Source organism: Rutidosis leptorrhynchoides, chromosome 1 (assembly GCF_046630445.1).
Source record: "Rutidosis leptorrhynchoides isolate AG116_Rl617_1_P2 chromosome 1, CSIRO_AGI_Rlap_v1, whole genome shotgun sequence".
Taxonomy (NCBI): Eukaryota; Viridiplantae; Streptophyta; class Magnoliopsida; order Asterales; family Asteraceae; genus Rutidosis; species Rutidosis leptorrhynchoides.
In genome coordinates this window covers 410,284,654-410,356,742 of record NC_092333.1, presented here as the reverse complement: position 1 = coordinate 410,356,742, position 72,089 = coordinate 410,284,654, and the positions used below count along the sequence as shown (strand labels likewise).

At 33.1% G+C, this 72,089-nt stretch overlaps 3 protein-coding genes across 6 annotated transcripts; 2 read left to right on the top strand and 1 right to left on the bottom strand.

Annotated features, from left to right (window-relative positions):
* Positions 1-35,967: 35,967 nt before the first annotated feature.
* LOC139871753 (E3 ubiquitin-protein ligase KEG-like) lies at positions 35,968-47,547 on the bottom strand. 2 transcript variants are annotated; one of them, XR_011766754.1, is made up of 17 exons: positions 46,750-47,547; positions 45,462-45,824; positions 44,746-44,976; positions 44,071-44,196; positions 43,322-43,658; positions 42,561-42,718; positions 42,311-42,468; positions 42,073-42,194; positions 41,480-41,614; positions 41,122-41,246; positions 40,693-40,797; positions 40,377-40,610; positions 39,534-39,867; positions 39,247-39,435; positions 38,439-38,744; positions 36,338-37,724; positions 35,968-36,094 (listed from the first exon to the last, which is right to left on the bottom strand). XR_011766754.1 is itself a non-coding variant. In XM_071859488.1 (16 exons), the coding sequence occupies exons 1-16, from the start codon at positions 47,442-47,444 to the stop codon at positions 36,507-36,509; spliced, it is 4,836 nt and encodes a 1,611-aa protein (XP_071715589.1). In that variant the 5' UTR covers positions 47,445-47,547; the 3' UTR covers positions 36,154-36,506. The 2 variants fall into 2 exon arrangements, 1 of the variants encoding a protein (XP_071715589.1); XM_071859488.1 differs by lacking the exon at positions 35,968-36,094 and having other exon boundaries at positions 36,154-37,724.
* Positions 47,548-49,534: 1,987 nt separating this feature from the next.
* LOC139871743 (uncharacterized) lies at positions 49,535-51,656 on the top strand. Of its 3 annotated transcripts, none has more exons than XR_011766750.1 (4): positions 49,535-49,717; positions 49,842-49,882; positions 50,354-50,828; positions 51,464-51,656. XR_011766750.1 is itself a non-coding variant. In XM_071859480.1 (4 exons), the coding sequence occupies exons 1-4, from the start codon at positions 49,546-49,548 to the stop codon at positions 51,496-51,498; spliced, it is 315 nt and encodes a 104-aa protein (XP_071715581.1). In that variant the 5' UTR covers positions 49,535-49,545; the 3' UTR covers positions 51,499-51,656. The 3 variants fall into 3 exon arrangements, 1 of the variants encoding a protein (XP_071715581.1); XR_011766751.1 differs by having other exon boundaries at positions 49,842-50,575; positions 50,762-50,828; XM_071859480.1 differs by having other exon boundaries at positions 50,762-50,828.
* A 4,461-nt stretch (positions 51,657-56,117) lies between these two features.
* LOC139871733 (U-box domain-containing protein 4-like) lies at positions 56,118-57,556 on the top strand. The gene has a single exon (XM_071859470.1). It carries the CDS (start codon positions 56,403-56,405, stop codon positions 57,333-57,335), a length of 933 nt encoding a protein of 310 aa, XP_071715571.1. The 5' UTR covers positions 56,118-56,402; the 3' UTR covers positions 57,336-57,556.
* The last annotated feature ends 14,533 nt before the right edge of the window (positions 57,557-72,089 follow it).

Below are 72,089 nucleotides of genomic sequence, written 5' to 3'. Positions count from 1 at the left end.
GGTAATAACCATGATATTAATAATAATACTTGTAAAAATTAATTTTACTATAAATGATAGTTATGACAATGATTTTAGTAACTACCTAATAATATTGATAACAATAAAAATAATAGTTTTAGTGATGTCTAGATAATAATTTTAGCAAAAATGTTAGTAATGATAGTAGTAATTTTAATAATAACAATACTAATAATTGGGATCATATTAACAATATTGATAGTCTTTATAATTATACCTTTGTTAATTAATAATAATAATAATTCTTATATTTATATAATGATAATAATACTAATATTTATGAGAATAACGATAACTTGTATTATATTCCGTAATAATAATAATAATAATAATAGTAACAATAATGATTATGGTATTATTAATAATTATGGTAATTATAATACAAACACTAAAATTAATTATAATACTTATAATCATATAATTAACATCAATAATCAATAATAATCATAATAATAACAATAATAATAATAATAATTATTATAATAATAATTATTATAATAAAATGATTTCTACCTCACAAGGATTGGGTTTTAAAAAGAAAACATGCCACCAGCCAGTCTCGAACCTGAGACCTCTCGAAAACCCGACAACAGCCAACACCACTCGACCATATCAATCTTTCTGCAATAAATCTCCTTTAAATTAATTATAACCCGTATTATTATTTGATTACTTTCTCTCCTTCATCATTACCATACGATCGACTAAACTTCCCTCAACACTTCAAACAATTTTTATGGTTTTAGGACTCTCAAACCAAAACGTAAATGGCTCCTTATGCTGGATTGAATTTTGTTAAACAAAAGAAATAAAAAAAAAATCGAGCTGTGACAGTCGCTAATGAACACATATGAACTTGAAATCGATTTTGAATTTTTAAAATGTTTCAGCTTGTGTTTCCTGAATGAAGTTGGTTCTAAATCACCCCTGTAAACTTTCTCAAACCACAATTTAACTTAGAATATAAAAACGAGTTTGAATTTCTCAATGAACCAACTGTTTGACTTTTTGAAATTAAATTTTGACTCGAAAATTCACACTCAATAGGATGAATTGAAAGCTTAGCTTTTGCAAATAGTTTAAATATCATAATCCTAACAAAACTGCATTTATCGTTTTTGAAATTCGTTAAAAAATCGTGCTGTTTGAAAAATCAATTGAAAACAGGGCAGGCGACTTCTTTCTTTAAAAAAAAATTTGAATTTCAATGTTTTAATCCATTTTGTGATAACAGAAGACTATATAAAAATTATGTGGTATTATTATAGTTTAACTGACTCAACTGGTGTTTGTTTTATAGCTCAATTGGCTCCACAGAATAATATTCGATCAGGGAAATATAATATAAAATAGATTACCAACTCCACTTGATTTGTACGATTGATTTGGAAGTTTATCAGTTTATGAGACAAGAAACAAAATTAAATAAAGTTGGATTGCTACTGGAAATAGAATTCGAGCCCTTAAGTATAGATACGTATTTATTTTTATTTGTATATCTATATACATTATTTATATAAATAATATATATCCGTATATGTATCTGTTATGTACATACTGTATTTTGTATAAATATATGTATCTGTACATGTAACTGATTATTAGCTATATTAATAAATGTATACATGTATTATTTGTAATATTAATACTATTAATAAATATACATAAAGAGTAATAATAATAATAAAATTTATACCAATAATAACACTATCAATAACTCTAATAATTGATAATTTATAATTAATAATACTAGTAATACAAATAATGATTTTGTTAGTAAAAATAACAAATAAATAATAACATTATTGATAATAATGATTATTAATGATAATGTTTATAGTAATATTAATAAAAATATTGATATTGTTACTAGTAAAATACTAATACAAATATTAACCACAAATAATAGTGTTTAATAATAAGACTAATATTAATCATGATAACTAACGTTATAACTTTACCACTAGTTGTATAATGATAACATTAACAATAATAACAGTAAGTCAAGTGTATCAAATTTTAGTATTATACTTTTAATAATGTTAATAATACCAATAATAATGTTAATAATAATAATGAAGGTAATAATAATATAATTTTAACAACTGTAGTTATACTTGCATTACCTATATATATTATTACTTAGGTAATATTCATTACTCATATAGTATATCATATTATTACTTTTATTGATTAATCATTATTTCTAAAAATATATATGTATATATACATTTTTATTTACACCCAACTGTTCGTGAATCGCCGAGGATGGTCAAAGGGTAATTGGTTACATGAATTAAATTACAAAATTTTTGAGACTCGATATTATAGACTTTGCTTATCGTGTCGAAATCATATAAAGATTAAGTTTAAATTTGGTCGGAAATTCCCGAGTCATCACAATAACCAGTACCAACAACAACAACATCATCACACGTCTCAACCTCGCAATCTATACCTCAAGCATAATCATCGTTCTACAAATCGTTCTACATAAACTATCTTCGTCCTTCATGGAAATTATGTAATCTCTAATGTTTTAGAGATTATGTACTCTAATTCTAGCCGTAAATCAGATGAGTTTAATATCACATTACCTCATTAAATCCATGATTACGTCTGAAGAAAATATATATGTATATATGTTTTCATAGAGATTGTAATTAAAATTTTTATTGTACAAACTGTTAATGGTGAAAATATTTTAACGGGTAAGTAATACCCGAGGAATATTTAGATTTCGCATTAATAAATTACACTGTACATTCTTCAAATCTGATTCAACAGTCATTTACTATCCTACTTACATTCACGGATATACGTATCCAATCACCGTAGAATAACCATTTTCATTCAATTTCATATTTGGATTTTGATCTATCAGAATCCAATAAGTGGCATAATGAAGAAAACATTGGACAAAATAAAATTTGTTAGAAACAAACAAATTAACTATGAGAAGAATTTTGTAAAGAATCCACGCTAACTGTTCCTAGCTAATTGTTCCTAACTAACTGATTACACTTTATTTATCGCAATTTAATTATCGTAATTTACATTCTCGCAATTTTATTTATCGTCAATTAATTTCTGTTATTTACTTTACGCATTTTATTTTTTTGTCATTTAATTTCTGTAATTATTTTACGTACTTTAAATATCGGGACACGTATACAAGGTTTTGACATATCATATCGACGCATATATATATATATATATATATATATATATATATATATATATATATATATATATATATATATATATATATATATATATATATATATTATTTGGAATAACCATAGACACTCTATATGCAGTAATGATCGAGTTCTCTATACAGGGTTGAGGTTGATTCTATAATAATATATATACTTTGATTTGTGATCGAGTCTGAGACATGTACACGGGTCACGATACATATTAACTAATTCGAATATTATAAACTATGTATGAATTATTGAATTAGTAACTGTGGACTGCTAACTGTGGACTACCAACATTGGACAATTAAAATGAATTAAAATATTGATTATAACATATGAAACTAAACATTTCTTCAAGTTTGCCACTTGATTTCATCTTAAACCTCATTTGTATCTTGACAATTACAATCTGCGTTCAAACCTTTCATGATTCTTGAAAAACATCTCAATCGAGAGGATGAATCAATCGCATTTCATCTATAGAAGAAAAGATTGATGCATATAGTCATGCACCTGAAAATACTCGAAACCTGAGTAAAAGTTTAAAACGTATCTGTGCTAGCTTCTTTGGCGTTATTATTACCGAAAATAACCTTGCAAGTCCTATTCGAGATAGCTAAATTTGTCACAGCTCCAGCAAATCAACTTCGACTTTTCATTCTAAACAACCTTATTATAACCTTGATTTATATGCGTGCTCTTTTATTGTTACCGGGGAACCTTTTATATTCCACCATATTATCAGCAGATGTAACAGCAACCTCATCGTTCCTTGGTTTAAATTCCTCCAGCAAATCACTATATTTATCTATTGAAGTCTCATCGTGTACTCATCTGCATCTTGTAACAAGAATTGCTGTACCAAACACCGAGAATCAGCAATCAATATTTTGAAATCTCACAGCATGTCTACATCAACAGTTATATGTAAACATATAACATTTATCTCTTAGGATTATGACCTTCCATTCTGAAATTCTGAAAAGCACTCAGTCTACAAATCAATACCACAAATTCTGAAAAAGCTGAATACAGTGGCAAAAATTGTACACGACTTTAACCGTCGAAAGTTTGATGATAAAGAATGGAATATTGGAAACATTCAATAGAAAATTTAGTACCAAAAACCGGATTATGCAAAACTATGAAGGAAGCCGTGAACAAATCACAAAGAATAAGTTTGACTTCAAAGAATCCAAATGATTCAATGCCTGCTAAAGTCTTTAGTGAATACCTTGCTTCTGACTCCAAACTATTGCAGACAAATTTTCTTCATCATCATTTGTTATTAGAAATTCTAAGATATCATCTTATCTTTCATTATAAATATCCTCCGTATTTCTGAAGATATTTTTATAACTATTCTTATCTAAAATCATTAATCTCTTCGTGCTATCAGTGTTACATCATATAGAAACTGTTAGTTTCTATATTCTATAAACTTTTGAGCTTAAAATATGAATGTTATTGAAGTAATGTTGGGAACTGATGCATGAGTTAGTATAATATAATGACACTTGATCAACGTGATTATATTACAATAAGTCATGCTGAGTTTCTAATGGGACGTGATGATTCACATATCCTAACATCATCATGTAACGACCCTGGATTTTCCAACGTTATTTATTAATAATTTTTATTATTAATACGTGTGATAAAACGAATGTATGTTATTACATTTACATGTTGCCATGATTGCCCGAACTTGACTTTAATTGCCCGAAACGTCTTTGTGACACACGAAACTTACACGAATAATATTTTCACATATTATTTACATTCATGATTAGTTTTATTAATCATTTTAATTAACTAAAGTTATTAGTTAATTACTTGGGCTTTAATTGGATTTAATTGTTAATTACTTGGAACTTGGGCTTTATTTTTGTACATGGGCTTATAAGCCCACCCTACTTATATTTATGGATTAACTAGGAGCCTTTTTACTACAACAAGTCCATTAAGGGTTAAGAACTAGCTAGTTAAGAGACTTGGAATATAGTTACTCCATAATTCCCATGTAAACCATTCTTTTATCCAACTTTTAAAGGCTTTACCTTGCATTACCTTGTGAACTTCTTCCCTCCCTTTTGTGGCTGCTGAAACCGACGGCCATATGGCCCTTAGATGGGGTTTTGACTTCATTTTCTCATTACTCTTACACTTGCATTCCTCTCTCAAAAACACACACACAATACTTGCTGCTTTCTTTCTCTCTTTTCCTCTCATCTAGTAAGCAACTTGAACTTGTTCTTCTTCTTCTTTTCTCTACAAAAACCGTAGCCTAAGGGCTCTTAATCATCACCATTCTTTGATTGTTATAATCTTTTGTTAGTTGTAGTTGTTACTTGATTATTGTTACTTACTTACTAGTTGTTATCTTTCTTTACTTACATGCTTTCAAGAATCAAACTTGGTAGTTTATTCTTCATTCTTTTCTTGTATTTACAAGAACAAACAAGAACATAAACTCTCTAGTTTATGTTCTACACTTAAAGTATCAAAAGATTGTAAGTTCATGTGTTGAAATCATACTTGTAGTTCTTGAAGTAAACTTAAAGTTTACTTTACTTAAAGATCAAACTTTGGTTGAATCTTTAAAAGTATGAACAACCATGAAACTTTTACTTATTTACTTAGTTTATTTCTTCATAATATGCACTTTAAATTCATGGTGTTGGTTATTATTGGTCAAATGTTACTAGTTAACTTTGATCTCATTAATCTTGAACTTAAAGTTAACTTTAAAAGTTTAAGAACATGAAAGTAATCTTTCTTTAATTTTAACTTCAAGTACTTGTAATGGATCTAAGTTATATAGCTTATGGTCTTCTTATTTTGTCATTAATAAGAGCTTTCAAGCTTACATACACTTTACTAGTTGATAATCTAAGTTTGTAACTTATTATTAGTTTTAAAGTTCATGTATGTGTTAGATCTAAGACTTTGATGTAACTTTGGTTCATAAAACTACATACAACTCTTAAGTGAGTTGTGCTTCATGTCTTAGACTTACACTAGGGTTATGATGGTCAAAACTTGGTAAAGATGATGTAAACACATCAATGAGTTGTACACTTGAAGCTATAGGAATCAAGGATGAGAACCATGATGAACATCAAGCACCAAACCCACCGGAACCCACTATTTTTCTGCTTTCTGCCTTCTACCTAGTATTGTGCTGTTTCTATAACAGACCAGTAAACCTGGGCTACTGTAACCTTGATTTTCAGATATATCTTTTCGAGTAGATAACTTTTCATATAGGACTCATCTTAATCCGAGTTACGGTTTAGGATTTATGGCCCTCCGATCGTCACTATGTCCTTTTAACGTTGTGCAGAAATTTCTGACCTACTCGCACTTAGACCGTCGCCACGGTCAAACAAAGATGAGTTTGCTTATGTAAATTTTACCACACTTAAAGGACTCATATACGGAGCCATTGCCACTGGTCTCACCTTAATTCAGTAAGGGTAGAGGCCGTGGTGACTGACTGAAGTCAGCCTTTGTTTTAAACTACTTTCATAAACGAAACTTACTTTACGCCTTTTGTTTGATGATGAATGATGATGACCTTTAAGACCTTATTTACATACTTTTAAACCTTTTCGGATGATTTACTGACTTATTACTATTTGACTTAGGTTGAGGACCCGTTTGGACAACCTTCATTACTTGCTTACTTTCCGAGTCATACTTTACCGCTACTTTATCATTGTGAGTTATAGCATTCCCTTTTTACTTTAACTTATTTTGGGAACTGAGAATACATGTGGATTTTATGTTTTACATACTAGGAACGAGTACTTAAACTTATATATGTGTGGGTTATACAACGGCATAAACATTCCCTTTAGCTCGGTAACGTTTAATCATTGGTTTTTAAACCGTGAACGCGAATCTTAGATATGGATCCATAGGGTTTGACATCCCCACTCGGGCTAGTCGCGCTAGCAGTCAACGAGTGTTTAATACTTCGTAAACATACGCACTTGCCAAGTGTACTTTCAGGGGGTATAAACGTTAAGTTAGTTACCAAGTGTCCACGGTTAACATATACTTTATCATACTGTTTTGAAACGCTCTTTCTAGCACTGAAATCTTGTGGCCTACCTTACATACTATTATACTTAAACTATAGCTCACCAACCTTTGTGTTGAAGTTTTTAAGCATGTTTTTCTCAGGTGCTTAAGGTTATTTGCTTCCGCTGTCGTGCTAGTCTTGCCGTAGACACCTGCTGCTCTAGTGTTATCACCGCATGAACTGTTTATCTTGCATTCAAACTTTAGTACATTTGAAACTATGTTTTGTAACGACCTAAGGGTCACATACATTTATTCATGCTTGCTATTCGTAGAAGCATACTATTGGTGTAAAACATTTGATGTCGGTTATGACGTCACCTTTTTATCGTGAATGCAACTTCTTTTATTACAGCATATAGTACTTAACCTTGTAATGATCCTGTTGTTGATGATTTGTACACGACGGTTTTGTACGGGGCATCACATTTGGTATCAGAGCCATTCGGATGCCATTCGGATTATGATCATTATGAGTTTCTCGTTCGTACCCGTTATGGTCATTATAAGTTTCTCGTGATGCCATTCGGATTAACCAATGCACCTGCCGTGTTCATGGACCTCATGAATCGTGTCTGCAAGCCGTACTTGGATAAGTTTGTTATCATATTCATAGATGATATCCTCATCTACTATAATAACGAAGAAGAGCATGAGCAACACCTCCGACTAGTACTTGAACTCCTGAGACTAGAGCAACTTTACGCCAAATTCTCCAAGTGTGAATTTTGGTTGAAGGAAGTCCAGTTTCTGGGTCATGTTGTGAGTGACCAGGGTATCAAAGTTGATCCCGCCAAGATTGAAGCCATCAGCAAGTGGAAGACCCCCACTACTCCGACTCATATTTGCCAATTCCTAGGTCTCGCCAGTTACTACCGAAGGTTCATTGAAGGATTTTCTCTGATTGCACGTCCTTTGACCGCACTACCTCACAAGGGTAAGAAGTTCATTTGGGAACCTGCACACGAATCAGCATTCCAAACTTTGAAGAAGAAGTTAACCTCCGCACCTATCCTATCGCTTCCCGAAGGTAGTGACGATTTCGTTGTTTATTGTGATGCATCGAAGAGTGGTTTTGGTTGTGTACTGAAGCAAAGATCAAAGGTTATCGCTTACGCCTCCCGTCAACTGAAGATTCACGAGCGGAACTACACTACGCATGATCTTGAACTTGGAGCCGTTGTCTTTGCGCTTAAATTGTGGAGACACTATTTGTATGGAACTAAGAGTACTATCTTCACCGATCACAAGAGTCTCCAGCACATCTTCGATCAGAAGCAACTGAATATGAGACAGCGTCAATGGATCGAGACGCTCAACGACTACGATTGTGAACTTCGCTATCATCCTGTCAAGGCCAATGTTGTAGCTGACGCATTAAGCCAAAAGGAGAGGACGGCACCTCTTTGTGTTAGGGCTCTGAACATCACCATCCATTCGAACCTCAACAGCCAGATCAGAGTAGCCCAAGATGAGGCTCTCAAGGAGGAGAATTTATCTCACGAACATTTGAACATACTTGTCTCTCGATTCGAGGTTAGGGAGTCTGGACTCCGATGTTATGCCGGAAGAATTTGGGTACCTCTTTATGGAGATCTACGAAACCTGATACTTGATGAAGCACACAAATCGAGATATTCGATTCATCCTGGAGCGGGCAAAATGTACCACGACCTTAAAGAACAGTATTGGTGGCCGAATCTTAAGAAGGACGTTGCGACTTATGTTGGTAAGTGTTTGACTTGCTCGAAGGTTAAAGCCGAGCATCAGAGGCCCTCTGGATTGCTTCAACAACCAGAAATCCCACAATGGAAGTGGGAACGGATAACAATGGATTTCATCACCAAGCTGCCGAAGACGGTGGGCGGATACGATACTATTTGGGTTATTGTTGACCTCCTTACCAAATCTGCACACTTTCTAGCGATGAAGGAAACAGATACAATGGAAAGACTTGCTCATCTATACATCAAGGAGGTTGTATCTCGTCATGGTGTACCTTTATCGATCATCTCCGATCGCAATCCCCGTTTTGCTTCTAGATTTTAGCGTTCTTTGTAAGAAGCCATGGGAACTCGTCTTGACATGAGTACTGCTTATCACCCTCAGACTGACGGGCAAAGTGAACGAACGATTCAGACCTTGGAGGACATGTTGCGTGCATGTGTCATCGATTTCGGAAAGGCCTGGGAAAGGCATTTGCCACTCGCCGAATTCTCGTACAACAACAGTTATCACTCTAGCATTAATGCTGCACCTTTTGAGGCATTGTATGGCCGTAAGTGCTGATCTCCTATTTGTTGGGCCGAAGTAGGCGAAAAGCAAATCACCGGACCCGAGGTAGTCCATGAAACCACGGAGAAGATTGCTCAGATTCAAGCTAGACTTAAGACTGCCCGTGATCGCCAAAAGAGTTATGCCGATCTTAAACGTAAAGACTTTGAATTCAACGTCGGTGATCGTGTTATGTTGAAGGTAGCACCTTGGAAAGGTGTGATTTGTTTTGGGAAGCGCGGAAAGTTAAACCCGCGATACATTGGTCCATTTGAAATTTTAGAGCGTGTTGGACCCGTTGCTTACCGTTTGGATCTACCAGCACAATTGAGCTCAGTTCATCTTACCTTCCATGTGTCAAACCTGAAGAAGTGTCTTGCTGCACCTGAACTTATCATACCACTTGAGGAACTTACAATTGATGACAAACTCCACTTCGTGGAAGAGCCTGTTGAAATTATGGATCGTGAGATTAAAACTTTGAAACACAACAAGATTCTGATTGTACGAGTACGATGGAATGCCAAACGAGGACCTGAGTTTACTTGGGAGCGAGAGGATCAAATGATGCGGAAGTATCCTCACCTTTTCCCGACTCCTCCATCTACCTCAGCTTAAATTTCGGGAAGAAATTTTCTTTAACAGGTGGGTAATGTAACGACACTGGATTTTCCAACGTTATTTATTAATAATTGTTATTATTAATACGTGTGATAAAATGAATGTATGTTATTACATTTACATGTTGCCATGATTGCCCGAACTTGACTTTAATTGCCCGAAACGTCTTTGTGACACACGAAACTTACACGAATAATATTTTCACATATTATTTACATTCATGATTAGTTTTATTAATCATTTTAATTAACTAAAGTTATTAGTTAATTACTTGGGCTTTAATTGGATTTAATTGTTAATTACTTGGAACTTGGGCTTTATTTTTGTACATGGGCTTATAAGCCCACCCTACTTATATTTATGGATTAACTAGGAGCCTTTTTACTACAACAAGTCCATTAAGGGTTAAGAACTAGCTAGTTAAGAGACTTGGAATATAGTTACTCCATAATCCCCATGTAAACCATTCTTTTATCCAACTTTTGAAGGCTTTACCTTGCATTACCTTGTGAACTTCTTCCCTCCCCTTTGTGGCTGCTGAAACCGACGGCCATATGGCCCTTAGATGGGGTTTTGACTTCATTTTCTCATTACTCTTACACTTGCATTCCTCTCTCAAAAACACACACACAATACTTGCTACTTTCTTTCTCTCTTTTCCTCTCATCTAGTAAGCAAATTGAACTTGTTCTTCTTCTTCTTTTCTCTACAAAAACCGTAGCCTAAGGGCTCTTTATCATCATCATTCTTTGATTGTTATAATCTTTTGTTAGTTGTAGTTGTTACTTGATTATTGTTACTTACTTACTAGTTGTTATCTTTCTTTACTTACATGCTTTCAAGAATCAAACTTGGTAGTTTATTCTTCATTCTTTTCTTGTATTTACAAGAACAAACAAGAACATAAACTCTCTAGTTTATGTTCTACACTTAAATTATCAAAAGATTGTAAGTTCATGTGTTGAAATCATACTTGTAGTTCTTGAAGTAAACTTAAAGTTTACTTTACTTAAAGATCAAACTTTGGTTGAATCTTTAAAAGTATGAACAACCATGAACCTTTTACTTATTTACTTAGTTTATTTCTTCATAATATGCACTTTAAATTCATGATGTTGGTTATTATTGGTCAAATGTTACTAGTTAACTTTGATCTCATTAATCTTGAACTTAAAGTTAACTTTAAAAGTTTAAGAACATGAAAGTAATCTTTCTTTAATTTTAACTTCAAGTACTTGTAATGGATCTAAGTTATATAGCTTATGATCTTCTTATTTTGTCATTAATAAGAGCTTTCAAGCTTACATACACTTTACTAGTTGATAATCTAAGTTTGTAACTTATTATTAGTTTTAAAGTTCATGTATGTGTTAGATCTTAGACTTTGATGTAACTTTGTTTCATAAAACTACATACAACTCTTAAGTGAGTTGTGCTTCATGTCTTAGACTTACACTAGGGTTATGATGGTCAAAACTTGATAAAGATTATGTAAACACATCAATGAGTTGTACACTTGAAGCTATAGGCATCAAGGATGAGAACCATGATGAACATCAAGCACCAAACCCACCGGAACCCACTATTTTTCTGCTTTCTGCCTTCTACCTACTGTTGTGCTGTTTCTGTAACAGAACAGTAAACCTGGGCTACTGTAACCTTGATTTTCAGATAGATCTTTTCGAGTAGATAACTTTTCATATAGGACTCATCTTAATCCGAGTTACGGTTTAGGATTTATGGCCCTCCGATCGTCACTATGTCCTTTTAACGTTGTGCAGAAATTTCTGACCTACTCGCACTTAGACCGCCACCACGGTCAAAAAAAGACGAGTTTGCTTCTGTAAATTTTACCACACTTAAAGGACTCATATACGGAGCCATGGCCACTGGTCTCACCTTAATTCAGTAAGGGTAGAGGCCGTGGTGACTGACTGAAGTCAGCCTTTGTTTTAAACTACTTTCATAAACGAAACTTACTTTACGCCTTTTGTTTGATGATGAATGATGATGACCTTTAAGACCTTATTTACATACTTTTAAACCTTTTTGGAAGATTTACTGACTTATTACTATTTGACTTAGGTTGAGGACCCGTTTGGACAACCTTCATTACTTGCTTACTTTCCGAATCATACTTTACCGCTACTTTATCATTGTGAGTTATAGCATTCCCTTTTTACTTTAACTTATTTTGGGAACTGAGAATACATGCAGATTTTATGTTTTACATACTAGGCACGAGTACTTAAACTTATATATGTGTGGGTTATACAACGGCATAAACATTCCCTTTAGCTCGGTAACGTTTAATCATTGGTTTTTGAACCGTGAACGCGAATCTTAGATATGGATCCATAGGGTTTGACATCCCCACTCAGGCTAGTCGCGCTAGTAGTCAACGAGTGTTTAATACTTCGTAAACATACACACTTTCCAAGTGTACTTTCAGGGGGTATAAACGTTAAGTTAGTTACCAAGTGCCCACGGTTAACATATACTTTATCATACTGTTTTGAAATGCTCTTTGTAGCACTGAAATCTCGTGGCCTACCTTACATACTGTTATACTTAAACTATAGCTCACCAACCTTTGTGTTGATGTTTTTAAGCATGTTTTTCTCAGGTGCTTAAGGTTATTTGCTTCCGCTGTCATGCTAGTCTTGCCGTAGACACCCACTGCTCTAGTGTTATCACCGCATGAACTGTTTATCTTGCATTCAAACTTTAGTACATTTGAAACTATGTTTTGTAATGACCTAAGGGTCACATACATTTATTCATGCTTGCTATTCGTAGAAGCATACTGTTGGTGTAAAACATTTGATGTCGGTTATGATGTCACCTTTTTTATCATGAATGCAACTTCTTTTATTACAGCATATAGTACTTAACCTTGTAATGATCCTGTTGTTGATGATTCGTACACGACGGTTTTGTACGGGGCATCACACATCACGTGTCATGTTACATAACTCTTTCATTCTACTTAACTTCTGAACTTATCAAGAAAATATATTCTTGATAGTTCTATTCTCAGTGATTCTGGAAATTTGACAAATCAAATTGTGCTAATACGTTCTTTCTTGTTTAGAACATGATGTTCATTCGAAACTCCGTATTTATGAATCCTGGACCGTTACTCGCTTTACTAGAGGTCAAGAAGATAATAAAAAGGCAAAGAGCTCCAAAATATAAGAGAAAATATAAAGCCCAATAACAACACGGAGATTACAAACTGTGGATATTAATACGGATAGCAATATAAAGACACGGTATAATTAAGAATAGTATCACCCCAAGGTAATAGTAGAAGTAAACAGATTCTTCTGATGGAAGATTGAAAAGGAGGATGACATAAATGATAATTAGAAAAATATCAAGGATTAGAACTAGATTTAAGCATTTTCACAATCTTTTGGATGTATGAACTAAGAAAGAAAGTATAGGAATGGTGAGAATAATGGAACGGAAGAGCTTAATTTATAGTGGAAATATCAGACAGAGTAATCAAGACAGATCACCGTATTTAATTATAGAGATCTTAATTTCCTTATGTGACGACCCGAAAATTTTCGATCAAATTTAAACTTAATCTTTATATGTTTCGACACGATAAGGAAAGTCTGTAATGATGAGTCTCAAAAAGTTTGAACTGTTTCATATATTCAATTGACCTTCGACTGCTCTCGGCGATTCATGAACAATTAAGTGTAAATAGATATGTGTGTATGTATATATAAATAATAATTCGAAATATAATTTGAAGTATTATATGTTGTTGTTATTAAAAATTAATAAAATAAAAATAGAATATTATAATAATTATTATTATTTAAAATATATCTCTATATATAAATAAAATATATTAAAAATAAATATTAAATGATTGTAATACTCGTTTGATATTTCGATTGATATTAAGCAAGTTAAATTCAAACTTATGTAATTTTAAATTAAACGGTGATACGAAAATGAGTTATATAAGTTATAGGCTTATTAAAAATATATTTAGGATCTAATTATTTAATTTTAACACTTTTTATATTTCACCCATAAATGAGAGGGACAAATGATGTAATTTTTATTCAATAGTTTATGATCAAATTTTATACCATAATGACTACAATAAATAAATATAGTTAATTTAAAAATATGGAATTTTTCTGAAGACTCTTATCCGCCACTGATTTACAACGGAGCCTGATATAGCTATCCGTAATAAACTGTCGGCAGTGTATTAATTAATCATACCTGTGAATGTGAGTCATTTTTCACTGTTAGTGTCCTTTTATCAACTTCTAATTAATATTTATACATATACAAAATGTGCATGAATGAGGGGAGAAGACACCATCACCATCACCACTACCACAACTCTCACTCTCTCCTTCTATGATCGCCGGCCACCTCACCACCATGACTAACTTCTACCACCTAGAACCGTCACTCATCACCGTCGCCTAACACCACCTTCCATCACCATTAAACATCTCAAACAACCATCACCACCTTCGTCACCTTAACCCAGCTGCACGCTTTCTTTTTTTTTTTTCGAACACCATTAACCATCATGAAACTACCTGCTGCTACTGTCTTTTGGTCGCCATCAGCTGAGAAGGACATGAAACTGTCCAGGGTTTCATTGAACCGGGTCTCTACACTCCAGTCATTGATGGTAACACATAGCCCGCCACCGGGACATGTTATGAAGAAATTCGTTCCACCGAGACTGATTCTAAAAGCGCTTGCTATGCCCCGTGGATGAAAGCTCGAAATATTGTTTTGCTATGGCTTTCCTCGCTCAAGTTAACATGTATGTGTTATAATATATATATATATATATATATATATATATATATATATATATATATATATATATATATATATATATATATATATATATATATATATATATATATATATATTTTTTGAACCATGCGATATGGTTAGTATTATTATGGCTTTTACTACTACTAAGTCAATTAACTACAATATATTTTATAAACGTAATTTTGTATCAGACATATCTTGAAATATCGGCAAACTAGAATTTGAGATGTCAATTGTCATTTATTATGATTTATTTTAGAATTCGCATTATAGACTATAGATTTTTCACATTCACATAAATGCAATATTATATTAGTATAATAATATTATGACTTCTATCAACAATAATGATACTTAAGTTAGACATTAAATTAAAACTTTTGTTAATTAACAATGTTTTAACAGTATTAGCACATATATCAAATTAAGACTCATGCTTATTTTAATGTATGTGCGTCAGTTCACATGAAATAAGTTTTACGAGATTAAATCCATATGCTTTATTAATACTTTTCAAGAAAGATAATGTCATAGCAGTTGATGCTACAAAGACATATGGTGAAACACCAATTATTATTATTATATTATTATTATTATTATTATTCTTATTATTATTATTATTATTATATTAAATATTAAATAGTAAAGTTATATATATATACATGATCACATGTTATCCTAGTTATATACTTCACACTCTATTACATACTACTATAATTTTTTTAAGTAATAAATATTAAATAATAAGTACATATGCATGTGATCACAAATGAAATTAATTGAAAAAAAAAAAGAGAGAGAAAGTTAGACTGATCGAGTAGGAAACAAAGCAAAAAGTCTTACAAGTTGTTTTATATCTAAGGTAAATCCTAAACTCAAACTTAAAAAGAGTGATTTTTTTTATTAGTTGTAGCTAATCCATTTTCACAAATATATGTTAAATCAAATGCAACGTGAATAGTTATTATAGATGACGATGATACGAGAAGTTCGAGTTTTTAAATCGGTAATTTTTATAGCCATCTAGGAGCTAACAATCTAGATTAATACTCTATTATATGATGGGATTAGGTTGAGTCAATGAATAGAAATTTAACATTTTGTAATATTAAAACATGAAATGAAATGGGTGATATTCGTACATCTGCGTAAAAGTCGTAGAAGACAATCATGAAACAAGATTTGAGATTTTACACTTCCAACCTTAAAGTATTAACACGTTTACAAAATGAGTATAAAGATTGTTCTACTTACGAGTCCACCCCTTTAACTATATATAAACTTACAAAATATTTTGAATGCAGTACCAATTACAACAAATTTAGTCTTGAAACAAAATATATTATATAGATTGTAATAACAGAAAGTCTATGAAATCAAGGAGTCAAGTTAAATGATCAAGAATAGTTGATAGTGGATAGGTAAATTACATTTGGTAGTAACTATGCATACAAATATTAATATAACATATAAATTATTAATATAACAAGTATATTAATAATATTAATATATAAACTTGTTTAATTATTATTATATGTTTTAATATATACATATACTTGACATAGGTTCGTGAATCCGAGGCCAACCCTGCATTGTTCAGTTTCGTCATATGTATTTTTACTACAAAAATACAGTATTGTGAGTTTCATTATTCCCTTTTTATATACATTTTGGGCTGAGAATACATGCAAATGCTTTATTAACTGTTTTACAATATTTATATGCGTGAGTTTCATTATTCCCTTTTTATATACATTTTGGGCTGAGAATACATGCAAATGCTTTATTAACTGTTTTACAATATTTATATGCGTGAGTTTCATTATTCCCTTTTTATATACATTTTGGGCTGAGAATACATGCAAATGCTTTATTAACTGTTTTACAATATTTATATGCGTGAGTTTCATTAATCCCTTTTTAAATGCTTTTGCAATATATATTTTTGGGACTGAGAATACATGCGCTGTTTTTATAACTGTTTTACGAAATAGACACAAGTAATCAAAACTACATTATATGGTTGAATTATCGAAATCGAATATGCCCCTTTTTATTAAGTCTGGTAATCTAAGAATTAGGGAACAGACACCCTAATTGACGCGAACTCTAAAGATAGATCTATCGGGCCCAACAAGCCCCATCCAAAGTACCGGATGCTTTAGTACTTCGAAATTTATATCATGTCCGAAGGAGGATCCCGGAATGATGGGGATATTCTTATATACATATTGTGAATGTCGGTTACCAGGTGTGCAATCCATATGAATGATATTTTTGTCTCTATGTATGGGACGTATGTTTATGGGAAATGGAATTATGAAATCTTGTGGTCTATTAAAAATTATGAAATGATTATTTATGATAACCTAATGAACTCACCAACCTTTTGGTTGACACTTGAAAGCATGTTTATTCTCAGGTATGAAAGAAGTCTTCCGCTGTGCAATTGCTCATTTTAAAGATATTACTTGGAGTCATTCATGACATATTTCAAAAGACGTTGCATTCGAGTCGTTGAGTTCATCAAGATTAATATTAAGTCAATTATAATTATATATATTATGAAATGGTAGGCATACCGTCAAATTTCGATGTAATGAAATATTGTCTTTTCAAAAACGAATGCAATGTTTGTAAAATGTAACGTATAGAGGGCAAATACCTCGCGATGTAATCAACTATTGTGAATCCTTTATAATCGATACGGATTTCATCCGGACGGATTAGGACGGGTCCTTTCAGTTGGTATCAGAGCGGTGGTCTTAGCGAACCAGGTCTGCATTAGTGTGTCTAACTGATAAGTCGTTAGGATGCATTAGTGAGTCTGGACTTTGACCGTGTCTGCATGTCAAAAGTTTTGCTTATCATTTTGTGTCGAAAATTTCCTGTTTATCATTCTTAGAGAATCACTTGCTTATCATCCTTAGTCTAGACACATCTTATTGCATTAATTGCATGATTAGTGTATAGACAAAAATTTATATCTTAGCATACCTGCTAATTCATATCTTAACGTACCTGTTATTGTTACCGATGCCTGACAGCTTCCGTAGATTCCTCCGTAACTTATGGGATTTTAGTATTATATATGCATATGTAAATTATGTACTGCAGGGTACTAATCTATATCCTATAATCTATTTCTTATCGAAAATCCTTCATCTGATCGTACGAGATGAATCCTGCAACCAGTTCGAGTCCCTCAGATTTCGATAGCTATTCCGATAGTTATTCCGACAGCTATTCCGACATGGATATTCACCTAAGCCCAGAAAGCGATGTCACCAGAATGAATCAATCAATCAGCCATTCCCAATTCATCTGATGCATTCGTAGTCGACTTAATCAATGGAGACGCGAAGAAGACGATCCCTTCCACCAACCGAATTCACCTCTTGACAATGAACCTGAAGCGTTTACCGGCGAACCTGTTCGAGACACCATTTTCAGTCTCATTTCCGGGGTAACTTAACAAGATTATATTCTATCCACAATTCTGAACCTTATTCATTCGCTCGTTCCGACCGACAATCATCCTGGAGTAATAAGTCAACAAACTTCGCGCTCGAATAATCAATTCGGAGAATATGGTGCAAAATGTACCAGCTTCAACAACATCACCGGCACCAACAGTACAATCAATAACAGCACCAGTACCATCAACAATCCATGCCTCAACATCTCATTATGTACCTCGAGTATAATCATCGTTCTACGTATCGTTCTACATCGATTATCTTCGTTCTTCATGACGATTAAGTAATCTCTAAATGTTTTAGAGATTATGTATTCTAGTTCTAATGGTAAACCAAATGAGTTTAATATCATATTAACTCATTAAATCCATGATTATATCTGAAGAAAATATATATGTATATATTTTTTCATAAAGATTGTAATTAAAAATTCTTTTGTACAAACTGTTAATGATGAAAATATTTTAACGGGTAGGTAATACCCGAGGAATATTTAAATTTCACATTAATAAGTTACATTGTACGTTCTTTGAATCTGTTTCAACAATCATATACTATCCTACTTACATCCACCGATATACGTATCCGTTCACCACAGAATAACCATATTCATCTAATTACATATTTGGATTTTGACCTACCAGAATCCAACAAGTGGCATAATGAAGAAATAATGGACACAATAAAAATTGATTAGAAACGGATTAATTAACAATATGAAATTTTATTAAGAATTCACGCTAACAAAATCCTAGCTAATTGTTCCTAGCTAACTGTTATTTTCGTATTACATTTTATTTATCGCAATTTAATTATCGCAATTTATTTTATCGCAATTTAATTCTCGCAATTTTATTTATTGTTATTTAATTTTTGTTATTTACTTTACGCACTTTATTTATCGTTATTTAATTTATGTTATTTATTTTACGCATTTTAAATATCGGGACACGAATTCAGGGTTTTGACATATCATATCGACGCATCTATATATATTATTTGGAATCACCATAGACACTCTATATGCAGTAATGATCGAGTTCTCTATACAGGGTTGAGGTTGATTCTACAATAATATATATAGTTTGAGTTGTGACCGAGTCTGAGACGTATACGGGTCACGACACGTATTAATTAATTCGAATATTATATATTAAACTATATATGAATTACTGGACTGTTACTGTGGACTATCAACTGTGGACTACCATCACTGGACAATTAAAATAAATTAAAATATTGATTATAACATATGAAACTAAACAATTCTTCAAGTTTGCCACTTGATTTCATTTTAAACCCCATTCGTATCATCATAATTACAATCTGCGTTCAAACCTTTCATAATTCTTGAAAACACCTCAATCGGGAGGATGAAACAACCACACTTCATCTATGGAAGGAAAGATTTATGCATATAATTATGCACCTGAGAAACTCTCGGCAACTGAGTAAAAGTTTAACACGTAGCCGCGTCAGATCCTTTGGCATTTATTAGCAAAAATAACTTTGCGATCCCTTTTCAAGGTAGCCAATTTTGTCACAGCTCCAGCAAGTCAACTTCGACTTTTCATTCGAAGTAGCCTTACTATAATCCTGATATATACGATTACCCTTTTGATACCAGAGAATTCTTTTATATTCCACCATATTACCAACAGACATACCAGCAACCTCGTTACTTCTTGGCTTAAATCTCTCTGACAAATCATTATATTTATTCATTGAAACCCTATCATATACTCATCCGCATCTTGTAACGAGAACTGCCATACCAATTACTGGGAATCAGCAATCAATACTTTGAAAACTCACAGCATATCTACATCAACAGTTATATGTATAACATTTATCTCTTAGAATTATGATCTTTCATTCTGAAATTCTGAAAAGCACCCAGTCTGCGAATTAATACTCTGAATGTTGAAAAAGTTGAATGAAGCAGCAGAAACTGTAGATAACCGTAAACAACCATAATCATCGAAAGTTTGATGATAAAGAATAGTATATTGGAAAAGCTCAGAAAAGTTGGAACTGGAAAACGGGTTGAGCTAACCACGAAGGAGACCAAGGACAAATACAAGGACCAAACCCTATATTCAAAGGATCCAGGTAATTCTGGATCCGAAGAAACCTTCAACGAATATCTTGCTCCGCACTCATGTTAAAATCTTGCGGAAAATCTTCCTCATCAAACATCGAACTTAGAAATTCCAAAATATCATCATCAATATCTTCGATATTTCTGAGGATATTTTCATAAATGTCCGAAATTATATACCTCCTTGTGCTTCCTATGTATCATTATATTGAAAACGCTCAACGGAAAATTTAGTACCAAAAAGTGGATTATGCGAAATTATGAAAGGGACGGTGGACAAATCACAAGGACTAAACTTGTACATAAAGAATCCTGATGATACTGTTTCTGATGAAATCTTTAGCGAATACCTTACTTCTGATTCCAAACTCTTGCGGATAAATTTTTCTTCGCCCTTCGATATTAGAAATTTCAAGATATCATCGTATCTTTCATTATAAATATCCTCCATATTTCTGAAGATATTTTCATAATTATTCTTATCTGAAATCAATAATCTCGTCGTGCTATCAGTGTTACATCATATAGAAACTGTTAGTTTCTATATTCTGTAAACTTTCGAGCTTAAAATATGAATGTTATTGAAGTAATGTTAGGAATTGATGCATGAGTTAGTATAATATAATGACACTTGATCAACGTGATTATATTACAGTAAGTCATGCTGAGTTTCTAATGGAACTTGATGATTCACAGACCTTAACGTCATCAGGTGCCATGTTACACAACTCTTACATTCTATCTAATCTCCAAACATATCAAGAACGTATCTTCCTGATAGTTCTATCTTATCTCTTGAATTCTGGTACTTTAACCAATCAAGATAGTGCTATTACAAAATCTATCTTAGAACATTAACTCTGTTCATTCTGAAATTCATATCTACGAATTCTGGACCATTTTTCGCTTGACTTAAAGTCGGGAAGAGAAAATAAAAGGATGAAACTCCAAAATATAAAGGAAATGAAGAGAACGGATTTATAGTGAAATATCAGACAGAGTAATCTAGACAGATCATCGCATTTGACCAAAAGGGGATTCTAATTACCTTAATTATCGAAGAATCAGATCTTATAGATTTCGAAGATTTCCTTTAATCCCTTGAATTCCGAAATTCAACAGTGACTACGTCAAAAGCTAAGACGAATTTTATTTTTCTCATTTCACTCTTTTGTGATAGCTTCACTCGTACGTTTCGAGTAATCAAATTGTTTCATTCATATTACTCAAGAATGATAAAACTCTATTTATCAACTCATATTTTTCATGAAAACATTTTTATTGTTAGCCATGACCACCTCACTCAAATTTCGGGACGAAATTTCTTTAATGGGTAGGTACTGTGACGACCCGAAAATTTTCGATCAAATTTAAACTTAATCTTTATATGTTTCGACACGATAAGGAAAGTCTGTAATGATGAGTCTCAAAAAGTTTGAACTGTTTCATATATTCAATTGACCTTCGACTGCTCTCGGCGATTCATGAACAATTAAGTGTAAATAGATATGTGTGTATGTATATATAAATAATAATTCGAAATATAATTTGAAGTATTATATGTTGTTGTTATTAAAAATTAATAAAATAAAAATAGAATATTATAATAATTATTATTATTTAAAATATATCTCTATATATAAATAAAATATATTAAAAATAAATATTAAATGATTGTAATACTCGTTTGGTATTTCGATTGATATTAAGCAAGTTAAATTCAAACTTATGTAATTTTAAATTAAACGGTGATACGAAAATGAGTTATATAAGTTATAGGCTTATTAAAAATATATTTAGGATCTAATTATTTAATTTTAACACTTTTTATATTTCACCCATAAATGAGAGGGACAAATGATGTAATTTTTATTCAATAGTTTATGATCAAATTTTATACCATAATGACTACAATAAATAAATATAGTTAATTTAAAAATATGGAATTTTTCTGAAGACTCTTATCCGCCACTGATTTACAACGGAGCCTGATATAGCTATCCGTAATAAACTGTCAGCAGTGTATTAATTAATCATACCTGTGAATGTGAGTCATTTTTCACTGTTAGTGTCCTTTTATCAACTTCTAATTAATATTTATACATATACAAAATGTGCATGAATGAGGGGAGAAGACACCATCACCATCACCACCACCACAACTCTCACTCTCTCCTTCTATGATCGCCGGCCACCTCACCACCATGACTAACTTCTACCACCTAGAACCGTCACTCATCACCGTCGCCTAACACCACCTTCCATCACCATTAAACATCTCAAACAACCATCACCACCTTCGTCACCTTAACCCAGCTGCACGCTTTTTTTTTTTTTTTTCGAACACCATTAACCATCATGAAACTACCTGCTGCTGCTGTCTTTTGGTCGCCATCAGCTGAGAAGGACATGAAACTGTCCAGGGTTTCATTGAACCGGGTCTCTACACTCCAGTCATTGATGGTAACACATAGCCCGCCACCGGGACATGTTATGAAGAAATTCGTTCCACCGAGACTGATTCTAAAAGCGCTTGCTATGCCCCGTGGATGAAAGCTCGAAATATTGTTTTGCTATGGCTTTCCTCGCTCAAGTTAACATGTATGTGTTATAATATATATATATATATATATATATATATATATATATATATATATATATATATATATATATATATATATATATATATATATATATATATTTTGAACCATGCGATATGGTTAGTATTATTATGGCTTTTACTACTACTAAGTCAATTAACTACAATATATTTTATAAACGTAATTTTGTATCAGACATATCTTGAAATATCGGCAAACTAGAATTTGAGATGTCAATTGTCATTTATTATGATTTATTTTAGAATTCGCATTATAGACTATAGATTTTTCACATTCACATAAATGCAATATTATATTAGTATAATAATATTATGACTTCTATCAACAATAATGATACTTAAGTTAGACATTAAATTAAAACTTTTGTTAATTAACAATGTTTTAACAGTATTAGCACATATATCAAATTAAGACTCATGCTTATTTTAATGTATGTGCGTCAGTTCACATGAAATAAGTTTTACGAGATTAAATCCATATGCTTTATTAATACTTTTCAAGAAAGATAATGTCATAGCAGTTGATGCTACAAAGACATATGGTGAAACACCAATTATTATTATTATATTATTATTATTACTATTCTTATTATTATTATTATTATTATTATTATATTAAATATTAAATAGTAAAGTTATATATATACATGATCACATGTTATCCTAGTTATATACTTCACACTCTATTACATACTACTATAATTTTTTTAAGTAATAAATATTAAATAATAAGTACATATGCATGTGATCACAAATGAAATTAATTGAAAAAAAAAAGAGAGAGAAAGTTAGACTGATCGAGTAGGAAACAAAGCAAAAAGTCTTACAAGTTGTTTTATATCTAAGGTAAATCCTAAACTCAAACTTAAAAAGAGTGATTTTTTTTATTAGTTGTAGCTAATCCATTTTCACAAATATATGTTAAATCAAATGCAACGTGAATAGTTATTATAGATGACGATGATACGAGAAGTTCGAGTTTTTAAATCGGTAATTTTTATAGCCATCTAGGAGCTAACAATCTAGATTAATACTCTATTATATGATGGGATTAGGTTGAGTCAATGAATAGAAATTTAACATTTTGTAATATTAAAACATGAAATGAAATGGGTGATATTCGTACATCTGCGTAAAAGTCGTAGAAGACAATCATGAAACAAGATTTGAGATTTTACACTTCCAACCTTAAAGTATTAACACGTTTACAAAATGAGTATAAAGATTGTTCTACTTACGAGTCCACCCCTTTAACTATATATAAACTTACAAAATATTTTGAATGCAGTACCAATTACAACAAATTTAGTCTTGAAACAAAATATATTATATAGATTGTAATAACATAAAGTCTATGAAATCAAGGAGTCAAGTTAAATGATCAAGAATAGTTGATAGTGGATAGGTAAATTACATTTGGTAGTAACTATGCATACAAATATTAATATAACATATAAATTATTAATATAACAAGTATATTAATAATATTAATATATAAACTTGTTTAATTATTATTATATGTTTTAATATATACATATACTTGACATAGGTTCGTGAATCCGAGGCCAACCCTGCATTGTTCAGTTTCGTCATATGTATTTTTACTACAAAAATACAGTATTGTGAGTTTCATTATTCCCTTTTTATATACATTTTGGGCTGAGAATACATGCAAATGCTTTATTAACTGTTTTACAATATTTATATGCGTGAGTTTCATTATTCCCTTTTTATATACATTTTGGGCTGAGAATACATGCAAATGCTTTATTAACTGTTTTACAATATTTATATGCGTGAGTTTCATTATTCCCTTTTTATATACATTTTGGGCTGAGAATACATGCAAATGCTTTATTAACTGTTTTACAATATTTATATGCGTGAGTTTCATTAATCCCTTTTTAAATGCTTTTGCAATATATATTTTTGGGACTGAGAATACATGCGCTGTTTTTATAACTGTTTTACGAAATAGACACAAGTAATCAAAACTACATTATATGGTTGAATTATCGAAATCGAATATGCCCCTTTTTATTAAGTCTGGTAATCTAAGAATTAGGGAACAGACACCCTAATTGACGCGAACTCTAAAGATAGATCTATCGGGCCCAACAAGCCCCATCCAAAGTACCGGATGCTTTAGTACTTCGAAATTTATATCATGTCCGAAGGAGGATCCCGGAATGATGGGGATATTCTTATATACATATTGTGAATGTCGGTTACCAGGTGTGCAATCCATATGAATGATATTTTTGTCTCTATGTATGGGACGTATGTTTATGGGAAATGGAATTATGAAATCTTGTGGTCTATTAAAAATTATGAAATGATTATTTATGATAACCTAATGAACTCACCAACCTTTTGGTTGACACTTGAAAGCATGTTTATTCTCAGGTATGAAAGAAGTCTTCCGCTGTGCAATTGCTCATTTTAAAGATATTACTTGGAGTCATTCATGACATATTTCAAAAGACGTTGCATTCGAGTCGTTGAGTTCATCAAGATTAATATTAAGTCAATTATAATTATATATATTATGAAATGGTAGGCATACCGTCAAATTTCGATGTAATGAAATATTGTCTTTTCAAAAACGAATGCAATGTTTGTAAAATGTAACATATAGAGGGCAAATACCTCGCGATGTAATCAACTATTGTGAATCCTTTATAATCGATACGGATTTCATCCGGACGGATTAGGACGGGTCCTTTCACCTTACTCACCGAAGAATCAAATCTTTTAAATTTCGAAGATTTTTCTTTAAATCCCTTGAATTCCGGAATTCGACCCTGACTCTGTCAAAAGTTAAGATGAATCTTTACTTTCCTATTTCACTCTTTGGTGATAGCTTCATTCACACTCTTCGAATAATTGAATTATTTTATCTATATTACTCAATGATGATAAAATTCAATTTATCAAGTCATATTCGTCATGAAAACATTTTTATTGTTAGCCATGACCACCTCACTCAAATTTCGGGACGAAATTTCTTTAACGGGTAGGTACTGTGATGACCCGAGAATTTTCGACCAAATTTAAACTTAATCTTTATATGATTTCGACACGAGAAGCAAATCTGTAATGTTGAATCTCAAATATTTTGAAATGTTTTCATTTATGCAATTACCCTTTGACTGTTACAACGATTCACGAACCATTAATTGATAATATATATATATATATATATATATATATATATATATATATATATATATATATATATATATATATATATATATATATATGAATGTAAGTATATATAGTAATTTGAATATATAAAATATAATTTAAACATTAAAATGAAATATGTAAAATAAGTTACAAAATAAATATGAGGTAATTTAAAATGAATCTATATATAGATATGTATAATTTCTATGTATAATTATTATTAAATATATTTTATAACTCATATATAAATTATAAAGACAAAATTTCATTCCTCGTCCCTGAACTTTACATCAAATTTGACTCCATATCCTTTTTCTTTTTTTTTTTGTGCATTCCTCGTCCCTAATGTATCACAATTATACATACCTCATCCTCCGTCTATTTTCTGTCAAATTTTTCCGTTAACTCATATCACATGCATATCATGTGGGGGTATTTTTGTCTTTTCAATGTTTTCTTCCCCAATCTCTGCTTGATTTTCATCAAATGGCTACAGTACATCTTATAACCCAAAACCCATCAAAATTATAACTCGATCAAAAATATAAAACTTCATCTCCATAGATTCATAAATAAATAAAAAAGATGATCAAATTCTAATTTTTAATTTTTTTCAAACACTTTAATTAACAAACACAAACTCACAATATTATCAAATCCAAACTGACATGCTTCTTTTATAAGAATTTCACCATATTCAATTTGCTTAAATCTAAAAGAACGAATCAATTTGCTTAAATCTAAAAGAACGAATTGGGTTTTTAGACTTTACACATACCTTCAATTTGCTTAAATTACAAGTGTACTGTATTCCCATATATTGTTTTGAAGGCCACTTACAAAGTCAAATAGCAGATATGAAACACGGGCACAGGTATTGAGGAGCCGGCCTCTGTTTAAAAAACTTTGTTCATATGATTGGAATGGAGGAGTGAACACCACATCGCTAATGACGCCACTGATGACAGCACCAAATCCGGCACCGGTAACGGTGTTGCCGCTACTGTTCGTAAACACCAACTCGGACAACGGTTCTGCTGTTGTTTTTTTCTTCTTCCAAACCGTCAGCCCTTCTGTTGTAGTTAAAACATTTTCATCATAATTGTTGTTTTTAAACCTGATGGTGACAAGTGGTGGTGATGTCATTGTAAACCACGAAGATGAAGTGAATTATTGAAATGAAATTATTTTGATTTAATTGTTTGTTTGGTAATTGAAAAGAAAAGGATGTAGATTTATGGTTTAGTTTGAAATTAGGGATGGTGGTGGCGTAGTGGTGGAGAAGCTTAAAGGTTTTCAGATCTAGATCTCCAAGATCTGAAAGTGACTGAATTTGAGACAGAAAATACTCTCAAAATTAGGAGTTTTAATTTGATTTGTTGATTTTATAAAAGTATAAAACTAGGGTTTTTAATTTGAGAATGTTGAACATTAGATGATGAGGATGAAGGTAAAAAGATAAGTTAAATAATAAAGAAAAGAAATAATATAAAAAGACCAAATTACCCTCACATGCTTTGCACATGACTGAACAAACGGCTGAAATTGACAGAATTTAGACGGGAGGACGAGGGATGTAGATTTTTGATACATTAGGGACGAGGAATGCACACAAAAAAAAGAAAAATGACATGGAGTCAAATTTGATATAAAGTTTAGGGACGAGGAATGAAATTTTGTCAATTATAAATAATAATGATGCAATAGAAGTTATTACGTAATATGTTATATGATTAGTAGATATCCCATAATTAATAATATATAATACAAGTTAAAATATAGTTGTTATATTAAAATTATTACTTATATAAATATTAATAGTAATAGTAATATCAGTATTATTAATATTATTATTTGGTACATTTGATTTAGGATTATTATTTAATATTATTAATATCATTATAAATATTGTTAATATCATTATTATTATAACTAGTAGTAAAATTAAAATTTTATTTAATATTGTTATTAGATATTGTTATTAACATTATCATTAAAAACTATTATTATTATTATTAGAATTATTAATTATTTTTATTATTAAATATAGCATTTCTATTATTATTGTTATTAGTATTTTTTTTATTTAATTAGTGTTAATGATATATTATCATTACAATTATCTCTATTACTATTATCATTAATATTAATTTTAGTAATATTTATATACTTAATATTTGTATTAATATTATTATTAATATGCGTATATACTTGTTAATATAATATATAATCAGATACATATACACATATATATACCAGATAATGTACGTTATATATATTCTATACTATACAGATAAAAATACATATATATATATATATATATATATTATATACAGGTAATATGTATTACAAGTTTTAAGGATCCAAATCAGTAAACATCACAATCACACTTTCAAATCCTGTCTCTAATTCTGTTTATAATTGAAATTCAATCACAGAAACCTCCAAGAAGCTGTAGCTATCGTTTTCAATTTTTTTTCTTTATCTTATTACCTGTCCTTGTTGACTGATGAAATAGACGAATACTTTGTATTATATATCGATCCATTCCTGTGATAACAAATTCATTCGACCTACTACCATCTACTACAACTTATACATTCATCTATCTGTTTCAAATTGATCAAATTAAAAAAAAAATAATAAAGAAAACCGTCGGTTTCCCCTGTATTGAACTCAAATCATCAAAAGCCCGATTTCATATCAAAATCCAAAAAGTATAAATGTAAAGTTGTTAGAAATTGTTCACACGATCTTTCTGCAAAGTTTCAGTTATCAATTCGCAAAATCGATGAGTAATTTTAGAGTCAAAGTTATTTTTTTTTTAAAGTCAACTTTTGTTCTTCAGTTAAATTCGAAGTTTCTGTTGCAATTTAAGATAAATTGATAATTTTATTAGTTTCTAGAGATGATTTGAAACATATTTGGTGTTATGAACTTTGGCTAAAACGTTACGAAATTCGAATTCTATTTTTTGAGTTCATAATTTTTTTTTTATCGAACAGCAGATTTTTTATTCCTGTCTGATTTATATAAATTTTTGTTATTTTAATTTCCGCCTTTTATAAATCAAACGAATGATTATAAATAATTATAATCTTAAGGAATGATTTAAAATAAGTTTAATAAGTGAAGTGGTTTGTGATCGTTTGAAGAATCGGAGAAGAAGAAGGAATAAGGAGACAGGTCATAAACGAATTAAATATAAATGCAATCCATATTATAACAGAAAATCGTCGGTAGCCCAGCTAGTGTAGATGTGTTCGGGTGTTCGAGAGGTCATGGGTTCAAGTCTCATTTGGGGTGTTCTTTTTATAAAAAGCTTATTTGAAGGGTATACACTCCTTTTCTCAATATTATTATTATTATTATTATTATCATTATTATTATTATTGTTATTATTATTATTATTATTATTATTATTATGTTTATTGATTATTAACGTTATTATAACTACTAAAGTAGTAATTATTATTTATTATTATTAGTATTATGATGTTAGTTACAATTGTAGTTATATATTTTTTTTTTCTTTTCTTGATAAGTTATTTATTATTATCACAATCAAAATGCAAATTAACATTTTTATCATTTATAGTAGTATTAATATCATTATTAAAACTATTATCTTTAGTAGTAAAATTATAATTACAATTATTAGTATTATTATTATTAACAATATATTTATTATTAGTAAACCATTATTATCAAAACTATAAAAAAAATTTAGATAATTATTATGTACATAAAAGTATACATATTACATATACCATAATTATATTAATATTTCATATAACTGTATATCAAACAAATACATATATATTTTTCCTATAAATACCCCTGTATAACAAATTACTAATTTTAATTAACACTAAACATATATATAAATATATGGACATATATATATTAATATAACTAAACGAATAGATATCAATCACTTTAAGATATATATATATATATATATATATATATATATATATATATATATATATATATATATATATATATATATATATATATACAAAATAAATATATATCACATATAATTTATGATATAATATAAGTATGTGTTTTAAATGGAAGTTAATATAAATCCTATATAAATACAAAAATATATAAGTAATATATATTAATAAATAAAAAGTATGTGATTTCTGTTATATGTTTTAATATATATATACAAATGATATAGGTTCGTGAATCCGAGGCCAACCCTGCATTGTTCAGTTGTTAAATTCGTCATATGTATTTTTACTACAAAATACAGTATGGTGAGTTTCATTTACCTTTTTACCCTTTATATTTTTGGGCTGAGAATACATGCAGGTTTTATAAATGATTTACAAAATAGACACAAGTACGTGAAACTACATTCTATGGTTGAATTATCGAAATCGAATATGCCCCTTTTTATTAATTCTGGTAATCTAAGAATTAGGGAACAGACACCCTAATTGACGCGAATCCTAAAGATAGATATATTGGGCCCAACAAGCCCCATCCAAAGTACCGGATGCTTTAGTACTTCGAAATTTATATCATGTCCGAAGGAGAATCCCGAAATGATGGGGATATTCTTATATGCATATTGTGAATGTCGGTTACCAGGTGTTCAATCCATATGAATGATATTTTTTGTCTCTATGTATGGGACGTATATTTATATGAAATGAAAATCTTGTGGTCTATTAAAATGATGGAAATGATTATCTATGTTAAACTAATGAACTCACCAACCTTTTGGTTGACACTTTAAAGCATGTTTATTCTCAGGTATTAAAGAAATCTTTCGCTGTGCATTTGCTCATTTTAAAGATATTACCTGGAGTCATTCATGACATATTTCAAAAGACGTTGCATTCGAGTCGTTGAATTCATCAAGATTATTATTAAGTCAATTATAGTTGGATATATTATGAAATGGTATGCATGCCGTCAACTTTCGATGTAATGAAAGTTTGTCTTTTAAAAACGAATGCAATGTTTGTAAAATGTATCATATAGAGGTCAAGTACCTCGCGATGTAATCAACTGTTGTGAATCGTTTATAATCGATATGGACTTCGTCCGGATGGATTAGGACGGGTTATCACAAACCAAATCAGGTGTCAACCGTAAGAACGGTGGTTGCATAGCATGGTCAAAGACAGGACCTTGTGCCAGACCGAAAAAACTATAGGGTGATCTTTACTATTGCTCCTACAAAGGATAGTAATTGCATCCGACACGTTATAGACCATAATCAAAAGCATGTCACGGGACATTACCTTAACAGTTGCATGTTCAACGCTTTCCTTTACAATCGGACGGTAGTTTACCGAAAGGTAATATATGGAGCAAGTAAACTGGACGTGTTGCTTTCCTAATACAAGGTTAGCAAGTGGGTGACACAAAACCGCAAGTTTTGAGCTAAAATTTTCAAATCTGAAACCCACCAAACCCACAAAAACATTTTGCAAACACCGGTGAAGGGTTATTCCGGAAAATTTATCTAGGGTAAAAGCTAGATTGAATTTTCAAAAGATCAAATGTTTTCATAAAGATCCAATTTTCTAAAGGATCTAAATTTTCATAGTCATGTGGGACTGTAAACCACAACGTTACTACCATTGTTCATACCGCCGTATTAAAATCACTGATGTACAAAGTGTGAAAAATAAAGAAGTGATTCTAGTAAAGTTATATTCAAGTTCTATATTGCTTGAGGACAAGCAACGCTCAAGTGTGGGAATATTTGATAATGCTAAAAACGAACATATATTTCATAGCATTATCCTTCAAGAAAGACAAGCTTTTAGTTGCAATTGTTCTATTTACAAGTGATATTCGTTTAAATAATAAAAGGTGAAGACAAAAGACAAATTCGACGAATTGAAGATGCAAACGACCAAAAAGCTCAAAAGTACAAAGTACAATCCAAGAGGTTCAATTTATTGATGAGAAACGTCTCAAAATTACAAGAGTACGAGACGTAAAACGCAAAGTACAAGATATTAAATAGTACGAAAGGTCGTTCGAAAATCCGGAACCGGGGCCTGAGCCAACTATCAACGCGCGACGCAACGGAGCTAAAATGACAAGTCAACTATGCACATGAATATAATATAATATATAAATAATTCTTAAAATTATATATATATTATATTATATATTAAAAATCGTCGGCAAACTAAAAAATAAAGGATTGTGAGCTGGCCAGAGGGGCCATGCGATCGCATGGATTCTGTGCTATATCCCCATGCGATCGCATGGTGAACAGGAACTCGAATTTAGCCTATAAAAAGCCGGGTTCTGATCGAGCAAAAACACATCTTTTTCTAATCTCTCTCTCACAAATATATATATATATATATATATATATATATATATATATATATATATATATATATATATATATATATATATACATATATATATTTATAATTTTAATTTTAATTTTAATTTTAATTTTAATTTAAGATTAATAGTAATAAGGTTATGTTAGCGAATGTTGTAAGTGTGTAAGTCGAAATTCTGTCCGTGTAACGCTACGCTATTATTAATCATTGTAAGTTATGTTCAACCTTTTTAAATTAATGTCTCATAGCTAAGTTATTATTATGCTTATTTAAGCCGAAATAATCGTGATGTTGGGCTAAATATTAAAGACGGGGTTATTGGGCTTTGTACCATAATTGGGGTTTGGACAAAAGAACGACACTTGTAGAAATTAGACTATGGGCTATTAATGGGTTTTATATTAACTAAACGATACCTCGTTAATTTAATATTAAAGGTTACAATTTGACGTATCTATAAATAACCACATACTCTTAATCGGGTACGGTGGGCGGGATATCTATAAATACGAATTATTGTTCATTTTACCGGACACGGGGATGGATTAATAGTCAATGGACTCGTTGAAACAGGGGTGGATTACATTCAAGGGTAATTGGTGTAATTGTTAACAAAGTATTGAAACCTTGGATTACACGCAGTCGATAACCTGGTGTATTCATTAAACAAAGTATTAAGACCTTTTTACAGTTCGAATCCCCAATGAGTTGGAATATTTGACTTCGGGTATAAGGATAATTTGACGAAGACTCTCGCACTTTATATTTATGACTGATGGACTATTATGGACAAAACCGTATGGACATATCGAATAATCCAGGACAAAGGACAATTAACCCATGGTAATAAATTAAAATCAACAAGTCAAACATCATGATTACGGAAGTTTAAATAAGCATAATTCTTTTATTTTATATCTCATCGCAATTTTATTTACTGTCATTCTATTTATCGCAATTTTATTTATCGTCATTTACTTTACGCTTTAAATTAAGTTATATTTATATTTAATATGTTACATTAGGTTTTAATTGCGACTTAAGTTTTAAAAATCGACAAACCGGTCATTAAACGGTAAAAACCCCCTCTTTATAATAATAATACTACTTATATATATATATATATATATATATATTTATAATTATAGGTTAAAATAATTATAGCGTTAAACTTGTTTACTGTATCCCTGTGGAACGAACCGGACTTACTAAAAACTACACTACTGTACGATTAGGTACACTGCCTATAAGTGTTGTAGCAAGGTTTAGGTATATCCACTATATAAATAAATAAATAACTTGTGTAAAATTGTATCGTATTTAATAGTATTTCGCAGTAAATATATAACTATTTCGTACACCTCGCATAACATCACTTGACTAAAGTTGACTTTTAGTCAAACTTAACCAAACACTTATGCAATCGTTCTAATTTGCGTTTATACTTATATCTTGCATGAAACTTGACAATTTGACTCACATGCTATATTAATCGAGTCGTAACGAGCCGTAGGACTAATTGAACACTTTGACTGACTTCATGCTTTACCGATATTGATACAACCTATTGTTTAGGTCGAGACTAGCATTCGTTCTTGCACACGTTTACTTGTTAAGTACATTTATATTCGTGCACTCAAGGTGAGATCATAGTCTCACCTTTTCAACAACTTTTACTCTTTAAATTATGGGATGAGAAACATATACGTATCATACTTTTATGCTTTGAACACAAGTACGAGAACAAACATTCCACGTGCGAGTTAGAACAAAAAGGCCTCAACTCAATTATCATTAGTTACACTTGCAGGGTGTAAACGTGAACTTATGTTGTGTGGATCCATACGGGCTTGACAAGCCCTCATTCGGACGGTTCGCTACCGTTAGCGGATAAAATATATTTTTGAGTATATAGTGTAGGTTCTAACACTATGATAACGGGGTACGTGAACAGTTAAGTCTTGATAATTAGGTGCTCCACAAACGAATAACAACTTTGGAATGTAAACGATTTAGATAATCAACGTTATGGAAATACAAAATTTTGTGGTTCAAAAACAACGTTTACTAATACACCTATTATTTCACTAACGTTTTTCGTTGACAGTTTTCTATATGTTTTCTCAGGTCCTTGAACGCCAAGTGATACATGCTTTCGCACACTATTTTGATACTTGCTTGGATGTCGAGTATACATGTATACATGGAGCGTCTTTTGACTTTACTAAATTGTGTCGCATAGGTTTCATTTGTACTTTAAACGTTGTAATGTAACTAGTCGTTGAACTACTTTTGTAAACCATGAAACATCCTCACATTTGAAATGAATGCGACATACATTTGGTCAAACGTTGTTTTAAAGACTTATGACCACGTAACGGGACCTAAGTAGAAGGCACCGTCAATGACGATTTTGTCGGGTCGCTACATTGGCTCCCCCATAAAAGGTAAAACCTCGGGTAATCAAGCCCCTCGAGCGCGAGACCTGGTACCGGGTGAATTGCGCATTATGTGCACCCTTTAGTCACACTCCTTTTTTGAACAATTTGACATAACCAATAATTGAACCCGGGTGGTGTGCTTCATTGAACAACTCGGTGGCCACTCGGGCAATATACCCATGTTTATGATATAGTAAATTGAGAAAACATATATTAATTATATATATATATATATATATATATATATATATATATATATATATATATATATATATATATATATATATATATATATATATATATATATGCGAAGCTACAATGTTCAAAATTAACTATCTGAAATTAGTTGTTAAAACTAATCATATATAGTAGATTAACGAATTACTAAAGTGATAAAGATTTATTAAGATAAACTAATAAATGAAACACACAACATACTTTGATTATATAATACATGTAATATGTAGTTGTGGGATGATGTAGTTACTAAAAAGTTGGATACCAAAATCAAATTAGGAATGTAAAAACTCATATGGAGTAAATTATTACTTATTGGCCATTTATTCAAGGAGGTGATTTCGCCGATTTAGAACGGATATATTAGTGGATTATTCAAACGGGTATTACGAATTTTCGGAGTGGATTTTACCCGCAACGGATTTATTACATCCATCACCCACCAGCGACCCGTCAGCGGGTACAAGATTACATCCAACGCGCACCTAGCGACCCGTCAGCGGGTACAAGATTACATCCAACGCGCACCTGCGAGTAGATATTTCTGATTTTATCCGCCCGTGATATTTCTGATTTTATCCGCCCATCACGAGTGCAGGTACCCGCGAATCTCGAATTTTTTTTTTTTTAGATCCATTGCCATTCCTAGTAGATTAGATTGTAAATAAGAAAAAGCAAACAGAAGAAAAAAGGTTGTACTGTATAGCAGTAAATATGAACACGGCATGAGTTGTACAGAAAAGAGAATCACAAAAGTATAACAACAAAACAGAAAATGAAATGGTGTTTTTTTTTTTTTTATTTCCCTTTATATTATAATAATAATCTAACAATAATAAAATTAAATAAACAACAATCATATGCAGACTATTTACCTAAATAGTTTACCTCCTTATCTGTCCTGCTATCTTTTCAATGTTTCTAGTCGCTTGGCCCGTCCCGGCCCGGCCCGGCCCTAAACTGATCCAGCTCGTTCCTATCAGCATTACTACTGTAGTAGTATTCATGATTCACCCGGTACCTACAAAATTCGGCCAGGATGCATGCTCGGTTTTTATTATTCAATTTCATCAAGATCAATATCCGCAGGATCACCTATCCATGGCTTCCCTTCCCTCCATTGAAACTTGATCCGTAATTTTCCGTTTGCATCCACGCCCACAACTTGACCTTTGCTCGCGTGCGTCTCCATCCCCCAACCCCATCTCGGGCTAACCAAGCCCTTTTTTATTTTAACCTTATCGCCTACTACAAACGGTCTGATTCTTTCCATTTCCCAGTTCTTGCAAAGCCATAATCTTTCCAAGAAACAAAAGGCTACCCAAACATCACCGTCTTCAATGCGGTGCACCACTCCCATGCTTGAATGGGTCACGTCTCCCCAATGGTGTGTTGGGTTTGAGATAGACGGTTTGACCCGTACCCAATCTCCAATATGGAGTTCCTCTTCCTCCACCACTTCCACTTCGTACGGGTCAAGCATCCATGTTTTTGACCCAGCTGGTGTGTACATTCTTAGCTTTCCGTCAGCATCGATAGCGGATATGACACCAATACTTGAATGGCTATGGCCAGACCACCCAAACCTAGGTTGGGTCACTGAACTTTTGACACGCACCCGTTGACCGTTCACAAGTTTGTTGACTTTTTCAAGATAAGTGCTCGACCCGACCCATTGCTCTTGTTCCCCACAGAAAGCAACAGATATTTTCCCACTCCATTTATCGTCTTCATACACAACACCTTGTACAACTCCAATGCTACCGGGCGTAATTGATTTCCAAACGCTTGAACTATCCGTCATTTGGACCCATTCGCCCACTTCAAATGTAGGTTCGATCTCTAAATCTGCCGGGTCCCCTCGCCACAGACCCGGTAACCCAAAAAACAAGACCCGTACTTCACCATCAGAATTCACATTAATTATGACACCTCGGGAATTAGGTTCGGCACCTCTCCAACCCCATCTTGGCTCTACTAGACCTGTGCGGAATCTCACGTGTTGCCCGATTTTAAAGCCCAAAACTTTCTCGATGTCTGTGTGGTGAGTCATCAATTTACCTTTACGGAAACAACAGGCTAATTCTATATAACCAGTATCTTGAACACTATGGACAACTGCTAAACTTTCTTTTCCAATGCTGTACCAATCGTAACTTGGTCTAGTGCCTACACTCGGTTTTGAACGAACCCAATCGCCTACTTCAAATCCTGAAAGCACTTCTGCATCTCCAGGAGAAACTTTCCATAAGCCGTGTCTGCCAGCCACTTTAGCCTAAAAGATAAAAAGGATTTTAGATCCACCGTTTGGTTAGTAATTTTGAGAAAAAACCAGGCATTAAAGAAGCTGGTACAAAAATTCGATCGTATAATTATATTACAAATTAACAATAACACAAATATACAATTGTGTATCCACTACTAACAAAAAAATGGACAATTAATACGAATCAAAACCAAAGGGGTTGGACAAACCCACAACAATTTTTGTCCCTTCCTAAAAATATTATCGATGAATGATGTGTCAAATATCATTACCAAGAAGAGCCACTGTTGTAAAAAAACCCCGATTAGTCTCCGATTACTCCCTTTTCAGAACAGACCGATCCCATTTTTCAAAATCCGTTAAATTAATCAATCAACGTCGGTTAATAGTCCAAAATTCAATTTGTTGGTCAAAGTCGGTCAAAATCAGAATTGGTGAACATTTTAACATGAATTTAAACTATAATTTTAGAGTTTTTTGAACAAAATTTTTTAGACAATTATGATAAAGTTTATGTTCATGGTTTTCTTCTATATTACACGTAATTTTGAAACTTGTTATTTTATGGTGTAAAAAGTCCAATCCGATTAATCCTCGATCCGCCGATTACTCCCTCCAAAGTCCCTACCGTATACTCCCCGAGTCTCCAATATTGCCATCAAAAACAATAAAGGTTTAAAAGAAACAAAAACTGAAGAAAAAAAACAAGGGGAGGATCCGTACGTTTAAAGCTCCATCCATGTCGATTCTAACAAGTTTACCAACAGTGGCCGGACTTTCATTTGACCATCCGAGCTTTGGTTGAGCGACTGAAGAAAGCACATGAATTTCTTGACCCAGTTCAAAAGGCGGAACCTTTTCGACATCTGTGACAGAGCAAGAAAAAGGTTTGCTTCTGAAGCAAAAGGCAATTCCCATATCACCATCTTCCTCCAAACTGTGGATCAATCCAATGCTATTCCTCGTGATGTCCTCCCACCCATATTTAGGGGAGGACACCGATGCCTTAATTCTGACCCAATCACGAACCTGCCAGGTCACAGAAATTATCAATTAGAAATTGTCCCAGAAGGTATGTATGTAGCCCAGAGGTGGCAATTTCAACCCACTTTCTATCAACCAAATGATTCAGGTCATTTTATATCTAACTGCTAAATATATAAAACAGTAAAAATCCCACGGAACATGTCGAACTTCGCCCAACAGATACTTATAATTCACGCAACCTTCAAAATCATTTTACTTCAAATTTGTATTACCTTGGAAATAGTAAATATTGCAGTCAAAATTAATGCTTTACTTAATCAGAAAAAGAAAAAAGAAAAAGAAATAGAAAAGAAAACTAGTGACTAATAATTCTGGATAAAAGGTGGTCATCCTGACCGACCTGGCTCGTTTCAACCCTAAAAGTATAAGTTCCGAGCCAACCCCGTTCAGACCCTAAAAAGATAAGTTTGAACCCAACCCCATTTTGACTCTTCACCCAACTGAAGCAACCCATCATTTTATCCTTTACATGATGTTTATTTACCTTAAAATCCTCCACCTTTTCCATGTCAGATGGATCGGCTTGCCATGGTATGGGCCGATTTGGAATTTCAATTATTAAAAGACCATCACTTTCTATCTCAATTATTCTTCCAACACTGTGATGAGTCTCACCACCCCAAGCATATCTGGGCTCTGCAACTGACCGCTTCACACAGATACGATCACCAATCTATAGACATAATAATTAATAATTAAAAAACATTAAAATAAAAACGTATTTTTAATAGATGTGAAACAGATTAAGCAAATGACCATAATTGTTATTACCCTAAATGGGTCAACATGTTCAACTTCCTCTGGTTCACAATGCCACGGATTTGGAAGATAGCTTAGTTCCAATAATAAACTGTTGTCGGGTCTTATACAATATACAATACCGATGCTCCCTGGTGTGACCGACCCTAATCCGTGCTTAGCAGTGGTAAGGGCGGGCCGGACACGAACCCAATCGCCGACTTTGAATTCTTCGACCCTTTCCATTTCTGCGGGGTCAGCCTTCCATCCCCTTGATGCTCCAGGAAACCCGACCCGCAATATTCCATCATCATCAACACAGAGGACGGTTCCAATACTATCTCGAGACTGACCTCGCCAACCGAACCTATAAAGATTGTAATGCAGATATGTATTAACTATTGGAATCAAATCCGAAAGGAAAGTAAGTAAATTTCCCACCTATTTTCATAAGTTTATGGGTTAAAACAGATAAAGGCTACATCAATCAATCTTGTGTATCTATATTACTAAAGACTGGTGTGGCTACACTAAAAACCACTGCCAGGCTGGGTAAGATGGCCATGTTGGGTTGACACTTTCATTTTTTTAATTACAACTAGATAATGGGTTAACTAAAATTTCCCCAAAATATAATTAAGTAAATAAATAGAAGGAATATGATTACAATTATTATTTAAACAGTCTTACAAAACGAAAGTAGATTGTAATTAAAGTAAGACTTAGAACATCTTTTACCCCGTTTGACAAGTTTGAAATGGAACATAAGTACATAACCCAAATTGACACATCCAAATTAAATGGGTCCAAATTGCCACCTTTATATTAGATCTAAGAGGCTTCATTACGTTACATCAGTAAGATTTAAAATCAAACCTTGGTTCTCTGACATCTGGCTTGAGTTGTACATGTTGCCCCCTGTCTAACGGAATGACTTTCATAACTTCATTGGCAACAACACAAGCTTCACCAGAACAAAACGATACAATTAGTGTGTCCTTATCTGGGACACTCTGAACAAAACCAACACTCTTGTGTGTCGCACCTTGCCACCCGTTTGTTGGAGTGTCAACTTTACTTTTAAATTTCACCCAATCGCCTACTTGATATCTAAACATTAATTAGGAATAAAAATTTAGGTCACCATAAGGTAAAGGTTGAAATAATGATATAATTCAAGTATCGTGCTAACATTGTTGGAAACAAATGAACCCCCTTGTTTGCAAGTGCTTCCATCAGGTCTTCTGATATCCACTCCCGAGGAAGAGCCTCCAAGAAATCACGAAGTGTCATGCCACTGTTATACATCACAAATACGTAGATATAGTAAAATTTTCAACATTCAAAGACATGTTGCTTGATGATGACCATTAATCAAATCCTCTAATCATTCACGGTTTGGTTTGGGTTGAGTTGACCCAAACACTATTTGACTGAAGTTTTAGTGCGCCAAATATGGTTAATATAATATATACTATTATATTCCACCAATAGTTCAAATATTTGGATACATTATTTTAGGATGGTTATTAGCAACTTCTGACCAATTCGTAAGTAATTGGGTCAAGAACTCAAGGTTGCCTCCTCTAATAGATAGGCAACAATGTAAGGTCTAATTTACCTGTGATTCCTAACGTCTACAGCAGCACCTGGATACTTAAGCATAACAATGATCCACTCCAGATTTTCACGTATCATTTTGGCTGTATCAGCAGCTATATGGAAAGCATTGTTGCCTTCATCGTCCTAAAAATTAATTTGAAAACAAGCAACACACGGGTAAATATGCGATACAAGTATTATAGCATCATTTAGAACTAGGGGGTGTAAAAAAGTGTTTAGTGCAAACTAGCATTATTATTATTAAAAGTAATTAATTGAAAACCTAAACAAGAAAATCTTGTGCAAAAGCTTCATATTTGTTGGGGATATTTTTGTGTAATTTTAAACTTGATAGAGAGAAAAAGAGAAAAAAATACCTGTAAGTTACAATTTGCTCCTGCAGAAAGAAGCATTCCGACACATGATTTTGATCCTCTTGCCAAAGCTACATGTAGCGGAATAGTATTTTGCACATTCCTTATATTCACATCAACTCCAGCATCAAGGATAATCTGTTCAAATAAAATAGGATCACTTTCTTCTCGAGACCCTCTACTTTTTAACCATGTTCAGATCAGAATAATTTCCGGTTTCTTACTTCTAAATGGGTGCGGTTGGGCAACATGACATAATGAAAATATTCCGTAAAGGTCAAAACGAGACAGAACAAGCCGGGTTGGGTCGACATGAAACACTTTCTTTTTTTCCTCTGGATATGATCATAAAATTTGATTTTTAGGTACAAATGAATTTTTGAATACTTTTTTTTCAAAATTTTATGCATCAAGTATACATTTGTGGCGACGGTTGGCCTATAGGACCCTTTTCCATTCAACCTACTGTTTTATTTAATACCAGTTTGGCTGTTGGAGATATATTTTTGAAGTAATAAATAATAAACAAAAAAGTTAAATTGCCTCATTCGTAAGTGGTTAGAATTGCTATCCCTAACAGAAGCAAAATTGCATACCTTAACCAACTCAACATCATTAATCATAGCAGCAGTATGCAGAGCAGTCCGTCCATGTTGGGTGTCTTGAGCAGTAGCATCTGCTCCAGCAGCCAGGAGTATCTGTACCAGTTCTCTACCATCTGCAACAAAATATCATTAATCATTTCTTAAATTTCTCAACATAAGGTATATATATACATCACGAGTAAAAATAATCAAATAAACGTGTTTTAACATATATGGCATAGAAACTTACTAGCTTCATGGTCTTTCTTTAAAGAAGCTGCCATACTCAAGGCTGTGCCCACAGGACTAGGTTCATCTATGGCTTCAGCAATTTCTTTGGAAGATGCAACTTCAATCCATCTTTTAACAACAACTACATTCCATGTTGTCACACATAAGTGTAGAGGCCTATCGAAAGGTAGAACTAAATTATTAGGGCACACATAATTGTTGGTAACTATCAGCTTTAATTGGGAAAACTTTATAACAAATGTACTTACGTTAGACTTTTCGAGTTTGAAATATCCATGGATTTACATCCTCCATTTTCCAATATAACGAGAGCACACTCTGTGTACTTCTTTGTCACCGCTCTATGCAGTACTGATTCACCTTCATCGTCAACCGCATTTGGATCAGCACCAGCCAACAACAATTCCTGTTGCCGTTAATATATCAATAAACATATCAAAAAGGAAGATCTAAAAAAACTGCAGTTTTCTGTCTTTTACCCTGTAAATTTAATTTCGTTTTACCTTATAACTGTTGGTCTTAGTCTGTTAAAGGAACTTGACCCGTAGGCGTTCCCCTTTTAACTAACTTTCTGGAACAAGTAATTGCCCCAAACAAGTGAAATGAAATCAACGAAAAAATATGGAGCACGTTAAATTGGGAAAAAACGGGTTGAAACTCCTCCAACGCCTTTACTAATCCATACGACCTCCAGCAGTAACATATACTGAGATTGTATTCCTAATGTAACTCTTGATATTTTATAAAAACTAACAAACCCTAGATTAAGAAAGGGACAAAAAATTGTTTGTGAGTCAATTCAACTGTCTCTAACAACCTGGAACATTTTTGAACCGTTACTCAACCCTACCAACATTCCCATCCTACCATATACGTTTTTATACATCATGTTTTGATCAATATTTCATATCTGCCTCTGTTCTTATATGATCTAAATATTACCAGACTGCCATATGAAAGAACAAGATACAACATGCAGCCACTGAGATGGGGAAATCAGAGCACTTACACGCATGCAATCCGGTTGACCATGATACGCACAAACATGAGCAACAGATGGACCGAACCCGTCCCTCAACCTAGATCTAACATTAGCATATCTACTAAGAAGAGCACGAACACATTCTGGTGATCCAGCTGCCAGAGCAAACACAAGTGGTGGGTCCCCATCTTTGTCAAGTACATCCACATTAGCCTCCGGATAATTTAATATAGCCTCAACAAGTTCAGCACTACCCCGTCTGCATGCCAAATGAAGGGCAGTTTGGCCATCAGCATTTTGTGCTTCAAGGAGAGAACGAAATGAGTTTCCATCACTTTTTGATGAAGCCCTTGCTAACAACTCACTGTATCAAGACATACAAAAAATTTATATTAGAAACGGAAGAGAGGGAAAGAAAAGGTGGCAACTTTGACCCATTGACTTGTAAATGGCTCAATTTAGGACACAAGTGATCTCCACCAGTTTAACTATATAGAAAACGGGTTGAAAGTTTAGCAAACCTCAATCATTTCATTTAAAAACACTAGATCACTATGATCTACAACATTTTTTATAATCATGTTTAGCAAACTGGATTTTATATTAAATTACCTTTTTAGCAAAAAGTGTTTTGGGTCAATCGAGCCCTTTCGACCAATATCATAAAAAAGCTAGTATAAACACAAACCCTTTCGACACATTATCCAACCTGCCCAACCCACACACTATGCCAACTCTATTCAAAAGCACAAAAACACATACAAAGTACTACTGACCTGACAGCAGAAACATTGCCTTCACAAACCATTTTATGTAAGAGACTCCGATAATCATGCACAACTTCTAAGTCTATTGGAGGAGAAGGTGGCATCCCATTTGCTTTGGGAAGTACAGGTGCATCACTGCATTTCACGGTAAAGCTGTAAATGCATGTTAATTAATCATACACAATATGCATGTGTGTATATCGCAATGCTATCACCATCAGAGCTATTTGGGTGTTCACTTTTCTAAAGTAATTATGCGTGATAAGACTGGACTGTAGAGACTAATGCATGGATGTGCTTCTGTTTTTTTTAGTTGTTCTAATCATATTATAATAGAAACATTCGCAAACAAAAACAATGACAGATAAATTTTAAAAGAATGATAAAAACAGCGACAAATACCAGTTAATGGAACGATAAAAACAATGACAAATAAATAGAAAACTTGTGTGAAAGAAGTATAAACTGCTAGAGAAGCATAAGGGATATAAAAATTCCTTTCACCCTTATATAATCAGTTCTGTTGCAGCTAGCAAAACTAATTATTTGACCCTTGTATATATGCATCCAAACATTAAAACCTAATTATTGAGGCAGATAATCAGTTTCTTAAACTAAATCTAGACGCAAGTTGTAAAAATCAGATATTCCAAAAAACCAATCTAGACGCCACCTAAGACTTACTTATCTGGACTCGCAGGAGGACCCCGAGGTATCTCTTGTAGGTGGCGGAGGAAAATTGCTAGCATAGCATTAAAAGTGGGCCTTTTGGGGGCCTTGACCTGCAGGCAATCCCCAATCATTTTCCATAGATCCCTCGGTATTCCAACACCTACTACACTTGCATATTGTGGAGGCTGTCTCTTGGCCTTGACAACTGCTCGGTATATTTCGTCAGCATTTAAACCAGCCCACCTACACATGAAGTATCAACTTATAACTTCAAGCAATCACACCATCTATAGGGAATATTAGACGTGGAATATTTTGACACATTTATTTAGTAATGGGTGGATTTGGGTTGTGTTCTCAAATGAATAACTGGGTCAAACCAATATATTTAATTAAAAGAGATACAGATAAAAAGGGTTGACAGCCATTATTTAACAAACAACCTCTAAAACTCATGTTATTCAAATAGCTAGTATTGTAACAAAAATGTTTTCTATTCATAATTTACACATTGATTGAATTATCAAAAATAAAATAAAATACAAATACCCATGGAGGTGTTTGTGGATCAGCACAAACAGCCTGTTTCGATGTTAACTATGAAATGACCCTTACTCAAACCAAATCTTTTCTCGATCCATTACCCGACCCACCCATCTTGTCACTTCAAGGGAGCATATATGGTCAATACATGTAGAAACTATGTTACAATAAGAGAGCAGCCATACGGAACAGAACCAGTGCACATTTCCACCAATGTACAGCCAAAGCTCCAGGCATCTGACTCTGGAGATATACCAAGAGCATCATCCCAAAATATATTTAGTGATTTCTTTACAGGCTCCCAAGCCTCTGGAGCTGTGTAGTTGGGGCTCAACATTGTACAATCCATGCATGAATGAGTTCTTGATGAATCACACTCTAAACGGGCTTTAAGACAAGCAGGTTTCTTTAAAATGGCTGGAAGCCCGTAATCAGAAACCACTGCACGACCATCTTCGTCCAAAAGAAGATTGGATGGTTTAATGTTCATACAAACGACACCTGCTGCATGAAGTTCAGCCACCCCACGGGCAATATCTGCTCCGTATCTATTAACAAGGAAAAAATGCTAGTTATCTATCAAACTACTTTAAAATATCCTAAATAATATCTCAAAGATGTAATACTTAATGATAGTATCTATATGCTTCAGACATTTATAATATATATTCTTAATTTATCATTTCAGAGATGCGGCATAACTTTTAATGCATTCATTAATTCTTTCTCGTTTAGTCAGCGTGACATAGTAATTGGAGCGCCCTGATATCCTCACAAGATGTCTAAGTTCAAACCTCACTGGCAATATATCTTCGAGTGGCTAAGGAAAGGGTCGAAAACTATCACGGGATAATACGGTTGGCTGTGTGAGTTCTAAAAACTCCCCTCCCCGGGTAGCCTAAACAAGAAAAACCTTTTCCGTTTTATATCAACTTGACTTTCATAAATAACCTAATTGAGATATTTCTTGAATTTGTATAGTTCCTCATTAGCTCCTGCCCTCCACTTTATCACTATTAAGAAGTTTTAAAGGTTGATCGACAATACATTAGTGTATTGTATATGTTGTTTCCCAGCGGAATCCAAACTAATATTACAAGTGATACTTGGGATCATTAACAAATATAGAGTATCTTAAGCATGCAAAACCATATTAACAAAGGAAGTCCTAACTTAAAAATTAGTCCACGAGTTGGCATGCATTATGGAAGACGCAACCACTACTAACAGCAACACCATAGTTCTGTTATTCTAGTTTATACAAAAAAAATATCCATGCCTAGCCGTATAGAATTTTTTGTAAAACGGTTATGCTATAGCCTACCATTGCCCTAGATAGTCCTATATTCATAGTTTAACCGCTTAAAGTCGATTAATTTAACAAACAAAGCTCCTACTGCAAACATTGTAACTCAAAAGCATACGTCTATGTAACATTAAACACGAACAAAATACAAAAGAGCAATCAGTAACCTCAAAATTTGCTCAAGAGTAAGCCTCCCTTCATTCCGTCGCATCTCCGTCTCAACAGAACCATTACATTTATCCATAACCAAAGCAAGACACCCATCTACTTTAGTAGCACCATGAAACTTACACACATTCCTACACCACATCGATTTTCGCCTCAACTCCTCAAGCTGATTCTGCACCCAAACCAAATCAGTATCTTCCCCAATCACCACCAACTTCTTAACCGCCACGCGATGTCTACACCGCCCCGATTTCCCACACAAAACCGCATTCCACATCTCAACTCCATTCAATCCCTCCCCAAATCTCTTCACCATCTTCAAATCCTTATGTAACCCTAACTCAATCAAACCACTACAACCAGTACTTCTATTCCTATCAATCACACCTCTCATCAATCCATCATGATCATCTTCATCCTCTTCATCGTCATCCTCATCATCGGTGAAATCGCCGTTAGAAGCTGACGAAATAAGCCCTAGAATAGCGTAATTTTTACGTAAGGCGTGTACGGAGTTACCTACAACGGAAACATGACGGCAACGTGGACATGAAAGTGATGTATCTGAAGAAGCTGATGAAAACATTCGAGATAAACAGTCTTTACAGAATCCATGGCCGCATTCAAGTAATAGTGGACATCTATCTTCTTCGTTGTATCGTGTTTGACATACTGTACAACAAGGTATCTTCATATTCAGTGGAGAAATGAAATTGATTGAATATAGGAACTGAGTTTAATTTGATAATTATAAGATCTTAATAATTAAAGTGATTGAATCAGAAATGGTAGATCCATTGAACGGAAGTGTGATTGGATTATAGAAGAATAGCTGGAGAGCACATATGCATCGACAAGGTTTTTTTGGGGGTTTTAATTTACAATTTATAATTTTTATTTTTTATTTGTATCTGTAAATGTAAATGTAAATTTTTACAGTATGTTTTTTCTTCTGGTTTTGTTGAAACTTGGAACCCGTTCCCACATATACCGGACGAAAGTACAAGCTGTTGTGAACACACTTCATCTTATTTATATACTATCTTCTACAAGTAAAATGACCCGTAAAATTACGGGTTTGTTTAAACGAAACAATTTAATGACATATTTTAGGTACTAAGAGAATGTAAATACTAAACTCATTTATTTTAATGACCCGTTTGATTAAGAAGCTTGTCGTTGTTTTTACAAATATATAGAGACATGTATTTTCGCATACATATGTAACATAATTAATTTCGTAAAATGAATCCATATTTATATATTTATTATTTAATAATTATAATTATAATTATTATATTAAAAGTAAATAATAATAATAAAGTTCGCTCAAAGTTGAGTATTTATATTTTTAATAATAATTATTATTATTAGTAATAATAAATGCCTTTTAATTTTTTTTAGAAAATTAAAATTAAAATTTGTGAGAGATTAGTATTTCTTTTCATAAAAAATTTCTATATTTTTTAATTAAATTAATATATAATTATGACATCATCATTATAAAAATTAAGAAATAATTAGCTTAATCATGACATCATCATTTTAGAGCTTTATATGACTATATAGATTTGTGAGGCTATATTGACTTCTCCCATTGATCTATTTTTCACTATTCACTATTTTTGTCCCCTTGAATTTTTTATTTTTTTTAAATACTTTATAATAGATTTTACAATTTTTTTTTGTCCTGTGTAGGCTGCTTTTAAAAAAAAATGCTCTTTAAAAGGGCTATTTTACTCGATTGGGCTTAGATGACGTTGGGTTCGGATGTTGTTACAGTAGTTATTATTCATTATTATATCTATATATCTAAAAGGGAGATGGCAAGTGAATAGTGAAGTTTAAAAGCTTTACCAACTTACAACAAAACTTTTTATTTTTTACAATTCAACCACACCCTTTTAATAGCCAACTTCATACTTTTTATAAGCATATCACAAACTTTTCACATTTTATAATTTAACCAAAAAACTTCTCATTCATTATAAATCGCTTACACAATTTTTACTATTTAATAACTATTCATTATTATACTATTAATAATAATAATAATAATAATAATAATAATATTATTATTATTATTATTATTATTATTATTATTATTATTATTATTAAACTTTTCACATTTTATAATTTAACCAAAAACTTCCCATTCATCATAAATCGCTCACACAATTTTTACTATTTAATAACTATTCATTATATTATTATTATTATTATTTTTATTTTTATTATTATTATTATTATTATTATTATTATTATTATTATTATTATTATTATTATTATTATTATTATTATTATCATTATCAAATCAATCACATAATTTTTTACTTTATTATTGTTTAACTTTTTTTTTCTCATTACGAATTAACCACGTAACTCATTTTTTAATAAATGTTTTATTGTTATATATATAATATATATTATAATTAGTTTTTCTTATTTTATTAAATAGTTTGTACCAATAGTTGATGTACGCTTCACTTTATTGATTGAACATTTGGGTCTTTTCTCTCGACAAGACGAAAATTAAAACAAAAAATGATGAATAATTACTTTCACGTTTATTACAAATCAATCACATAACTATTTTAAGTCATTCCTCGACAAAACGAAAAATAAAACAAAAAAGTGATAAATAGTTATTTTCTCAATAATTAGCGATGTAAGGGTGAAGAACCGGCGCAAAGCCAGGTCGTCCAACTAGTTATTTCTATTGTAAAAATTCAAGAAACAAAGAGAGCAAAAAGTCAATCCAATTTTACACTTGCTCACCTTTCTCCTATTCAGTCATGCCTTCTCCCTTACCTTCTACCTCACCTAGTCACCTCCTTTCTTCAATCAAACTAATATCTTCTTTTCCTACCTTCTTCTTTTCATTATCTCACCCAATTTTGTCAGCTTTCATCATTTTTTTACACCATCACGAAGAAAACCATAAGACAGACTCGGCCATCGTTGGTGGTATACCTCAATCGAAAATTATCCTCATAATTAATCAATTTACCTCCTGTTACATTTTCCGATTAATTTTCTAATTCTGATAGAACTTGTGTAGTAATTTAATTCGCATTCGTTTCCTTTTCAGACCGAGAGAAAAATGAAGACAGGGAAACTTCAAAGCCCGAGGTAAATCACATTTAATTATTCAGTTAAATGTTATTTTTCAATCTTAACTTAAAATTATACTCAGAATCTATATCATCTGCTACATATATAAATTAATTTTAGTTGTTTTAATTTAGTCTGTGTGTAAGATAATGATGATTTTAGGCTCAACAATTCAATTTTAACTTAAGATTATACTATGTATTAGAATGTATATCATCTGCTACATATATAAATTAATTTTAGTAATTCTTCAAAGAAAGCGTTTGAAAAGTCTTTAGCGTTAGAAAAGGGTCTTTCTAGGATTATCTTCATTGCCAGAGCAGATTCTCTTTACATATAGCTATCTCTATTTGAATTTATACGTACAGTTTATGTATCTATCAGATCTTTTACTTTTGAAACCCTATTTTTTTTATTTGTTTCAGAGGTATATATGTATGATTTTGAACTGATTTAATAAAATTGGATGTGATGTAATGTGTTGTGTAGGGTATACAGGTGCATTGATGATGAAAATTGGTAAACTATTTGAGTTATTGGCTGAAATTCAAGTTGATTCAGCTACTATATACACTTCTATTATTACAGTATAATTTTACGTATAATTTATATTTGTTTTTCATTAATGATATTTATTAAAGGTATAATTACTGATATATAGTGGAATTTTCGTTGATTGCAAACTGTTCTTGGAGTTGTGATTTCTAAGAGGTTTGGTCTTAGTATTTTGCTTTTTGTTTTCTATTTACCACTTTATATTATCCTTTTTTATTGCTCAAATTAAAAGTCTTGGAGAAAAAGTTGGAGTAGTTCTTAACCTTGGGACACTGTTAGCAACCTTAGCTTTGTGGTTTTATCACCAATTTTGATTTTGTATTATTATATAACTGTGTGTAGGATGGTAGTGATGATGATGATGATGATGAATATTACTATGAGGATGACACTGGATTGGCAGCAAAAAGTAAGTTCAATGTTTTTGCTTTAGAATTATAGCTTCTAATAAATGTTTTCTTTTTAGTATAATCAGTTAAGTCAATTTTTTAAGTTATAATGGTAATAGTTTATTGAGTTTTGAAAAGAAAGAAAGAACATATAGAGAGAGAAAAAAAAGAATATGATAATGAGAGTTCTTTGGAGATAAATTTTGCTTTATTTGGTTGAATCCATATGTTTCATATTGGCTTTTCTTTCCGAAGCACGTCAATTAAAACTAAAACACCAAAGGTTTAAGAAGCTATGTTTCAAGATCAACGGTTCAAATATTGTTAAGACTAACTAGTATACCTTTTGCATTCTGACATGGATTTCATCATATTATTGATTACATGTAATGACACAATTTATAAAATATTTATGATTACATACTGCATTGTGTGGCTATTTTAACCCTTTTACCTGGGTCGTTTGTATCTATCTAATAGTTTTGTATTTGATGGTCAATTTAACCAATAATTTTGATTTGGGATTTGCCTGCATGTGCTTTGCTTAAGTGGCTCTGACTTCAGTTCTTGAATAAGAAAACAACTAAAAACTGTTTTAATTGATATTTTGTTTTTGTTTATGGCTTGATATAGAATGTGTATGAATTCTATATAGGTTGCTTGGTTACAATTTATAAGCTACATAATTAAAGTCATAAGTAGGCGTGTTCATTTGGGTTTATTAGTGGATTTCAACAAACTAGCATGAATATAGCCAATGGTTTAAGGTGACAACTTTAGTAAGTGTATTATAATTACATTACATTATACGTCCAAACATGTTGACTATGTATGAAGTTATTCCATTATTCAGATTAGTACAATTTTAGTTTTAGTTATATGTGGTAATTGTAACCCATTTTATAGATGCACAAATCAGATAAAAAACCGGATTCGGACAAAAAAAAAACCGGATTTTTTTGTCCGGATTTTTCGGAACCGGTTCCGGATCCGGTTCCGGTTCTCGGCGTCGGATTTTTTTCGGATTTTTTTCCGGAACCGATTCTTTTTCGGATCTCGATCGGATTTTTTCGGATTTTTCTTGGACTAGGATTCGATTTTGCGAATTATATTTTTACCGGTTCTATTTTTTTTAACGTTTGACAACAATAATATAATCGGTATAAAGAAAAGTTATAACGCTCAAGTGCTCAACACAATAGATAATATAAATAACAATATTCGAACAATACAATTATATAAATAACACTTTTATTCGAACGATACAATAATAAAAATAAAAGCACTTTTATTCGAACAATAAAAACACTTTAAAATGTCAAGGTTGTTAAATTGTTCTTCACTCATGTTTAGTGCAAAGTTTGCCATCTTATAATTTCCCAACTCGCTTGTGGGTGCCGATGTTCGTGCTCGTTTGGAAGCGTCTTCACGTACCAAGTTAAAAAGACTTATTTTGAGGTCTCGGCTCCTTCGAGAAGATGATCCGGGTTGGTCAACAATTGGGTTTGATTGTCGACCAATGAGCGGTAACGGCTAAATAAGAATTTGCCGTTCCATGTGGTGCGCTCCAAACATCACAAGTTATAGAAACCCTATGTTTATATGTTCGAAAACCTTCAATTATTTCAGTTTTAGCTTTTTTCCATAATTTAAAGGCGTCACGTCTTAAGGTAGAACGACTTACATTGCTATATCGCGGTTGTAGTCCATAATAAATATGAGAATGTTTGTTGGTACATTTTCAACCAAGGCATTACCATGTATTTATAATGGACTTTGTGGGGTTAAAATTGTAAAAAAAAAAACTAAAAAAACTGCAAAAAAAAAGGCTGAAACTGCAAAAAAAAAAAAAAAAAAAAAAAAAAATTTGAAAAACCGGATCGGATCCGGATCCGGATCCAAACCGGATCGGATAAAATCCGGTTTATATCCCGAAAAAATCCGGTTTTCTTGAAAAACTGGATCCGGGTGGAACCGGATCGGATCTCGGATCCGGATCCGGTTTTTGCTGTGTCCGGTTTTGCTTGGATCCGGTTCCGGATCGGGTCACCGGATCGGATCTGGATCCGGTTTTTTTGCCCATCTATAACCCATTTACTTGTGGATTGACACCATTCTATTATTCTTATTAACTAGCTTAAGACCCGCAAAAATTGCGGGTTTCAGCAATAAAAATTACTGTACAAATGTAATATAGAAAAATTTTCACCGGATCATGAACAATCACATCTACGTCTTGTTACACACTACTTTGTTGAAGATTGCAAATATACCGATGATATTTTCAAAAGGCGGTTTCGGATGCAACGACACTTTTTTATGAGAATTATGAGAGATATTCTCAATTACTCGGCAAAACCGCTACCTAAATACTTTAGCTATTTTCATCAAAGAGTTGATGCACGTGGCGAATTGAGTAGTCCACATTTAAAAATTACTGACGCTCTATGTCAATTGACGTACAGTGATACACCGGATCTTTATTTACAAATGACGAAACGAATATGTCGTGAATCGCTTATAAATTTCACAAAGTGCATTATTTTTTTTTTAACGGCAAATTCGGCATCGACTACTCTCATTTGCCACCCACACACGTGTTAGGAAGAAACTCCTCGCATCCATCGCCCAAAGCGTACCCGGAATGCTTTAGGTTAACTGTTTGGCCCGCACAGAATGAAGGATACTAGAGGCACAACCTTGGAGAACCCCCCTTAGGATTCGAACTCCCACCTATTCTTGAACGACACGGGCCAAGAACCAGCTAAAGCTTTTTACCACTCAACTTAATGTTTGGTGGTCACAAAGTGCATTATTGATTTATACAGGTGTGACTATATGAGAGAGCCTACAAAAGATGTGTAACAACCTCAAATTAGGCCTAGCGGTAAATAAGCATTTCACCCTTATGTGTTATATATGTGATTTTAATAATTATGTGTATATAATTATTGATATGATTAGTTGAATGCGTATTGTGACAAGGGTCACATAACATAAATGTTTATTTAAATCGGACCTCATTAGAACCGCTTCATGATGTGTGTTGCATTACGTATAACTGGTAAATACTCGTGTGATACACGGAGTTGGTTTACTTTAAATGAAGAAAACCTAACACATCTTATATTCCTTATTATGCTTCATTTCTTTGTTTTGGTAACTCTCTCAAACACACAGACATATACAAACACACCCTTATTCCTAACCCTAATCTTTGACTCTCGTTTTTGTGTTAAAATCAAGTTTGCAATTGATTCTCTATGATTTCAGTAGTATAAACAAGGTAATCATGAATCGATTTCGTGTTTTTATCTGTGCTTAATCTCTTGTTTTATAAGTTCATGACAAAGTGAGTTTTTGGTCAAATCTTGATTTAAAGTGTTGTTTATGTCAAATTAATGTTAGTAACCGTTTACCTATGAGTTTTGTATGTTTCCTGAGTGATTTTTTGTGTCAAAACATGTCCAAGATGAGATTTGGGGGTTAAAACCACAAAAACAGCGTGGTGTCACTGATGAGCTTGGTCCGTACGGATCATTTTACATCCGCACAGATTAGTTTATATCCGTACGAAACAATCATACAGATAAGTCTTACGGACCAGCTAACATCCGTACGGATCATTTTACATCTGTACGAAGCAGTTTACATCCGTGCACATCAGTTTGGAAAACATTTTGTGAAATTTGTAATTGCTGTGACTTTCAAACCGTAATTGTTGTTATTTTTATGCTCTTCGACATCGCGTTTGTGTTTTCAGATTTATTATTGTTTTTGGTCGATACATAATTGTTTTTTTTAGTATACATTTTTGCGTATGTGTGTGTATTGTTTTAATGTTTTTTGTTTTCTTTGTGTTTTTTTGGTTGTTTTGGAGTAGCTCGGTGGATGTCAAGAAAATGCATTGGGTTTGTTGAGAACAAATTCTAGCCTCTCGTGATCAAGGAGGTTTTGGAGTTGGGAGTGTTTGTGCGTTAAACCAAGCTCTTATGTTCAAATGGTTGTGGCGCATAAATGTCAATCCGGATGCAAGTATCAAGCATTTGGTCTTCCATTCTGAAATCTTTCTTCAAAGCTAAGTAAAATAACTTGTTACCTCATATTGTGCTTCGTGTCAAGGTTGGCAACGGTTTATCGGCTCGCTTTTGTCCGACAACTGGTTGGGTGATGGTTGACTTCAAAGTAAGTACAATCGTCTCTTTCATCTTACCCACAACAAGGGATGTTTCTTAAATGAATGCTTGGATGATGGGGCTTGGAAGTGGAATTAGGATCGCAAAATTGGGCCTAGAAATAACTCTTTGTTGCTTGACTTGATTGCGAAAATCGGCACCATTTCTTTAACATAAGCAGATGACTCATGGTCATGGGATATTGACAGCGATGGTGTTTATCATGTGAGCATAACTCGAAATTATATTGATGACTCCGCGCTCCCATCTTCTGATTTAGTAACGAGATGGAAAAGGCGCTTCCAATGAAGTTGAATATCTTTGTGTGGAGTTTAGATTTGGATAGACTTATGTCAAGGCTTAATTTATCTAAAAGAGGCATGGACATCGAGGATATAAGTTTTGCTTTGTGTGATTATCGCGTCGAGTCAATTGACCACGTTATGTTTTCGTGCCCCATTGTGTCTGCGGTTTGGAATAAGGTTCGAAGGTGAGTTGATGTGCAATTCCCTAATTTCCAGTCATGACCCGAATGAGTTTCAAGTTAGACAGTTGGCGCAATACTTCAGAGGCAAAAAAGAGATTATATGTCATCATCGCGTGCTTTTTATGGCGCGTATGGAGGTACCACGACGGTGTCATTTCATGAATGGGTGGTTGAACAAAGAATTCTTTTTTGATTCTATTTGTGTCATGTCATTTAATTGAATAAAAAGTAGAAATTCATCTAACTTAAGTTGAAAATATAATATTATATACAAGCTCAAGCATGAAATGTAGTTTCATGCTCAAACAATAGCAAAAACGACAACCGCAAAAATATATTTAAAACCCCCCTACAACAATGTTAATATGACAACTTTTTAGGGGTGAAAACTGTAAAATGATTATTTTATTAAAAAAAACTTAAACAAACTCCACGCAACCTTATAACGGGCTGTATCTTCTCGCTCACTACGAGTTTAATTTTTCCGACTTCACCGTACAACTCGAAATTATTTTACGAGCACAACGAAACTAACTACACCCGAAACGTGCGGGCCAAATTTCTTGTTCTTAACTAATACGGCATTAGTTTAATTAATTTAATCTGCATAATAATTGTGCAAACACAAGTGCTATACGGACCTGACTGATTCCTGATATATGAAAAGACATTTAAGTTAGTGGCTTTGTTTGAAAAACTACCACCATCTTTTTGACTAATACCATAATCACCTCCTTTAATCTCGATTATTAACTTTTTATGTTAATAATTCAAATTCAAATACTCCGCACTTAAATAGTACTCCAATGCATCATTGCTGCTCCAATATTTAATCACGTAACCTTCTTTCGCCCAATTCTACTTCAATATTATCATCGCCATCTATACGTACACAACCTATATCTATCTATTCGAAACAAAATTCCGTACAAATGGAAGTTAAACGCCGGACGGCGAAGACGCTAGTCGGAAAATTAAGCTCGGCGTCGGAACAAACACGAACAGAATCACTTTGCGAGCTACGATTAATCTCAAAAAACGATCCTGAAAGCCGAAATTTAATTGCTGAAGCAGGTGCGATTCCGTACTTATCTGAAATCTTATATTCACCATCAGCAATTGCACAAGAAAACGCAACCGCCACGTTATTAAACATTTCAATTTCATCACGTGAACTGTTAATGTCCACGCGTGGTTTACTCGACGCGCTATCTCACGCGCTGCGTAATCCTGAATCAGCTTCATCAGCTCAATCAGCTGCTGCAACTGTATTTAGCTTGTTAACTGTTGATAGTTATAGACCTATTATTGGCTCTAAACGTGATATATTGTATGCGTTAATTGATATAATTAGAAACCCTAATTCTCATCCGAGATCGATTAAGGATGCGCTGAGAGCGTTGTTTGGGATACTGTTGTATCCGTTGAACCGCGCGACTGTGATTGAATTAGGCGCGGTTCCAGCGTTGTTTTCGTTGGTGGTTAAAGATGGAAGGTTAGGTATTGTAGAGGATGCAACTGCAGTTATTGCGCAAATTGCAGGGTGTGAGGAGGCTGGTGATGCGTTTAGGAAGGTTTCGGGGATAAGTGTGTTGGTTGATTTGTTGGATTTATCGACCGGATCGAGTGGTAGGACGAAGGAGAATGCTGTTTCGGGGTTGTTGAATATTGTGCAGTGTGGGAAGAAAGATGTTGGTGAGTATGTTAAAGAGATGGCTTCTGTTGTTTGTTATGCGATTAGTGATGTTGCGCTAAATGGTAGCTCGAAAGGGAAGGTTAAAGCTAATGAACTGCTGAAATTGATCGATACTGGTTCTGAATTTCGAGAGATGAAACTTGATAATGTAATTACACAATCTGCTTGAATACTTACTTTTAATTCTTACTACATACTGTACTATATAACTTACATATCTGATTTTAGATGTATACTTTTGTGTCTAGATTATATATAGAGTTTGTGGGCAGTCTTAGAAGTAATATGTAAGCTTTTGTTTGTGTGATATGGTTGTCACACTTGTTTTGATTAGTATAGAAGTTGTGACTGAATACATAGTAGTCTTAAATTGTAACTGTGTCTGGATTTCAAGAGCTGAAATGCATATTGTAATTGTACAATTTTCTTGAACCTTGTGTGTGTAATTGTTGTGACTACTTACTATTTAACTTACATAATGATTTTAGATAGTTTCATGTATAGATTATATTATATTATATTATATTATATTTAGAGTCTGTGTGCAATTTTAGAAGCAATAGTCTTCAAACTTGTTATGGTGTGATTTGGTTGTCACACTTGGATTGATTAGTTTGCAATCAAAACTTTAAAAGAAGTCTTCTCCGGCTCCTTAACATTCATAATGTCTGTTTTGGCATATGGTTTAAGAAAGTTCACTATCTATTACGTCTATTTAATAGCCCGATTGTCAAAGACAATATCCTTGCTTGAGTTATGATTGTTCCTACAGCATCTTACTCTCTATAAATGTTGCATATTATCAGCTACTTGTGAGTTGAATCGATAATCAAAGAGAAAATACCAAAAAAAAAAAAGTTAGGAAAAAATTAGATTGGCTGGAAACTAGTCTGGTTGCTATTAGGGAGATTCAAGTGATGAGCTTCGACTGGATTGCGAAGAGATGCAAGACGAAAAAAGTAGATTGCCATAATTGGTTACATAACCCTCAATGCTTCCTTATGTGATATTGTCAATTAGTTACTAGCTTAGCAACAAGTAGGCAATATTTGTATCATATGCATTTGCGAATTTTGTTGGTGCTGGCAAGTGATGTTTGCTGCCACCCTCTGTTTGTGATATATAATTAGATTAATTTGCCTTTCAAAAAAAAAAAAAAAAAAAAAAAAAAGATTAGGAAAATTTTACTCCGAGTTACACTCTACATCTTTAAACAGGGTTAACAGGTTGACTTGATATGGTGGTCCAATAACTTAATGGCATTAGCCATGAGGGTTCTCAAAATCATCTAGGCCTGTCTTCTATTAACTTGCGCTCGGTTAGAATCAAAACCCTGTTCTAAGGCTCAACCGCCAGCAATGATAGTTATACTGCCTAGTTATCAAGACTTCTTTATTTCATAACCTGCTAACAACCATACAATATATTGGAAAAACTTGTGCCAATCATAAAACGAAGATGGGTACATGTTCTTAAGTGGCTTTGTTTCAGGCTTCTATAGCATTCTGAACATTTTGTTCCGTAGTTTGTATAAGTATGTTGGTTCTTGCATTATTTAGTGATTAGTTCTGAATGTGTTATTCTCATCATTTGCATATATATCGAACCACATGGTTGTACGCTGGTTAGGAGTAGATCAATATGTAGTGACATGATTCATGCACACACGTGCAATATGGAGAGGTCATGGGTTCGATCCTTAGGGATGACATGATTTTATTTAAAACAATTGAACAACAATAATGGTGGTATATATTGACCCTATAGGGAGGTTTTACCGGATTCGTTCACGGACCTCTACCCAGGAACACTGCCCGAATGGATGTGTTCCCGGGTACCGTCGATCGGGTTCGGGTTTCCGCCCGAACGTGTGTGATACGCGCAAATGATGAGGGTCGTTGAAATAAATGATCTACTAGATGCAAAAAATCACCGTTTAAAAAAAAAAAAGCTAGGCCATAAACCTTATTTTTTTCCCAGGTAAATGATGAGTTGATTCAATTCAATGGTAGTGCAAACAATAGTGTCTTTTGTTGATATAGTTGATGGTTTAGTGGGATGATTCTCATGTTAAGATTACGTGGGCCACATTCTTTGTGATTGGGATGTTGGCATTATCATACTTTTTAGGGCGAAATAATACATCACTCCGTAATATATAAATATATAAATTATATAATAATAATTATATAATAATATATACAATAAATTGATCGTGTGGAGTGACAACACGCCTAGAGACGCAACCTACATACATTGTAAGCAAACATTAAACAACCACTTAAGGGAGCAACAACCACCACCGAACATCTAAATCTGTAAGACATGTAAGTGGAAGAGCGCACATCAAAACTCCACAATCGACAATCAGTTCACTCCTTGATATTGCTCGATTTACACGTGTTTTACCTCACAACATCTTCTTTGTTTCACTCGTTTTTGATGCTTATTGAGTTCGAAAGATGGATATTTGTGCAATTGCGTTGGTTCAAGGTTAAAAACTCATCTTTGGTGAAAATTGACCAAAATCTAGCCAAATTAGTGAGCCAAAGTGCAGGGATGATTGGAAGTGCAAGGCAAATGAAAGTGTGCAATTTCAAGTGAGAAAATGAAGTTTCTGAAAGTGCAGTTATATGGTGCGGCGCTCCAAACCCTAGGTGCGGCACACCACAACAAAGGAAATCAAGAAATTTACATCAGAACATGAGGGAAGTTTTGCACGTTATAAGGTGCGGCACACCTCGTACTAGGTGCCGCGCACCTGGTCCCTTTACAATGGTGCGACACACCATTTAGTAGGTGCGGCGCACCTACGCTGTTTTGGGAGCTGAAAATTGCACCTATAAAAGGAAAAAGATAGGGTTTCAAATGGGAGAGCTGCAGTTTTCTACTCTGAATATTACCCAAAAAACCCTAATTTCATCATCTAATAGGAGATTACGGCTAATTTGGAGGATCAAGCTCGAGCTCAAGCAAATTTAGTGTTAGATCTACATCATAGTTTCAATTGGGTTGTAATCACCACCTTTATCTTCATTGTTTCATTTGAATACTTGTAATTATTGAACATGAAGCTTATTTGTGATATTTTGTCATTGATTAGTGTTAGTTTAGCCATGCTTGGCTAATTTGATTGTGTTTGCTTATCTATGAAACTCTAATGTAAGGATTTGCCCCAAATCAAATGAATAATTGTTGTTTGAATGAAATACTTGAGTAATTGTTGTTGAGTTAGCTATTGATCCATTGCTAGTTATTGTTTTGAACCTAACTTTGATTATATGAGTTGTTGATCATTACTAAGTGATTTCTAATGAGATGCAATTTATACTTCAACATGTTTGCATGATCTAGACAATCAAGGAAATGATTATAAGTGATTGTGTCCTCTAATTGTATTGGTTTTCAAAGTGTTCTTAATCAAAACTAGTGGTGTTTAGTTTTCTTAAGTGATTTTGATTACTAAGGGATTTTAAGTGATTTTAATCCAAGCATAATCTCAATAACTACTCATGGTTCAACTTGATCTTGTAACTCAATGCTTATGTGAGTTTGAAAAGTGTAACTTGATTAAGGTTTAGTAGTGATATTAAACATCTAATAGTTCAACAACGAATGTGATAGCAATTGGGATAAAATGGGGCAATCCAAGCATAAGGGTGAATTAGATAAGTGGACACTACTTGTTACTTGATTTATATTTCGATAGTTAGTTATTTGCTTATTGTTGCAAGTCTTAGTTGTTAGTCAAAATCAACTAAAACCCCTAGTCAAACTAGGACAATTATTAGTTTCAATATTCGATTAACCTACTCTCTTGGGACGAACTTGAATTGAATACTTACATGAAAAGTGCTATAATGATCGGGACCTAGTTGCTCGTTAGTTGTGTGTGCTTATTTGTAGTGTTTGAATCTTGTTATAAATTTATGAGTATTTGGTGTTCTCAACACGCACATCAAACTTTTTGACACCGTTGTCGGGGAGTGGTGTTTTTAATTGGATTTTGATATTTGCTTGTAGTTGTTTGATCTTTTTGTGAGAATTTATTCTTGCAAAAGTTACTTTTCTTGTTTATTATATATTGTTGTGCGGAAAACGTTTTGTGGTTGTTTTGTGATCAAGGTTAGGTGGTGTATGAAATTGCGGTCCAACAAGGATCAAATTTGTGAGAATCCACTATCCAAGCCCAAGAAAGCAATTCACAGTTATTATCAATCAAGGGACGAAAGGGTTATTAGATCAAATTTTGAAGCGTTGCCTTTATATTTCGTCGATACGGAGGGAGAAAATCCATTTGGGGTAGGGCCTCAAGTTCCACCACCGATGGCGGATCCTAATGATGTTCCAATGTGAAACGCTAGACTCGTTGCACCACCGAAGGTTGCATCTTCTATTAATAGGCCTCCAATCACGGCTGATAATTAGAAGATCGAGGGAAATTTCATGATCTTATTAAAGGATGTTCAATTCGGGGGAACATTGCAAGAAAACCCATATGATCATCTTGACGCTTTCAACGAGTTACGTGATTTGTATAAGTATAATGGGGTTTCCGAGGATGCTTTCAAGTTAAGAGCATTCCCTTTTTCGGTTACGAGAGATGCTAAGGATTAGCTTAATCAGAGGCCCTAACTATAAATACTTGGAATTAAATCACAAACCCTCATTTGTCATAACCCGTCCTTAACTATAAGAACGTGTTAAATAACGTATGATTTCATTGCGAGGTATTGACCTCTATATGCGACATTTTTAAAAGAAAAACTGCATATATTATACATTACAAACCATGATTCTTATTTTTGTTACAAGCTTTGGACAACATAAAAATGATTATCGTTTAGCGATAATCTTCGACTTACAAACTTTACATATAATGATAACAACACGGTTTCTAGCATATTTTACAACACAGATCCTCGGGTATGCAGTTTTATTTTTGACACAAATATGCGTACGCAAGATCCTGCTCAAATTCAACATTATGCAGCGGAAGCTTTAGTAATCTCCTGAGAATAGACATGTTTTAAAAGGTCAACATAAAGTTGGTGAGATATAGGTTTAGTGCCGGCAGCAATATATATATAGACCACAAGATTTCATATATAAACGTTTTTAATAAAAATATTCTAAGTGGTTGAGCACTTGGTAACCATACTTAACATTTAATCACGTCGCATATTCCCTTTATTATGAAATCTTACTACACCGTACCAAGTGTAGTCACGAAACGAAGTACTGTGCAACCGTTGAATACTGGTCGTCCAGTCCGGTTGGGGTTGTCAGGCCCGATAGATCTATCAACAGGATTCGCGTTTACAATACCGCTGTAAATAACAGTTACCAAGCTACAGGGAAGTATGCCAGTGGTACAACTCAACGTAGAATATATTTTTCAGTTACTTGTGTCCATAACGTAAAACATAAAATACATGTATTCTCATCCCGAAATACTTAGAGTTTAAAAGTGGGACTATATACTCACTTTCGTCTTGAAGATATGTAATTTCGACTTGGTCTCCGATTGATATCACGAACCTATCCATATATAGTTTATCAATATATTTCTATTTTAAACAATCGTCACATATATATACTTTTTATACTTTTAATAGTTTTAATAATTTCTTAGTCCGTAGTTAGCAGTCCGATGTTAGTAATTCAATTTTAATGGTTCATTTTTAGGTGTTTAATAAACCCCCAATGAAATAAATAAAAACCCCCATCGTATATGTATTGGTCGAGATTAATCTTGACCCATGGTACCGGTGTTGTCAAATGACGTGTTGCGTACATAAAGTACCGGTGTTGTCAAATGACGTGTTGCGTACAAACATGGGATCTTATGATTAATCTTCTCGTATTGTTTATGGGTGATCCTGAACCATATAAAATTGAATTATAAGTACATATATATAAAATATCATGTTATCTTAGAAAGATGTGATTTTATTTAATTTTTCCCAATTAATCCCGAAGTTAAACAAGTCTTGGATAACCAATTTTGTTTCGGTCATAGTTTCTTCGTTACAAATCCGTTTTCGTTGATTCAACTTGCCATCTCCTTGGATTGAGTTCCTCTTTAAGACTATGAACTGAAAATACCTTGGTTTGTATTCAAAATCACACGGCATAGGTGAAACTTATGAAGTTAAACATTTTCCTTTATGTAAACAACCTTAAATAATTATTTTTCTAAAAATACTTATACTTTGAGTTAAATCATGAAATTTTTATGTGTTATCATATTCATAGTAAAAATCATTTTTCCAGAAAATAAACCTCCAATTCAATGTTTAAGATGGTTTTTAATTATCCAACCCAAAACAGTCCCCGGTTGCACTCCGACGTCGTAAAAACAGTTTTTAAGGTGTTCTTTGAAAAACCAAGTTATACCTTGTTAAATTAGCATGTAATTAAGTTATATTACAGGTCTTGAAGTATTTTAAAAGTTAAGTTATAAGGATCTATTTAGTTTGCAAACAAGTTTGAAAACATTCAAACTATGTTCTTGTTGTTAAAATTTTATACCACAAAATAAGATAGCTATATATATATGAATCGAATAAGGTTATGAACATAGTTATTACCTCAAGTTCCTTGGACAAGGTTGCTGTAAAAGAGGAGTAAAAAGCTAGAACCAAAAGGGTGATGGAATTGAATGAAAGATTGGAAGTAAGTTTGTGTTCTTGAAAGAATTTCTTGAAGTGTTTTTGTAAGGTTTTCTTATGAGGTTTAAGTGTTGTTTTTGAAGCTAAATGATGGGGAAAATGCTTGGAGATGATCAAGTATGAAGTTAAGAGTATTTTGAGAGAGAAATGGGAGTGTAAGTATGAGAAAATGGGGTGAAGAAATGGTGTGCATGCATAAAAACGTTTTTAGGTTATAAAGGAAAAAAAAGATACCTAACTTTGTTTTCTTGCTAAATAATTCATGCTACTTGACAAATGGTTGGTTCCACATGTTTCTTAATCATTTAAGGCTGCTAAGGAGCAGATTTTTATTGGTATATACCAATAGTAAATACGTCTAGAAGCTGCGTATGATACGGGTACATATACCCTAGATATACGTGTAGAAATCTTTGAGAAAATGGAACGAGGATTCAAATATAGCTATCTTTTGTAAATATACTTATATTGTTTTATGTATGTAAGCCCTTTAAAAGTGATAAAATACATATCTATACGATGCATGTATAAGTATTATAGGTTATAAGTATTTATGTCGAAGAACGTTACGTATAGTTATCGTTTTGAAAACTTAAGTTAGTAGTTTCAAAATATACTTATAACTCATTGTTATTAGTACCCAATGAGATGTTAAACATCCTTAGATCATGTTAAATATATATAAATACATATATATACATAAACGTATAATTATCGTATGTTATATAGTTCGTGATATCATCGGTCAAATTGAACGGTCAAACGTTGTGTAAAACTCTTTTCGAAGACATAAGTCTCAACAATTTGGATTGCTTGTCATGTTGGTAAGGTTTAATTTATGTAAATATTAATCTTATAAATATAGAATGATCGAAAAAGTGCGGGTCATTACATCATTCCCCCATTATTTTGGTGAAATTTTTGCTCCTCTCCCTTCCCTCTTTGAGCCGTCGACATCCACCATCACCATCACCACTCAAACTTCAAAATTAGATCAAGTCCCGTGCATTAAAGTTGTTACTTTCTTCGTTCTCTACGCGTATGTACTTGCAATTTGTGATTCTAAGGTATAATTGAAAACCCTAATTATTTTAGATCTGATTTTTATGCAATTACATAGTGTAATCAAGTCTAGTGCTCAATTAATGATGTCTTGTATTACCGTTTATCGTTTAATTGATCGATTAACGTTGTTTGCATGAAAAACGAATTTGTATTTTAATGATCTGATAAAATTGATTTGTGGACTGATCTTATAATGTATATAGATGGAACGGTATCGAAAAACTATTGAATTTGGACTTGGGATTTGCATGATTTCGTTACCGGATGCTTTAGTTATGATTAATCGAAGTTTCGTTAGGGTTTCACATGATATCCGAATTTTCTGAGTTTCATGCTCTGTGTTTTAGTTTATAAAAAGTGTACTAATGTATTCCTTATGAAAATTTATGCAATTTGGACTTAAGATTTGCGTCAAAAGGTTATGTAATGCTTCCGTTATGTCAAAACGAAGATTTGGTTCTTAAAGTGAGTTGAATCAGTTTTCAAAGTTACATACAAATTGATAGAGTGAACTAGGAGTTTATTGAGACTTTAATCTTCTGGAATATGTTAGTTTATATGTTACTTTCCATATTTCATTTATATGCGAACTTACGAAAACGTGAATTGCCATGAGATATATGCTCGTCTATGTGATATGTCTGTTTGATGAACAAAACTGGAAGGTCTGTAAAGATTGATTAAACTGTACGAATTGGCTAAAGAGATGTTTTTGATTATTTTACCACTAATATTCCGGAATGTTTTGAGATGACTCCAATTGGTCGTTCATCAAAATATATTTTCTATATTTTCTGAGAAATATTTCAAAATTGATGCGCGTGCTGAAACTGATTTAGTAAACCGTAATTAGATCCCTTCTGACTTCTGACTTTTATATATCGTATGAGGATTTGGCCAGACTTTTTGGAATTGATTTTAAGTGTAGTTTTGATCTGGACTTTTTCATAATTTATTGATTTGTGTGCTATGAGCTATAGTTGAATCTTTCTACGATGTACGTATTTCGAAGGCATGCTTTAAATTGCGAATGTGCAATTTGCTTAACTATAAGTTGTAAAGTGATACTTGATCTAGGTTTGACATGTTGACCATGTTTGAATGACCTACTGAGATGTTTGACTTTAGTTGACCACTTTGACCGAGTTGACTTTTGGTTTGACTTTGGTTGACTTTTATTGACTTGCTTGGATTAGTTGACTTTTAGTTGTTCGTTGAGTCGGTCTGAGCACTAGGACTTTGCGTACAATATGAGTTGACATTATAACCTATATGTGTATACTTAAGATGACCTATTTGACTAGGTTACATTGTTCGTTCGTGATTGTTCGACTACAGTACAATTTGCTAAGATATTTCAGTGCTTTTGCTAAGGTGAGTCTACAGTCCCTTTTTCAGCAATATTTTTGGGATGAGATACATGCTACTTTTGAACTATTTTCTTAAACTGTTTTTACAATGATATTACATATTAGGCACGAGTAACTTACCAAGAATATACATATGAGTTCAAATCAAAAATCCCTTAGCTTGATTATATTAGTTACTTTGTAAGCTCGACTTATAGGGACGGTACCGTTAGGTTTGAAAGACCTGGCCTAAACATAACAGGCGTCTATTTTGTTGTTATTCGTACACTTGATCGGTGTATGCAATGATAGGGTAAACTAAAGACGTGTGCTCGGCTCACGCAAAGGTTAAAGCTTTATAATCAAGTGCTCATGATAAGTGTATATTATTACGAAGCATTTCAGAAATCTCGTGGCCTAACTTACGATGAATGTTACCTAAACTTGATGTTTACAAACTTGAAACTGGACATGTGATATTGCTCAAAATAGACATATCATTAGTCGCAATATCAAGTCATTTTCATTGTTTTACATTTTTATTTGTATTATTTCCTTGTATATTTCATTGTATTGTAATTAAGTATAGAATCATTGTATACTTGAAGAAATGTTGAAGATAATGAATGAAATAACTCAAAGATCAAAACCAGAACAAGAAACGAAGAAACAAAAACGTGCACCCTGGGTGTGCACTCCGTGCACGCACCGCGCATGCCACCGCGCACGCCACCGCGCACGACCAATTTTGATCAGAAAGTTGCTTAAACAAAACATAAATGCGCACCACGCAAAATTAAAGTGTGTACTCCGCGCACTACAGTGCGCACCGCGCACATCCTCCGCGCACGATCCCCTTTTTCGTCTGTAAAGTAGATCTGAGACGTGTAATCGAGCTATAAAGTAAAAGGTGGTAGGTGGCTAGTGCGCCCCGCGCACCTACTTTTGTGCGCGCCGCGCACGCTGGCTTTTCCAGCTATATTCTTCCTTTTTAAGCCCCTTTCCAGCTTCATTCTTCAGACACCATTACACAGTCATTTTTAGAGCCAGAGGTTACGATTCAAGGTGATCCTTGGAGTAATCCAGGATCACCTAATCCATCATTTCAATCCGGATTCAAGAATCATCAGGATCATCATCCAAGATTCATATCAAAGGTCGATTCTTGTTATCACAATGAATTCTATCTTTATTTCCAGTTTGTTATTGTCTTTAAATATGATTGTTAGCTAGTTCTTTTTATGCTTGTCTAGATTAATAACCGAGATGTTGATTGTTACTTTGGTTGATTGATTGTTCTTATGTATGATAGTTTGATGTTTGAATACAAGAACCATTCTTGTTAAGTTTAATCTTTTCGATTCAATTAGTTAGTATACTTGTTCAACTAAGAAACACCATCTTGTTGATTAAGTATATTGATTTGCACCTAGTGACAAGTGTTTGCCCATCTTTTACCAAAAGGGGTAAGTTGCGTCCAAACGATTAATCTATATAGGAATGTAAGAACGACTCTTGTAGATACTTTCGGATAGCTTATTTGATATGTGTAGTTGTCTAGGTAAACGATCAATTCCCTAGAATCTGTTATACATATTTTCACTACTCAATTCCATATAGCTAATAGGTGTTAGAAATTTGCCTTATCTAGTGACGTTTATAGGGATCCTATTACTACACTTAATTGATTACTTGGGTTGGGTGAATTGAGCATTTAACTGGACCAAGGGAATGAACTAAGCTAAACCATTAGTTGACATAGGAGTGGATCATGATCAGCACATCATTGGCATGATCATCGTTCAATTCTTTAGACTCGTTGAATTAATTGATTACAAATAGGAGGTCTTAGATGACAAGAACATCACTTGCGTCGTGTAATCCCGTTTGAGTGTTTGCGCAAGACTACTCTTGGTAAACCGATTAATTAGTTCTCGTGCATAGTCAATCAATCCGGTCTTAATCCTAAAACAACAATCAACAATCGAGGGTAAAAAGTCTAGACGAGCATATTTGTTTAATTTGATATAAAAACTATCTTTCATCTTCATAAACCTAAAATACCAAAAATATTGTCTTTAAACTTATTCCTTTATTGATTTACCCATCGTTAAAGGGCAACCCAATATCGTGTACTTGTTTGATTTCATTTATTTTAGCTTAATCACAATTTAGTTTATACAATCTTAATTTGCACATATAACTGTCCTTGGAACGATACACGGATTTTACCATTATCTATACTACTACACGATCGGGTACACTGCCCGTTAGTGTGTGTAATCTTTAAAACCGGTATTTTCCATACAGCAATTCATATACCACTTTTCGCACATCAAGTTTTTGGCGCCGCTGCCGGGGACAGTTGTGTCAAGATAAGAATTGTTGACTAAGTTGTGATTATTATTTTTTAGATTTTATCATTTTTTTTGTAGAATTTTTATTATTATTTTTTTTCTTTCACTGTTTAGTGTCGATGCTTTTATTCTTTTCTAGTTTTTGTCAGTTGCAGGAAAATGGTTGACCATAGGAATATGACAATGGGTGAGAGAATGAGAGTAGAACGAAGGAAACTAATCTAATTATATTTATCTCCTAGTGTTACCAACGAGGGGTACCAAGAGAAAGAAGAAAATGAAGTTGTGGTTAACACTAAAAACATGTCTATGAAAGAAAGGATGATAGTCGAAGGTTTCTGCCTGTGTTTTTATGGGTCTTGGCAATGTTGCATGAATCCGAACGTAAAACATTCGAGTCCCCTACCCACTATGCAACTTGCTACCGATCATTATTCACCGTTGATTCTGTTTCCAAATGTGACAGAATCCAGTCTAGCTCCACAATTTGTAACTTCACAATCTATTTTGCAAGACGAACTGGTTGTTGAAAAATGTACTCGTTTAGATCCACTTTCTGAGCTTTTGCAGGATTTCCCCGAGTTACATTCTTACTCTTCTAGTTATATAGATGAGATTGTGTTAAAGGAGGAAGACGGTTTGCTACTCGTTCTCATGGCTAATGGTTATGAACCTACAACTGAAGAATTAAAGGAATTGAAGCTGGAAATTGAGCCCCGCTCAATAGTTGAGATTCACAGCAGGTCCATGCTTATTCCAGAGGATGTCAATTTGGGAAAGAAAATCTTTAAAGACCCATTTGACCAAGATCCACCAATAAGAATAAAAGTTTTACAGAAAGTCGCACATGGAGAGGAGTCGTATGTTAACCCTCGGGTTAGGTCATCCTTTTTCGGGAAACTGAAAAAGGATTTATCACATATAATATACACCACCCGAGGTGTAAATGATTGGCTCACTATTTTGATTCGTGGAACTTTTTTCACCGACTTCACGTCTCGTCTGATAAAGTGTGGGGGAGTTTAACCCCACTAGGCATTAAATTCTGGGGTCGAGTCGAGTGCATGAAAATTGCACGAGGTTTTTCAAGGTTTTAGTGACACTAGCATTAAAATTCAGCAAGGTACCTATCAAATTAGAATTTGTGTGATGAAGATCAAAGAATGAAGGATGCACCATCGCTCACCTATACTCCACGATCTCCGGTTTTTGAACCTAGGTTTTTCAAACTCCTTTTTCTCACTATTGTCCCCTCGAATTTAAATTTTACTAAGTAATGAGGGCATTACTTAATCTTAAGTGTGGGGGGATGGTATAAAATCTCGCGGGTATTCAAACGGTATGCAACTTGGCTTATTTTCGCATTTTAATGGGAAATTTTAAAATTTTTGAAAGAAAAGACTTAACGAAAAAGCCAAGTGTGGGGGATTTTACCAATCTTTTCGAATTACTATCAGCAAATTTTGCAAGTAAAGTGTTTTAAGGTACTTTTAGCGTGAAAATAAAACAAATAAAATGTCACTAAACTTAAAGGATGCATATAGTTCATCCATGAAGGAAGTAAAGTCTTCCAAATTTTTGCCTTACTTGATATAGCAAACTTCCTAAACTATATCATTTCATACAAATATCATATCACGATATAAAGGTACAGTGGGAAGGGAAAGTCTTGAACTTTCAAACCCGAAAATAAACTTGGTAGGGTAAATCCAAGTCGCTATCCAGTGCAAGACCGATTACGGTGTATAAGCTGGAGCAGGATCTGTCCCGCGCGATAGCTTAGTCTTCGCAGTTTTAACCCTTGATTTAAATGTACAAATTGTCATGAAAGACCGATATTTATATCGCGTCAGGGGGCGCCCGGTTAAGAGTTCCATGATACTACAATCATGGGGGCGGATAGCTTGCTAATCGCCGACTGAGACTTAGGTTTTCAGTTACCCTCAACCGGAATTTGAGGTTAAAACTCGGAAAACGTGTCTAGTGTAAAAACTAGCATGACATTTTAAAAAATCAGAAAACGTTTTCACAAGATCCAATTTTCCCTAAAGATCCAAAATTTTTCGGAGCTTACAACAAAGTTCTTTTCTCCCGATCATTCCAAATGTGTGTGTGTGTGTGTGTGTGTGTTTCATATAGCGTGAGTTTGGTGTTCAAAAAAAAATGTGTGTGTTTCGTCTACTTCGTGTGATTAGTGTAAACTTGTGTACTATATTGTGTGAGTGTGATTCCAATAAATGTGTGCTCCAATAAATGTGTGTGTTTCATATTTTTGTTTTGTATTCGAGTGTTTAAAACAAGACTTGCTTGAGGACAAGCAAGAGATAAGTGTGGGGGATTTTGATATTGCTCAAAATAGACATATCATTAGTCGCAATATCAAGTCATTTTCATTGTTTTACATTTTTATTTGTATTATTTCCTTGTATATTTCATTGTATTGTAATTAAGTATAGAATCATTGTATACTTGAAGAAATGTTGAAGATAATGAATGAAACAACTCAAAGATCAAAACCAGAACAAGAAACGAAGAAACAAAAATGTACACCATGGGTGTGCACTCCGCGCACGCACCGCGCATGCCACCGCGCACGCCACTGCACACGACCAATTTTGATCAGAAAGTTGCTTAAACAAAACATAAATGCGCACCGCGCAAAATTAAAGTGTGCACTCCGCGCACTACAGTGCGCACCGCGCACATCCTCCGCGCACGATCCCCTTTTTCATCTGTAAAGTAGATCTGAGACGTGTAATCGAGCTGTAAAGTAAAAGGTGGTAGGTGGCTAGTGCGCCCCGCGCACCTACTTTTGTGCGCGCCGCGCACGCTGGCTTTTCCAGCTATATTCTTCCTTTTTAAGCCCCCTTCCAGCTTCATTCTTCAGACACCATTACACAGTCATTTTTAGAGGCAGAGGTTACGATTCAAGGTGATCCTTGGAGTAATCCAGGATCACCTAATCCATCATTTCAATCCGGATTCAAGAATCATCAGGATCATCATCCAAGATTCATATCAAAGGTCGATTCTTGTTATCACAATGAATTCTATCTTTATTTCCAGTTTGTTATTGTCTTTAAATATGATTGTTAGCTAGTTCTTTTTATGCTTATCTAGATTAATAACCGAGATGTTGATTGTTACTTTGGTTGATTGATTGTTCTTATGTATGATAGTTTGATGTTTGAATACAAGAACCATTCTTGTTAAGTTTAATCTTTTCGATTCAATTAGTTAGTATACTTGTTCAACTAAGAAACACCATCTTGTTGATTTAGTATATTGATTTGCACCTAGTGACAAGTGTTTGCCCGTCTTTTACCAAAAGGGGTAAGTTGTGTCCAAACGATTAATCTATATAGGAATGTAAGAACGACTCTTGTAGATACTTTCGGATAGCTTATTTGATATGTGTAGTTGTCTAGGTAAACGATCAATTTCCTAGAATCTGTTATACATATTTTCACTACTCAAT

Excerpts from the sequence above, each read along its gene's own strand:
- LOC139871733 (XM_071859470.1), top strand. The coding sequence starts at position 56,403 with ATGGAAGTTAAACGCCGGACGGCGAAGACGCTAGTCGGAAAATTAAGC.
- LOC139871743 (XM_071859480.1), top strand. The coding sequence starts at position 49,546 with ATGCCTTCTCCCTTACCTTCTACCTCACCTAGTCACCTCCTTTCTTCA. Across the intron at positions 49,718-49,841 it reads AGACTCGGCCATCGTTGGTG|ACCGAGAGAAAAATGAAGAC; the intron begins GTATACCTCAAT and ends TTTCCTTTTCAG. Across the intron at positions 49,883-50,761 it reads GGGAAACTTCAAAGCCCGAG|GATGGTAGTGATGATGATGA; the intron begins GTAAATCACATT and ends AACTGTGTGTAG.
- LOC139871753 (XM_071859488.1), bottom strand. The coding sequence starts at position 47,444 with ATGAAGATACCTTGTTGTACAGTATGTCAAACACGATACAACGAAGAA. Across the intron at positions 44,977-45,461 it reads ATGTGCACTGGTTCTGTTCC|GTGGGCTGGTTTAAATGCTG; the intron begins GTATGGCTGCTC and ends CTTCATGTGTAG. Across the intron at positions 43,659-44,070 it reads GGCAATGTTTCTGCTGTCAG|TGAGTTGTTAGCAAGGGCTT; the intron begins GTCAGTAGTACT and ends GTCTTGATACAG.